Raw genomic sequence first — 70,969 nt, 5'->3', positions numbered from 1 at the left:
TAGCCCAGGCTGGCCTCGAACTCACAGAGATCCGCCTGGCTCTGCCTCGCGAGTGCTGGGATTAAAGGCATGCGCCACCACCGCCCAGCAAGATGCCTTTAAATGAGATAGAATGCTGTTGTGAATTCAAGACTGATCACATCCTAGATTAAACCAATTCAGCTCAAAGGCTCTTTTCCAGACTAACTAGAGTTTCTTGGCTCATCATAAACAACCTTGGAAAATTGTTGGATTCCTAAATAGAATGCAAATTCAAAATTCCTAACTAGGGGTTGAAAGGCAGGTGCAGCTAGTGAGTCCCAGGGCTGATAAACGTATAAGCCCATTAATTAAAACTATATGGAATCACTTTGTTGAGGGGCCCTTGAAACAACGGTGAGCTGACACTCCAGTGCCAGCAGGAATGGACCTTGTCTGCCCGAGAATTCTGATGGCGTTCCTTTCACCCCTTATGGTCTACTAACATAATAGTGTGTGCTCCGCACTTACATGTTTTATATTTCAAAGTACTCCAAATAAAATGAAACTATTAAGCCACATCCCCAAATCTCTATCCATCATGACACTGACTTTTGGAATAGGAAGACTGATTTCTCAAGTTCACCTTCAAAACTGGACTCTGATTCCTTACTCTTTGCAAAAAGGAGCATTCCCGACTCATTAAACCAAAGTAAAAAAGTAACTATCGTCTGAGGTCCCCTGGGAACTCATTTGAACACTGCACAGTGCACACTCAACAGATATCTTCTGCCAGCGCTTTTCAATTTTCTTTACTATGTGTGATATTTTCCATGAACGAGACCAGAGATGTTTGGTTGCAAATGACTGTCAGATGTTTAAACAATTTTGCTGCTGAAACATGATAATTTCCAGAAGCTCCTTTTCTGTACATGGTATCTTCTGGTAAGACCCACCACAAAGAAAATGAGTTGTACAAGAAGGATGGCAGAAGATCTGGGAATTAACCAGAAAAACTAGACCATAACATGCCTCAAACAAAACAAAAAAAAAGTCATTAATAGGAAACAGGCCGGTTTCCAAGGGTCATGGAAAGAATATGCGCTGGATTCCCAACAACTGGCCACGTTTCAGAGTCAGTAACCTCCAAGTTGTCAGGGAGGATTGTGGTTAATGCTGTGAGAGACGTGTGCTGAAAGATTTCTAGTTGCCCTTAAATTCCTGAATTTCGAGTCAGGACATCATACCACACATGTGCAAAACAGAAAGTCTGGTAAAGTTTAAGTGGGCCCTGCTGTAAGTAAACCCAATATATAAAATCTCAACTCATAAAATCAGTACATTAGAAGACAATCATTAATATTAAAAAGGAATTGACTTTAAAATAATTTAGCGCAATTTTCCCTATTCACATATTAGGTTAAATTATATGAAAATACCAATATTTGGTTGTTTTAACAAAAACAAAACTCACACATTCTGGTAATTCTGTATGATTCAGCCTATATATTTCATTATGTAAGTACCAAAGATTTTTCATGTGTATGCATATTTTGTCCACATATATGTATATGCACCACATGCCTGGTGCCCATGGAGGCCAGAGGGGTGTGACCGATCCCTGGAATTAGAGTTATAGGCACTTGTGAACCACCATGTGGGTTCTGGGGATCGAACTCTGGTCTTCTGGAAGAGCAGCCAATGCTCTTAACTGCGAGGCCATCTCTCCAGTCTCCAGAAACGAAGATTTAAAAGAACAAAACAAATGGCAGGGCAGTGGTGGAGCACATCTTTAATCCCAGCACTAAAGAGGCAGAGACAGGTGGATCTCTGTTAGTTCAAGGCCAGCCTGGTCTACAAAATGAGTTTCAGGACAGGCAGAGCTAAACATAGAAACCCTGTCTTGGGGAGGGGGAGGGGAGGGTAGAACCTTCCATGGGGCTAAAGAAACAGTCCAGTCAATAGGATGCTTTTTGTACAAGCCTGAGGGCCTGAGTTGTAGCCTCAGGGCCATAGAAAAGAAAAGGGCCAGGAGCAGTAGTGCACACTGAGATCTGTCTCAGAGAGCACCCTCCACCCAACTGACACATCCAAATCAAAAAGCCGCTGTGGGAAGCTACGTCTCTAATTCCAAGTGACACTGCTACATTAATCATAATGCCTGTGGAATGTATCCTTGGAACCATCTTCAAAGCTACACAAGAAAAACAGAACATTTCTTAATAGTCATTTTTATTTTATTTCTAAGTTCCAAAATGGCATTGGCCAGCTTCTTGTCGTGCTTATTCCCCAAAGTCCATTCCACATGCTTTTCCATGATTGGTTGAAATACATACATGTAAATTGAAACTTAGGAAAGGGAACCGTGGCTACACTGGGGGCTATCTGCATATGCCTGGTACAGTCTTCCCTTGCCATTTCTGTCTGCTCCTCAGCCATCCCCTCCCTCAGCACCCTCACCTGCTCTGGTATCTTTAAACAGAGGTGATTAGGAATGAGGCAGTGAACTGCCCATCAGGGTGGACAACCCCATTCCCACTGAGAAGGAACAACTTCAGGGTATACCTCTGCATGCTGCACACATCTTAACCTATCCAAAATCACAAAGTAAGTGATCTGCACCTATTTTCAGAATGTGGCAGGCACTTAAGATGAAATCTCTATCCGGGGGAGAAAAATGCATGTGGTACACAAATAACAAACTGTAAATGTCTAATGAGTATTTTAGAAAGCAAGGAAGATGCTTCTGTGGAAAAGACCAAGGGTAGAGAATAAGGAAAAAGATTTTCAGCTTACTTATTTTAAATAAATATTGACTTATTTTAAATAAATACTGCTCATGCCCATGTCCAAAGCAAGTGCAATTTCACTTTAAAGATGGAGAATAAAGACACTAAGGGATAGGGAGTAAAAGTGAGGCTCCCCTTGCTGACAGTGATTAAGCCATTGGGGTCATCCCATCTCTCTTTGTAGATCTTAAGGAGCTGGGGTTTGTGTCCCTGGTTGGGCTCACCAAACTGCCAGCCAGCCAACCACCAGAGCTTCCGGCTGGAGCACCCTTGCAGCACTGGAATTGGTTTTCAAACTGAAGACCAGACCAAGGGACCGAAGTGCAGGGCGTCCACCCCGGGAACCAAGCCATCTCCACAACCGCTCTCGGTGGTGCACCAATCCACGCTACCACATGAAACCTGAACCTCGGTGGTCAGGTTCCCTCACCTTGTGTGTACAGCAACATTAGTGGTTGACTCTGGGTAGATATCCCTGAGAAGCCAAGGCTGTGCAACAAGGCTTCCCATGGGCACTTTCCAAGGAACCCAGGAAAGGGAGAGTCAGTTAGTTGGCTGCTGTGTGGGATGTAGGAAGAGTCCACTGAGCAGCTGTTGGGATGTGGTAAAGCAGAGCTCCTGAGTCAAACCTGCCAACCTTCTCCATCTGGGACACGAGGACTGCAGGGTTTGCTCATCCCGATAGATTAAAAACCAAGTCATATGAAAGTCAGGGATTGTGTAAACTCAAACAAGTAAGAGTCTGAAAGGAAAAAGAAAATGAGACTTCAGGGGGAGGGAATACTGTCAGGAGAAGAAAACAGAGAGGAACAATCAGCACTCCTCTGGCCTCCCTCTGGTAGACAGTGGCATGGAAACTAGAGTTTTGGCAGGAAGAGAAAGAGGAAAGACGACAAATGGGTGAGAAGAGATATGCTTGCAGTGCTTGAAAGAAGAAAACTGAGGCTGGGGTGCGGGATGAAGAGTGAAAACTGTCCATGGGTAGAGGATGCAGTGCGTAGGCGATGGTCTTTTGGGATGAAGAGTGAAAACTGTCCACGAGTAGAGAATGCAGTGGTAGGCGATGGTCTTTTGGGATGATGAGTGAAAACTGTCCACGGGTAGAGAATGCAGTGGTAGGTGATGGTCTTTTGGGATGATGAGTGAAAACTGTCCACGGGTAGAGAATGCAGTGGTAGGCGATGGTGTTTTGGGATGAAGAAAATGAAAACTGTCCACGGGTAGAGAATGCAGTGCGTAGGCGATGGTGTTTTCTGGCCACTGTCAGGATGCTGAGAAAAGAGGCGGCTGCACTTGTGGGGAAAGTCATGGCAGGCTTAAACTGAGCCTGCTTCTTAAAGGACAAGGTTAACGTACTGTCAGTCTTATGGCCCCCTCAACTTGCAGGCTCAAAAGCCTGCCTCCAGCCCCAGGGAGGCATAAATGTGGGCACAAGTACTCCCTCAACACTCAAGGTGCCTTCCTCAGGAAGCTTCAGAGTAAGGAAAAGGTAATCAGTTCTCCTATTAGGATTACTTTGTATTTGTTTCAGGGCCGGTTGGTTTTTCATTAAATGGACATAAAACATGAAATTGTACTTACTTCTAAGTTTGTTACTATTCTGTAAGAAATACCTGTGAGTTCTTTGCTTCTTCTGAAGCATGTGTGGTATGTTTGCTCCTTTCAAATCACTGTACCCTCACCCACTTCCCTTCTGATATGTTGTGCCTGGGTAGATCCTGTTCTCACAGTGGCTATGTCCCATTTGCCCAAAGTAACTTCCTACAGCTCATATCTATCTTAGTGAAGGCCATCACTGCTGGGATGAAACACTATGACCAAAGTCACTCGGGAAGGAAAGGGTTCATTTGCCTTATGCTTCCACATCACTGTTTATAGGAACTCAAACAGGGTGGGAACCTGGAGGCAGGAGCTGATGCAGGAGTCATGGAGGAGTGCTGCTTACTGGCTTGCTCTCCATGCTGTTCAGCCTGCTTTCTTAGAGAACCCAGGACCACTAGCCTGGTGGTGGCATCACCCACATCAATCATTAATTAAGAAAGTACCCTACAGGCTTGCCTGCAGCCTGATCTTCTGGAGGTTTTCTCCATTGAGGTTCCCTCCTCTCTGATGACTACAGCTTGTGTCAAGTTAACATAAAACTAGGCAGCACACATCATTATATTGAATGTACTTCATTCCCAAGCTGGTTTCTTACTACCTCAAGGGGTGCTAGAATTCTGGCCCTCCTTATACACAAAGTCCCTCTCTAAGAGCTTTATTACACTAGATCTTAGCCAACAGCCAACAAGTGATTCCTAGAGAACTTCGCTAAAAAGCAAAGATCCTCCTTTTTCATTATGGCATGTTGATGCTACCTACCTTATGCTTTGATGGTCTTCTGGATGCTCTTATGAAAAGTTTGATTCTGATTAATTCTCTAAGCATCTCTGTCCGGTCAGCTCTCCGTTTGTCCCTTGGGGGGTTCTCGTTTGTGTCTTGGATGTCAACAGCTGGAATCTGTCATCATTACAAGTCTCTGACTTTCTAACAAATCAGTGCAGCAGTTGTTTGGTTTCTGCTGTCTCCTCACTCCTGTCGCTTCTCACATGGCTGATCCTCTTTGCTGAGGTCAAACACGATCTATCTGCTGGTATGTAGATGCATACTAACTATTTCAGGTTCTCAAGCCTTAGAAGGGGACAAGCAAAATTATTAATAGTTACCTCAGATCCACTGGGCCCTAAGGTGTCAGTATCACTCCAAACAACATGGGCAGTATGATTCGTGTTGATTTTGATGTCATTTTTTAAACCCATCTAAATGATTCTCTGCAATGATAAGACTTAGGAAGAAAACAATCTAGGATGACTGACTCACTCTACTCAACTCCTACTTATCCATCATTTCTTGAAAATACCACAATATTCTGACCACTTGAAGAAGACAAGCTCCCTCTTCTTCCCCCATGGTACTCTTGTGTAGACAAATTTCTAAATGATCTTGCCAACTCCTCAGTCGATCCTGTTTCCTCAAACTGGAAGGCTCTGAGTCCTCATCTGAATGGATCTCAGCTGAACTGCTGCTAAAAGTCTAAAAGTTTAAAAAGCCTCTAGTTCCTGGTCCTCACACCTATATACCTTTCTGCTTCCTGCCATCACTTCCTGGGATTAAAGGTGTGTGTCACCATGCCTGGCTGTTTCCAGTGTGGCCTTGAACTCACAGAGATCTGGATGGATCTCTGCCTCCGGGATGCTAGGATTAAAGGCATGTGCTACCATTGCCTAACTTCTATGTTTAATATAGTGGCTATTCTGTTCTCTGACCCCCAGAGAAGTTTATTGGGGTGCACAATATATCCACCACACCCTTGAGCAGGGAGAAGTGAGGTATTTGTAGATAGAAGTATATATATAGAGAGAGTTAGAAAACATAGGGTAGCCTCGGGAGGGCAGGAGGGACTGGATGGATCCTAACCCACCATCTGTCTCTACTAAAGGTTTTTTAAAGGAATGGCAAGGGGTGGAGCAAAAGACCTCCCCCCAGCACAGCCAAGTGTAGACCATTCCAGACACCTGGTGACCATGCACATGGTCAAGCCATCCCCTAATGCAGCCCTGCTGTGTGAAGCAGGTTCAGATCTCACTAGAAAATCTTTGTGGGCTCCCACAACCACTCTCCTTAAGACCCCTGAATCTTTATACTATGGGTGGCAAACAGGCAATGGGAGGAAAGGAAAGATGAGTGAGAGAATCCATATGTGAAGGCTGTTTCTCAAAAGCACTGACCAGAAGGAGTCGGCAGAGTAGATTGTTCTAGAAATAGTATGATACAGAGGAAGAAGCGAGGCTCCCGGGCAAATCTGAACCAGACAGCAGGTAGAATCGCTGTGAGGGGAAGACAGAGCACTCTTGTGGACTTAAGCACAGCTCCCTGCTCAGGTCCAAACTCTGGCACTTACAATCTGGGCAACTCCAGGCAAGCTACTCAACTTGGCTTCCCTGTCCACAAAGGGGAGAAAATAATGGTACCAAATCCACACTTAGTGTGAAAATCAAGCAAATTGATAACATTTTGTGCTCAGGACCTGGCTTTTGGGAAGTGTAAATAGGCACTGATGATGGTGTCATCTGGTGAGTGGCATTCATTCCGTGTGTTGAGAGGAGCAGGGCATCCTCTTATATTCTTATGTACTTCTTTCTTGCTATAGGCTAAACTTCCGTTCAGGATACTAATTATGCAAGCAGGCTTTTGTGTAAAAACCAATAAAACCATCAGAATCTAACTTTATTTCTGCTGCAAAGTAGGGATGGGTGTGAATCATCTGGAGACAATGGAAGGTTCAGCAGCTATGGGTAACAAAATCTGTGGTGTCTTCTGCATGCCATCTCACTCCCTCCTACCTCTCAGTACCCACAATAAAATATATTGATACCACCAAAGAGAGGCCAAGGACTGCCCTAAGATCCACCACAAAATAAAGCATGGCTTGTGGGCACAACTCAAGCGACACTCATTTTCAAAGATGTACGTGTAATAAAAACACAAATACACAGGGAGTATGAGAAGATACGGCATGTGATGGAGGGTGATAAGACGGTCACAGAGTGGTCAGGATAACAACCACAGAACGCTCCCTTTCTCCTCATTCAGCACCAGAGCTCATTTCTTCTGCCCTTGCTCTTCCACCTTAAAGGTGTCCATGGTCATTTTGGCCATTTGTGCCTCTTCTCCCACAGCCCATAGTCTATGGTTTATCCTCTTCCGTGGTCCCCTCCCCTTTTGTTTCCTTTCAGCGGGTCTCCCTTCCCATTTGTATAACTACGGATCCTCTTGTCTTCTTTCTGATCCTTATTGCTCACCAGTGCTCATCACCCTTCTGAAAAATGGACTCTCTGGGCTATCTCTCAGCCACATACTCTTTGTGGGACCTGAGTGAGGCTCATGGCAAGGTTCCAGTGACTTGGGCACTTGACCAAGTTGAAGCCTAGTAGCTTCTACTACTTATGAGCAATGCCACGAAATTTTTCTTAGACTGCATGATCTTCTACAGAGAAATAGGTTAAGGTATTAAAATTGAGAGAGCCGTGCCTTATTGGATTGCATAGAATTATAGCCCAAATACAAGTAGCTTTGGGGCTAGAGAAATGACTCAGTGGTTTAGAGCACTAGCTATGGGGGCTGGAGAGATGGTTCAGTGGTTAAGAGCATGACTACTCTTCCAGAGGACCTGGGTTCAATTTTCAGCACCTACATGACAGCTGTTTGTGACTCCAGTTCCAGGGGACCTGACACCCATGCACATAAGATAAGTAAATAATTAAAAAAACAAACAAACAAACAAAAAAAAACAAGCTACTCTTCCAGAAGACTGGGATTAAATTTCCAGCACCTAAATATTGGTCACAGCTGTCTGTAACTACAGTCCCAGGGAATCCAATGCCTGTTCCTGACTTTGGTGGGAACCAGGCATGCACACAGTATACATACATATACTCAGGCAAAACACTCATACACATATTATAAATAAATATATTTTTTTATTTTTAAGTGGCTTAGGAGTTATGAAACCTGGGTTCTAGTCCCAGCTCTGGCTTGTATCTTTAGCCTAGACACTTCTGCATGTCATCTCATTAGCTATAAAGTAAATAATAATATCTATCTTGTAGGATTAATATGTAAAGTATCTAACTCAATAAATACTAGTTCTTCCTTTTCCCCTCATTTGCAAAATGAAGAACAGACCAGATATTTATGTCCCTTGCAATTTTTTAAAAGATTTATTTATTTATTATGTACAGTGTTCTGTCTGCGTGTATGCCTGTATGCCAGAAAAGGGCACCAGATCTCATTACAGATGGTTGTGAGCCACCACGTGGGTGCTGGGAACTGAACTCAGGATCTATGGAAGGGCAGCCAGTGCTCTTAACTGAGGAGCCATCTCTCCAGCCCACGCTCCTTCCAATTTTAATTAGTCTAGTTCTCTGTCTTATTACTATGATTATTCTGTTCTACATCTTATTACCTACTATACATAAATGGTGAATAATGAGGTACCTCCTAATTTGAATACACATCAGGGGCCATCACAATGTGAAATTGTATTACTTTATATTTCTAGAAGCATTCTCCACCTTTCCTTTCTCTCCTAACCTTTTGAAGAAGTAGGAAAGGTTCATGTTCTTTACCAAAGGCTGCATATAAGTAAAAGGGGCCCTCATCTTGGATATAATCCTTTGGAGCGGGGAGGCCCAGTGACCTCCCAAGGCAGAGTACCCAGAGGCTCACACTGTGAGGCTTTTCCCTCATGAGAGTTTTCTTGTCAGTGCCCCTCTTAATCCTCTCAGGATCCCTAGGATACTGCAAATGCTAGTACCCAGAATGTTCTGGGTCAATACTAATGACTACATGAGTCAACTCTTCCTATAGATCTTCTGGTCTGAGCCCAAAGCTCCAACTTGAGAGATATGTTGCATTAATGACTCCAAAAGCTGAATGAACTTGTTGATTTGGTCTCCCAGTAATTCGTCTCAGTGAACTCCCTCAATCTCAGAAACTTCTTGGTGAAATCTGGCCCCTTGTAGTCTGACTGCAGGACAATGGAATAGAACCACTTTCTGATTTTGACCTATTAGTCCTCTATACTGGCCTTAAACAGAGTGAAGTTTTAAGTATAAAGCATGTCACTCAGGGTCATGACACCCAGAACTTGGAAGCTTGGAGTTGATATTTGAGTTGATGCTTGCAGAACTTACTGAGGAACATGGGTTCCCCGTGTTGGGGAGTGTTATGGGCTGACTTGTGTCTCCCCACAATTCATGAACTGATATCTTAACCTCCAGTATCTCAGAGTGTGACTGCATTTGGAAACAGGATGTCATTTGGGCCTGCCCTAATCCTATATGACTGAAGAGATTAGGCATGAGCAGACACTGGAAGAAAGTGGTCATCTACGAGGTGAGGAGAGAGGTCTTAGAAGAAATCAATCCTGCCGACACACTGATCTCTGTCTTCTGTCTCTGGTACCAGGGCAAATTAATTTCTATTGTTTGGGCCACTTATTCTAGGTGGTCCAGAAAATTAAAACAGGGAAAGTTACCCAAAAAAAAAAAAAAAAAAAAAAAAGCCCCATAACTCTGCCCTTCCTAACACCTCCAATCAGAGATATCTGCTTGGCTGTATAAATTTGCTGGGCTGGACTCTTCATTAGAGAAGTAGTGAGGAAGAAGGACAATCAGAATCAAAAATGGTATGGGTGGCACGTGCCTATAACTCAGGAGGCATGGAGGAGACAGAAGGATGCAAAGTTCAAAGCCAGCCTGGTCTACATAGAAGGACTCTGTCTCAAACAGCAGCGGCAAAACTAAACAAAATGACTTAAGGGTTGGCGCCTGGGCTCTCTGCTTGCTGTTGTCCAATCCAAATGTCCACTGGCTAAGTGTAGTGTCCTTAAGACATCACCGTGCATAACAGTGTACTTTCTAAAGCATGCTGGGTGCAAAATGTAAAAGTCTCTGACATCAGTGAAAGACTATGGAAAATCAAGAAATCAACCAAATGCACATGACATTGTAATTTATGGAAAACCTGATATTTTCAACAAGCAAAGAAAACACAGACTCACAGAGAAGTTGTTAGGGGAAAAGCCATGTGCAAATGATCCTGGGATAGAAAGGGCATTTCCAAGGGGGATACAAAGTCAGTAAGTTGTTTGGCAGAAGTATGATAAATTTAACTACATTAAATATATAAGTTTCTGCTGTGGGATATCTTTCTGTATGCTGTGAATATGTGTGGCTCCCATTGGATAATAAGTAAAGCTGTTTTGGCCTATGGCAAGAAAGCTTATAGCCAGGTGGGAAATCCAAGCAGAGACAAAGAGAAGAGGGTAGAGTTGAGAGAGACACCAGCAGCTGCCCAAGGAGCAACAAGATGCCAGTAAACTGGTAATACTACGGCCAAGTGGCAACATATAGATGAATAGGAAAGGGCTAATTTAACATAAAGGAGCTAACTAGCAAGAAGCTGAAACCATAGGCCATATACTTTGTAATTAATATAAGCCTCTGAGTGATTGTTTTATAAGTGGCTGTGGGACCTCGGGGCTGGCTGGGACCAAGAAACTTCTGGCTACAAGTTTCTCTTTGAGCAAAAATAAGTAAATAAAGGCTAAAACTCTTTGAGAAACAGAGGAAAGATATTTGCAGTACAGAAAAGCAAACAGCTAAGATCCTCAATTTATAGTTTTATATAGGAAAAAAAATAAAATATGAAAAGGAAAGAATATACAAACAGTTAAAAACAAAAAATGTGTATTAACAATAATACTCTGCCGGGTGGTGGTGGCACATGCCTTTAATCCCAGCACTCGGGAGGCAGAGGCAGGTGGATCTCTGTGAGTTTGAGGCCAGCCTGGTCTACAAAATGAGTTCCAGGACAGCCAGGGCTACACAGAGAAGCACTGTCTCAAAAAATATATAAATAAATAAATACTGCATATGGCACTGAGAAATGAGTGTCAAAGTGATGGAAGATGTGTTTCTTCTGTGAGAATATCAGGCAGGGCAGAAGCCAGGAGCTACCAAGTCTGTGAAGGTACACAGTTTCTTTGGAACTATACAGCTCAGAAGCCCCAAATCTGTGAGACCCATCCAGGAACAGTCATTCTTGTAAGCTATCAGATAATATTGTAAAAGTAATAATTATGGACTCTTTTGGAGAAAAAAAACTGGCTTCCAATACAGCAATCCTACTGCTAGGAATTTGCCCTGAGTATAAACTAGCAAAATGTACCAGGATATGTCTGAGTTTCAAGGATGCTCGCCCTACATTTTTCATAATAAAAGAGGGAAATGGAACCAACTAAATTGTTCACCACAAACCGTTTAAACAAAATTTAGGTACATCTACACACTGAACTGGAATGCACCCTTAAAGAGAATGATATGGCCCTGAATGCTGACATGAAAGGATGTCTCAGAGATGTCTATGTATAAAGAGTAAAATAAAGATCTGTAACACAACAAATTTTTTGTTTCTTTTTTGAGATTTATTGCCCACAGAGATCAGAAGATGGGGTCAGATCCCCTAGAACTAGAGTTACATATGATTGTCAGCTGCCATGTGGGTGCTGGAAATTGAATCCAGGACCTCTAGATGATCAGCCAGTAAGTACTCTTAACCATTGAGCCATCTCTCCAGACCCAAAGAAGCTTTTTGTATACAGAAAAGTTTACTGGGTTTGACTACAGACATGTATCTATAATCATTCATTCATCTACCCATTCAATCTGTATATGTGTGTGTGCCTGTGTTTGTAGTGTGTGCACTTGGCGTTGCAGATGGTTGTAAGCCATGATGTGGGTGCTGGGAACAGAGCCCCGATCTTCTGAAAGAGGAACAAGTGCTCTTAACCATTAAACCATCTCTCCAGCTCCCCAAATAAGAATCTCTATTTTTTTCCAACTTAGAGCCATTACTTCAAAGATATTTATAATGACAAGCAGAGAAGGGAGGCATACTTTATTCTTATTTTTGCCTTAGAGCTGGTTTCTTTTTGACTAAGAATTCTTGATGGGAGGTCCTGGAGCAAGGAAAGTTTACCTCTTTCAGTTTGAAACCTAATCTAGTTATGGCCTTGATTTTGAACTCTCTGGCCTTTTTCTACTGAAAGCAGATCATATCTTCCCTGGGCCCACTGCTCTCTCACATTTAAATTCACAATGTCATACACATAATTCTGAAATCTTAAAATAATTCATCTGTAGCACAGATCAAGCATTCAATAATGAGCACTACTGAGTATGTACTAGGTGCCAGACCCTGTTCTGGCCAGTAATCAACTGGAACGTGGGCCTTTCAAAGAAGTCAGGGCGGGGGAGGTACAAACAAGAAGGAACATAATGAATATATAAATGCATAGTATCACTGAATTTATAAACACTGGAATAATGAGAAACAGGGTAAGGGTAGAAGTCTAAATATTTTATTTTTTATTTTTTTTTATTTATTTATTTATTTATTTATTTATTTATTTATTTATTTAGAGACAGGGCTTCCCTGTGTAGTTTTGGTACCTGTCTCTGTGGTTAAGAGCACTGACTGCTCTGCCAGAGGACCCAGGTTCAATTCCCAGCACCCACATGGCAGTTCACAACTGTCTGTAACTCTAGTTCCAGGGAATCCAATGCTCTCATACAGACATACATATAGATATTTTATTTTGAAGTAATTTTAAATACATGGAAAAACTTATAAAATATTATAAAGAACTATGTATCTTCTAGCATATACATATGTGTGTATGTATGCACGTATGTATATCTGTATATGTTATCAGTATGAGCTCACAAATGATTTTATTTGGTACTCTATCAGTCCTGTCGTGTGTGTTGAAGGATTGAGCTAATGGTCTTATACATGCTAAGCACAGACTGAGCTATATTGCCAGCCTTACTATTTCTATTGAGCATCAAATTCATAGTACATCTTAATTTTTTACTTTTTTATTTTTTTGACAAAAAATCACACAATGCAGCTCAAGATGGCCTTGATTCTTCTACATCAGCTACTCAAGTACTAAAATTACAGGCATGCACCACCATGCCTGGCTTATGTATCTTTGCTAATTTTTTGAAGATAGAATTTCAAGTAATCCAGGCTGGCCCTAAACTCATTACACAGCCACAGATGACCTTGAACTTGACCTTCCTTCTTCTACCTCCCATGTGCATAGATGTGCCATCACTCCTAGCTTTATGTGGGGCTGGAGGTCACTCCCAGGACTTCAGTCATGCTCAGCAGACACTCTATCAACTCCAGCCCTGTCTTTGCTTTTAGTAGATTTCCCATGGTTACCCTGGGTATTAGCATTTTCTCAAGGAGCTCTGAGTCTTTTAAGTAGGGATGGAATCTGAAAAATAGAGACCTGGGTCCTCCCAGGTGTATTCCCTGGTAACTCCAATTCTGATCTAATCCTACAGGTAAGGTTCTCCCCAGGCATGGAAATATTTAAATATTTGGTACTAATATGTAGTCTGTAGAAGCAACTCCATCTAGCCAAAGAGATCAAAGTGGCTCTGGAAACTTTGGTGGTGGTCTGTGGAGATGGTTTTGGTGACAATGACAATTTTAGTCATGGAGGAAGTCAGTTTCAGGCTCTGACGGCATCTGTGTTGGTAGTGCATATGGCAGTAGGGGTTGTTATCATGAGGTTGGTAATGATGGAAGCCATTTTGGAGGTGGTGGGAACTACAATGATTTTGGCAATTACAGCTACCAATCTTCACATTTTGGACCCACGAAGGGAGAAAACTTTAGCGGCAGAAGCTCTGGCCCTACGGTGGGAGGGTCTAATACTTGCCAGACCACAAAACCAAGGTGACTGTGGTGACTCCAGCAGCAGCAGCCACCATGGCAGTAGCAGAAGTTTTTAATTACTGCCAAGAGACAAAGCCGGAGCAGGAAAGGAGAGCCAGAGAAGTGATGGGGAAGCCACAGGTGACAAAAGATGTGAGCTCAGCCAAGCACGGTGTGGGGCAGGGCCCGGCGGCGGCGGCAACAAAGAAGACATGTTCTAGACAATACCCATGCTTGCGGGAAAACCCCCCAAATAACCCAAGAACTGTATTCCTGACTAATTTGTAATGGGTTATTTTAGTTTCTGTTCTATGGAAAGTAGAAAGTATTTAACAAAAGGTTTTGATGTAATTTTTTTTTGACCCAAACTACTGATTGCTACATGTAATGGTGCGATCATTGTGCTGAATAAGTGTGTCTTTAAATATATATGTCTATAAATGTGGCGGCACCAGGCAAGATGGCACCACAACCCAGTGCTTAGAAGGCAGAAGAAGGAGATGAGGAATTCAAAGTTAGCCTGAGCTACATAGCAAGTTCAAGGCCAACTTGGGCTACAATGAGACTTTGTAAATTTTACAAATTTTTTTTAGGTTTTTTTTTTTTTTTTTTTTGAGGCAGGGTTTCTTTAGTGCCTGTCCTGGATCTCACTCTGTAGCCCAGGCTGGCCTTGAACTCACAGAGATCCGCCTGGCTCTACCTCCCGAGTACCGTGATTAAAGGCATGCGCCACCACTACCCGGCCACAAATTTTAATTCATAAAAAATTTTTTAATGTGGAAGTAAAAGAAGAAAGGAATAAAGGGTGGTCACAAAAGACTACAAACATCTGGTTCCTCCACTGCTGCCACCACAGTGAATGAACCCTCCAAATGTCTTCACATTGCTGTTTGTGCTGGCTTTGTTTTCTGTTGCTGTGATAAACACCATGACCAGAGCTTATACTTTTATATTATAGTTTGTCATTGAAGAAACCAGGGCAAGGAATGATGCAGAAACCATAGAGGAACTCACTGGTGCATGTTCATCTACATTTCGTACACAGACTAGTCCCTCCTGCCTAGGGATGGTGTTGCCCACAGTGGGCTGGGTCTTCCCACAGCAATCATTGATCAAGAGAGTCTCTTGGGCTGGAGAGATGGCTCAGAGGTTAAGAGCACTGGTTGCTCTTCCAGAGGTTCTGAGTTCAATTCCTAGCACCCACATGGTGACTCACAACCATCTGCAATGAGATCTGATGCCCTCTTCCGGCATGCAGGCAAACATGCAAACAGAACACTACATACATAATAAATACATCTTAAAAATAAATAAATAAATCTTAAAAATCTTAAAAAAAATAAATTGAAAAAAAAAAAGACAGTCTCTCACAGATATGGCTCAGGCCAATTTGATCAAGGCAATTCTTCAGAAGAGGTTCCCTCTTCCCAGGTAACTCCTTCATTTTCTTAAGGGTCAGAGTCCTGGGAGCAAGCACCTGACCGTCAGAGCCAAAGGCACATGGTCACACTCCCATGAAGCTCAGGAAGAAGGAGAACTGGCCCTGTAACGTCACTAAGTTCTACCTCTACTGAATTAACCAAAGGAAATGTGGACTCTCTACAATCAAAACAGTCAACGGAGTAGATGAGTCATCAAGGGAGAGTCAGTGAAGGGACTCGGGGAAGAGAGCACTGCAAAGAAGAAAAGAGAGCAAACAGTGCTCTGGAGAATCTGGAACACATTTTAAGTAGCAAGAGAGATGAAGAACGGCCAGCAAAGACCCAGGAAAAAGCTATGCTTGAGATGCTATGGAGAGTTTACAAGGCCAATGGTGACCTTTTAGAGAGCCATCTGAAAGGAGGTTTGGGAGCAGGAGCCAGATTGTAAGCGGAAAAGGAATTAACCATGACTGAAGCAGGGTCACAGGAACTTCTGAGCCAAGGGCTGCACATCAAACCCTTGTTGTCTTACTGGAGCCTACAAATACATTAACCTGGGGGAAAGCACACAGGGCTCTGTGCAGCACTCTCTCCATCTTAACAACAGCCTCAGGATAAAAGTCCTATTCCAACGTAGAAATAGAGGAAAGTATACCCAGTACCCAGTACTAGAGAAAATGCTCACTCCTTTCCAGGAAAGCGTGTTGTTTGTAGATACCAGGAGATTTGAAGACATATGTATTCTCTGACCCAGAAATTCCTCTATTTTTGTATTGTTTTGTTGTTATTTTGTTTTGTTTTATGGAGATAGGTTTTCTCTGTGTAGTTCTGACTATTGTGGAACTCCCTCTGTAAACCAGGCTGGCCTCAAATTCACAAAGATCTGCCTGCCTCTGCCTTCCAAGTGCTGGGACTTAAGGCATGAGCTACCACATCCCAGCCCAGAAATACCTCTTTAAAGGAACTTAGTCAAACCATCATAAGCACACATACGGACTGACTATGGGGGTTTGAAAGAAAACTGCCCCTAAAGGGAATGGCATGAGGGGAGGTGTGGCCTTGTTGGAGTAGGTGTGGTCTTGTTGGAGGAAGTATGGGTCTTCTTTTCTCAAGCTTCACTCAGTGTGACAGTCTATCCACTTCCTGCTGCCTCTGGTCAAGATGTAGTCAGCATCACGTCTGCCTGCATGCTGCCACGGTCCCAGTCATGATGATAATGCACTGAACCTCTGAAACTGTAAGCCACCATCTTAATTAAATGTTTTCTTTGCAGTGGTCATGGTGTCTCTTCACAGCAATAAAACCCTAAGACACTGACAGAATTGTACATTGTGATAGGAAAACTCAAAACAAGCTAACCCCAACAAAAGGTTGTGGCATGAAGTGGCATGCAAACAATACCAAATAATGTTGAAGACTGAGCTGCAGTCAATGAAGGGGAAATGGATTTATTAAATGGGCAAAACAAATAAAATACTACCCACACCACTACTCCATCCGGTGTGCACGTGTAATTTTTTGGATTTTCTCCTGTATTTTCCAAGGCTTTTACAAAAGACAAATACTGCTTTTGTAAGGTTTTGGTTGATTTGGTTGGTGGTTTTATAGTTGTTTGGTTGCTTTCGGGATGTGTGTGTGTGTGTGTGTGTGTGTGTGTGTGTGTGTGTGTGTGTGAGAGAGAGAGAGAGAGAGAGAGAGACAGAGAGAGAGAGACAGAGAGACAGAGACAGAGACAGAGAGACAGAGAGAGAGAGAGACAGAGAGAGAGAGAGAGAAAGAAAGAGAGAGAGAGAGAGACAGAAGAGAGAGATGCTCACTAAGTAGCCCCGGCTGTTCTGAAACTGCCGATGTAGACCAGACTGGCCTTAAACTCACAAAGATCCTCCTGCCTCTGTCTCCTAAATGCTAGGATAAAAGGCATTCCCCACCACCCCTGGCCTTGTAAGATTTTTAAAAGAAGGTCCTACATAATCAATTATTGCTAGAGTCAAACAGGAGTATCTGGAAAGAAGTAGCCAGAATTATCCTGATTTTCTGGCCATCCCTTCTACCACCTAGGCTGCCTTTTCTTATTATATAAAGCTGGAGGGGAATAAACTCCCCCCTCAATAACGCAGAAATGCTTTTTTTCCTGTTTGCTTTCTCAATATTCAGGTAAAACAGGTCCTTTAAACCCAATATAACAGGAACCCTGAAGTAGAAACCTTTCTTGTACTTAAGGAGAAAGCATGAGAACAATTTAAAAGTGCTGAAACAGCAATAGTAAAGATTTTATGAACCTTCAAAGTACTTCTAGATGCGTGGGCATGACAAGCCAGTAAAAACAAACAAAAATCCAACCTCTGCCCCTTTTAGAGTCTAGTCTTTCCCAGCTTGGAACTGTTAACACTCCCAAACCCTCTTTCTTAGAAGTGTAAAATCCCCCAAAGAAGAGGAGGGGGGGCACACTGGCACACACTTGTAACGCCAACACTTGAGAGGTAGAGTCAGGATGATTAGAAGTTCAAGACCAGCCTGGGCTACATGCCAATATGGTGGAGTTTGAGACCAGCCTGGGCTGTCAGAAAGGAAGACATGAGAAAGAAAAGGAGGAAATGTGAGCTGAAGTTAAGGGGCCGTCCCTACCTGTGTTAAAGATTCCACAATGCTGATGGATTAGAATTTCAGTGATTGTGGTGGGGTGGAAACCAGGTCCTGAACAAATCATTGTGAGATATCTTTAACACCCTTAATAGTCTAAGTTCAAATAGTTCAATGTATTTGAACAGCTATCCTTGTACCTATGAGTCAAATCCTTTCAGACAGTACAAACGGGCCATTGGCTTCTATGAACTCAAGGTGAAGAATGTCATCAGATAGTACCAGAGGCCTATCCCAGGCTTTGCTATAATCTGCATGCTTGACATTCCCCCAGCATATTTGAAAGGGGACTTGATTTATAACTTTCTTTCGTTTTGTTACTATTAAGTTCATGAAATACCAGTTGGAACGTGGCATTTGGGCAACCTGGATCTGTGTCCCCCAGGCCGTGGTCATTCATATTTGGCTACAGAATAAGTTTATTTCCTTGTGTTTGTGAGGCAGGAGGGAGGGAGGAGACTTTAAGAGGTACTGTCTGACCCAGGTACTCAGATAGTAGGATGTCGAATTTCCAAAGGAAACGTGGAGCACTTAAAGAGACGGGAAAAAAAAAATGCTACCTTTGGTGCCTTCTGTTACCGGTTTAAAGCAGAACTTACAGAAATTAGCAGCCAAGATCTACTTCTGCCCAGTGGGTCCTATCCAAGGCTCTCCTGGAGGCCGCCGCGAGGTGGCACAAGAGGGTGCGCCTGAGCTCTTTGCTACAAGTCTGCCGGCTCCAGAACCCCGGGGCGAGCAAACCGAAGGAGCCCGCCTGCGAGGGCGCGAGCGAGAAGGAGTGCGGCCCACCACGTGGGCAGGGCTGAGACGTACGTGCCATCAACACTGGCTGAGGGAACTCGCAGTCTCGAAACGCCCCTCACCAGGAGAGCTCAAAGGTGAGACACTTGCCTCCCCACCAAAAACCCCACTACTGCGCACGCGCGGCGGGGTGAGCTACGGTGGCCCTGCTGGGGACGAATTGCTAACGCGCTACTGTCCCTCCAGCTCCAACCAAGTAGAATGAACCGCCGGGACCAACTTAGGACTGTGGTCACGAAAAGATATTTTGGGAGGAGAGCAAATATGTAGACTGGGGAGACAGAACAGTAAGGATGTGGGCCATCAGGAACAGGGAGAAACTGCAATCTCAGAGACAGCCTGAACTTCCAGAGCCAGAGGCGGTCCTTTCGGCTCGAGCTCCGCCCAGGGGCGCGGCCACGCGCTGCCCGGGGAGGAGTGGGGCGGGTCCTGCGGGACCGCTGGAGCCGCACCCAGGCAGTGCAACAGCAGCTCCAGTTTGCACCAGGCGTGTGAAGGTGAGCCAGGTAAGTGCTGGCACCTGCGAGCTGCAGGAGCTTTAGCTGTGCTGGGGCACCTGAACGCCTACACGCGCACCGCCTGTATCTCAGCCTCTTGGAATGGAATAGGGTCTCTCTCCAACCTCTCTTTCTTATTGATCAGTTTGGGCTCTACATTTCTACACCCTCCTCCCACCCTGCATCCTCTCCCTGACGGAGTGGCTTTGGAGCTTCTAGGTGAGACTCCTACCTCGCTATCTATAACTCAGGGAGATTCTCAAGGTCAGCTCATCCTCGATTCCTTATTTTCCTCTCCTCCTTTACTCCAGCTGTGTAAAGATCTGGGGCTCCCTCTTTCGGCCTTCCGGAGCCCACCTGACCTTACCCACTGCAGCTGTAGTACTGAGACCGGAGACCCGAGCTCTGCAGTGGAAACTAGCCATGCGGATCTAGCGCAGGTTTCATAAGTGTCGTGCAAGCGCCGCACCTGATGTGGATGTGTTGTTGCTAAGATCCTTCCGGAGGGTCTCAGAGGGAATTGTATTTGTTTTCCTCTCGCCGCGTAGAAATATTTGCATTGAAACCTGAATGTAGGTCATTTTCCTACGTCTATCCTAACCGAAAGAGACTTCTCGGGAAGGGTTGTAGAGGGGGGAAAATCGTCATTCATCTCTTCCTTGCGTGTCTGCAACTTTCCCTTCTAATCTTGTGCCCCTACGGGGAGACCCAGAACCACAGGGTGGGGCAACTGCAGGGTGGTGGCAGGGAGTAGAAACTCTGTGAGTCACTCTAGGTAGTGGCTTCTGCTAATTCTTTGCTTGGGAGGCACCAATAAACAAGTAGCCTAGAGTACACTTGAGTGTGGAAAAGGAAGTAGGGGAAAAGCAGAGACAGATGGTGGGATGGGTAGGAAAGGAACGCTGCGGGTTGGGACTTGAATCCCTTCAGCAGGGAAAGGAGGAGTCCCAGAGAGAAATCAGCTCGCTACAGACTATGCTACTGGCTTAGGTGTGGCTTTGCGGAGTCTGCTGCAGATTTTAGGGTAGGAGCTGGAGCGAGGGCTTCCCTGGGGGAATATCTGTAGGGCACCTGCACCCTGCAGTTTCCGGGAAGCACCCAAGGTTATTGGTCAGGGTTACAGGCGTGTTTTATTTCTGTGTGTCAGTACCGAGAGTATATTGTCTGAGTCAGGGGATCCAGAATGTTTATTCTCACAGGAGCTAAATTTATCCAAGGAGTTAAATAAAACTTACATCTGAAATCCAAACATGTGCCTTCACCCTGGGAAGTACATTCTGCTAAGCTTCTCTTCCTGACACAACGTTACAGAAATAGAAAACTTTGTCAAGTGATTCTTTTTTTTTTTCTTTAACCAGTGTTACTATATATAAAATGACAGTGATACTGTGGCCAGCCATAGAAACTGCACTCCTAGGGCTTCCTTAGACTGAGGGACAAAATCATGTGGGATACCGAGGCCTGCAGCTGGAATCCTAGCATCAGAGAGACTGAGGCAGGAGAATGGTAATTCAAGGCCAGCCTGGGCCATTGAGACCTTGTTAAAGGATAAGGGCAGTCTTCCCTTGGCTTAGATTCCCTCCTGTTGACATAGAGTTCTGGAGGAAACAGTCTGAAAGTGAACTCCCTCATAGGAGGACAGCACAGAGGAAAAAAACTCAAGAAAAATGTGTTTATCCAAAGACATACTGAAAACGCCTGGAGTGAGCGGATGTCAGATGAACCTGTCAAACGTAGTTTAACACCTACTGATTTAGCTGATTTTAAACCTGTCGTCCCCTGCGTTTATATTTAAATATTCTGAATCTGTATTCAGAGCACTATTGCTGGCCGCAGTTGACTAAGTACCACTTAAATTATAAAGCAACATCTCTTTAGAATATGCTGTTGTTATTTCTGCAACTGAAGTGTCTGTGTGTTTTCAAACTCATTTACACACATGCGCATAAGTACATGTGCATATACATACATATGAAGACCTGAGGTCAACCTTTGGTGTCTTCCTTAATCACTCTCCACCTAATTTTTGAGACAGGGTCTCTCACCAAATCTCACTAATTCAGCTAGGCTGGCTGGCCAGAAAGTGCCAGGGATTCTCCTGCCTCTGCTCCCTGAGCAGTGATTGCCCCCTCCAGGCTTTTTACATGGGTGCAAGGATCTGAATGCAGTTGCTCACACTTGAGCTGACTGAGCCATCTCTTCAGCCCTTACAACTGACTGCATTGATCTTGCTTGTGAGTGTACTGTCCTCTGGAATAAGAAGGACTTAGCTGTTATCGTCAGATACCACTGTGGGAGATTAGTTCTCCCACAGGATCCACTTGTCTGTCTGTGGAGAGAAGTGCAGCAACGAGAGCAAGAAAAGCACATTGTTTTCCAGATGCATTTAGAATTTCACAGGTCCCCTTGTTACCCCTTCTTCTTTCTAGACTTTGTCTGCTCATCAACTGGAATGTAGCTTTCAATACTCTGATGCCATTGCCCACCTTTTTGTTTTGAAGCAGAGTCTTCTTCACAGGCCCAGGCCTCGGATTCTCAATCTACCTGCCTTGGTGCCCCACATGCTGAGATGATAAGCATGCCCCATGACACCTGGGTTTTTCTCTTTTTAAGTAAATGATACTTTATACTTCTCCAGCTTAAGAATGCAAATGGAGGCTGAGGCTATGGCTCAGCAGTTAAGAGCACTTGCTGCTCTTCCAGGGGACCTGAATTCTGTCCCAGTACCCACGGCAGAGGCTTACAACCACCTGTAACTCTAGCTCCAGGAGATCTGACACCCGTCTTCTGGCCTTTGCAGACACACATGCATGTGGCATGCACTCATGCGTTTCTAGCCTTTTCAGACATAGACACAAACACAAACACACACACACACACATTAAATAATAAAAATAAAGAATGGTGGTATTTGGGGGGGGGGGAGTTTCAAGACAGGGTTTCTCTGTGTTGATTTGGTGACTGTCCTGGATCTCCCTCTGTAGACCAGGCTGGCTTTGAACTCACAGAGATCCTCCTGGCTCTGCCTCCCGAGTGCTGGGATTAAAGGTGTGTGCCACCACTGCCTGGCCAGTTTTTTTTTTTTTTAAAGATAGAAAAAAATGCACACGGGGGCTGGAGAGATGGCTCAGTGGTTAAGAGCACTGGCTGTTCTTCTAGAGGACCTGGGTTCAATTCCCAGCACCCACAGGGCAGCTCACACTTGTCTGTAACTCCAGTTCCAGGGGATCCGGCACCCTCTCACAGAATATATACAGGCAAAACACCAGTGCACATTAAATAAATAAATTTAAAAAAAGAAAAGAAAAGGAAAGGAAAAAATGCAAATGATTATGCCAAAGCTCCCTTTAAGTTCCAAGAGACAAGTTCCAAGAGACATGGGAGTGTGAAGCCAGATAAAATCCAGCAGCCTAGGTGATTCCTTCATTTAAGGACTGGTATCTTCCTAGGGTGTTAGCATCTGCTAAGAATTATGATCACTCTAAGATGTCTTTATTTCTTGTAATGGAAAAATCCAAGTAGTGTCAGTGTGACTCATTCAAGACTTTTTCCTCTTCTGGAAGTTACAGCTTTGTTACCCTGTGACTTTACGCTCCTGAGTAATGTCCGTTAATGGATAGGTCTGTGGGCCTCATGATGTAGTGATGAAGTGCCAGCTTTTGTACTGCCCTGCCAAGCTATGTGCCTGGAGACTGGAAGAAGTATTCTTCACTTGACTCCTTTTTTCATACTTCTGTACACTAAAATGAAAATGTTCTTTTCTGGATCTTTCCCAAGATTCCCCCCCCCCTTCTTTCCAATTAGAAACACCACAGTCTGTAATCAAGCATGGGCTTGGAGCTAATTATTAGCTCTAGCTTCTCGTTAATATATTTTACACTCAGGAGAAGGCCGAGTGTTGTCAAACTTGCTCTTCAGCTTGGTTCAGAGACAGCATGGCCAAGGCTGAAAGTGTAGGATCTGGAGGCACACTGCCTGGGTGTGTGTGAATCCAGGGGGTCACTGTATGATTTGAAGGACATTATTTAATCTCTCCGATGCTTAATTCCCTCACCTGCGAAGTAGAGGTAGTGTAATCCATTGTAGACATGCAGTGAGACTTGATTCATCCTAAGTAAGTATTCTAAGTAATAGACGTCTCCTCCTACTCTTCCTCCAGTCTTTATAACTACCCTTCTGTCACACTGGCCCCCTTTCTCTACCATGTAAGTGTTGACGGGGCTGTAAGCCTCTACACTTGCTGTTTCCATACCTGTGTTCTCTCTCACATGTCATTGTGATGACCTCCGTGGCTTCCACCCCAGTCTTCCCCCATCCTCTGTGTGCGTACTCTGCTCTCACACCCTGACTGTGCTTTCTGGAGGTTCGGAACTTCCTTCTCCGTCTTGATATCCCCCGCAGCCCTGCACCTGGAGTGCTGTATGGCATTTCTAACAAAATGGAGAAGAGAAGGAATCACTCTGAGGGAGAGTGGTAGGCATGGAACTGGAGGCCAGCATTCCTCTGGATAAAATGCTTTGTCCTAAACTGAATTTATCAAATCAACTTCACCTGATAATTTTTTTTTTTTTGGCGTCTCTTTTTTTTTTTTTTTTTTTTGCTTGTATTCCATAGTATCTCTCCTTTCTCATCTAAGGTTGTTGCCTTCAAACCATTAGAAGCATAATGTGAGATGTGTCTGGAATTCTGTGTCCTGGGAGGCTCAGCTCAGGCTATCTAGCATGATCCAAGGATTCCAAGTCAGGTGTCAGGATACCCTGGTCCATGGAACTTTAAGCATGGAGCATCTTTGCCATCATACATGCAGAGAAACCTGGCGTCGTGCATGCAGGGAGACCTGGAATGTTGTCTAACAAATCTAATGTTCTAGAATTTGCGGGGAACAGAATTGCCATTTCTTCCCAAAGAGGATTCATTGTCATCCAAGCATTTGTGTTTAGTGTCTCATCATTTTCTGATTTGGCCCTAACGGGCACAACAGTGCAAGCTTGTCCCACATCACCAAGAGCCATTCATTTGGCTTCCAGCCTCCCTGACCCTTCCTTCCCCCACCTCCTACCAGCCCAGTAACATATTTAACCATTGTTTTCGGTCCAGACAATTCACCGCAGTGTTGGAATTAAAACATCATCTGAAGCTTAAAGCTCTGGGCTGTTTGGCTGTAGAGCTGAATGTGTTTGGATGAAAGGGGCAAGTCTTCCATCTTCCCAACGTGACTAACTTTCCAGATCTGCTGCCACTACATTGATAAGGAATTGAAGACTAGGAGGTCCTGGAAAAGACCCACTATGTCCTGCCTGCTGCAGCTGGCCTCACTTGAATCAGCAAGCGAGCGCTCAGTATACTAGGCTACTTTTGCCCGGCTACCTTTCTGTTTATAGCCCTTGAAGAAGTAACTACTGAACCTTCATGGCCACTGGGGGGTAGTATGTAGGTTCAGCACCTGGCTTCTTATTCCTTGGCTTAAACACCTTTAAGTTAGTGGTACTGGGGTATGGTACCCTACACCTGTAGTCCCAGCACTCAGGAGGCAGAGGCAGGAGGATTTGAGCAGCGCTTATTTGAAGGTTTGACAAACAAGTTTGATGTGTTTGTTGTGGAAGTGGACTAAAACAGCCATTATGAAATGTAGGATGAACACAGGGAAATCTCTTCTGTCTCTTCATCCTGGAGATGGAATTCCTCAGTGTTGCTTCCTCTCACTTCTACATTTCTCCCCCAAGCTTCTCATGGGCTTGGGAGAATCTGCGAGAGGTGCTCGCCCCTAGAATTCTGCTGACAGGCTCTCCCGGGAACATCACTATTCTAGTACTCCAGTTTTGATCAACCTGTTCTCTGATTCCTGCATCTGCCCCTGCTGGCCTTAACTCCCATCGGGATCATTGAAGGCCTGTTCATTAGTGGAAACATCCAGAGGTAGAAGCGAAGCTGGATAGGAGAAGCTTTAGGGAGTGAAGTGAGTCCTCGGTCCCACCTGGAAGTTTGCTGAACCACCTGGTGTGTGGAGCTTTAAGAGACATACATTTTGTATGATGGAGCCAACTGTTTAAATGATCTTCCCTGGGCCACTCTCATTAAACTGTTGGGTTTTGCCATATAAAATAATTGGACTGGTAGCACAACCAAGGAAGGGTTGCTCTGAGACTTTGCAGGAATGATGGCTGCAAGTTGAGCTAAGAATACACTGCCATGGTTGACTTCCTGGTTGTGTTACTACAAAACAGCAGCTAAAAAAATTGCAAGAGGACAGTATCACCAACTGGAGTAAAAGTTGCCATTGTCCAATCTAGGTTTTATTTACTTACAGTCAAAGAGAGGGCAGATACCTATGTCTCCAAAGAATCTGTCATTTAGGAAAACCTAAGGTACTGTGTAACTTGGTGACTCAAGAGTGATAAATTATTTGGGGCAAGTGCCTACATCCACAAATCCTGTCCTTTGCTCTGCTTATGCAATGTTGATTGTGCCCTGGGGAATTTCATTGAGCAGCCAAGAGGACTTGGGTACACAGTGGAAGAGAACGTTGCACCAGACGTGTTTAATTGAGTGTAGGCTTGCCCAGAACCCTTCCTGGAACCGAAGGAACTGTGCCCCAGTGAGATAAGGCCAGAAGTGGCAGAAGCAGGAATTAGAGACAGGGTTGATCAAAATTGGAGGCCTAGAGTAGTGAGTGATGTTCCTAGGAGACTCTCTCAGCAGAATTCCTAAAAGAGAGTACCTGAGCCAAAGAGCCCATGAACCCCCATCTGGCTGCCTCACATCCTGAAATGGAGTGTATTCTGGAAATGAGACAACAATACCACATTGTAAGGCTATATTTCATGGCTCTTAAATTGAGGGTCTGGATGGTGACTGTGGCATACTTACTACAGTCCCCTAGTGTCTGCTAACTAGCTGTACTGCACAGCTGGGAGTGCTGTTCTCCCCCATCCCTATAGACATCAAGGGCTCATTACCAGAGCACCCTCACTCTCCTGGAAACCCCCCGTGGCCTGGGGTGCTTTAAAAAAAAAAAGAAGAAGATACTTTATTGAAATTTTTTTAAAGATTTATGTATTTATTATGTATACAATGTTCTGCCTGCAGGCCAGAAGAGGGCACCAGATCTCATTATAGATGGTTGTAAACCACCATGTGGTTGCTGGGAATTGAACTCAGGACCTCTGGAAGAGCAGTCAGTGCTTTTAACCTCTGAGCCATCTCTCCAGCCCCTGAAATTTTAAAGTTATTGATAGACATGTTGCTGTGTTTTGAACATAGCACAATAATTAGATTTATAACATATTCTCAATAGGGGCATTGATAGAAACCTCCTATAACATCGTATGTAATGGTGAAGAACTGAATGCCTACTCTCTATATGGGAAAAGGACAAAAACATCCACTTTTGCCTCTTCTGTTTAACATTGTATTGGTTCTAGCAAGGGCCATTCATCAAGAAGAAAATAACAGCAGCAATAAAAAGCCATCCTCATCGGGAAGGAAGCAGTAGCTCTCTCTTTCTTGATAGCAGATCCAAGCTCTGGTGTAAAATATCCTAAAGACCCAGGAGGCTGGGACTTTGTACATGCTCAGTACCAAGCATATGTAGGGTTGGATCCCCAGTGCTGTGAAAACGTAAGGTGAAACCAGAGGAGCCTCTGTTTAGCGCCAGCCTCCCCCAGGTTGCTGTGCCTTTCCCTTTGTTCCTGGAACAGAAACGGGGTGCGGCTGTACCGCCCAGGACATAAGCTCTGCCCAGGATTGCTCCCTGTTACTGCTTCTCACTTTAAAGGCGCAAGCTCTGTGACTTAGTAGCGAATAGCGTAGACACTGGTATCAGTCTACCAGACCCCAGACTTGCATTCACCAGTGATGGGGGCTTAGGCAAATTATGAATTTCCTCTTTGCTTCAGTTTCCTCCTGTGTACAGTGAGAGTGGCAGTGACTGCCACTGCCACCTGGGGTTATTGTGAGGATGAAGAGGGTTACTTTGTGTAAAGTCTCTACCTGGCATGCACTTGGGCCCGTAGTTAGATATTCAACATGTTATTGGTGAAATATTTCCCATTTTGCTATTTCTGCCAGAAAGAATGAAAAATTCCATGAGAAGTTTATTCGAGATCCTACTAAGTCCATAAACATGTCTTTCACCTAGTTTATGGCATTGCTCACTTAGAATTTGAGGTACAGCAATTGGTGGTGTGAGCCGTAACAGTCTCCCGAAGGCCATCTTGTAGCACAGTGAAGCTTGTAAAACCTTACATGCCAGCTCCTTTGACATCTGGGGATTGTGACTGTGCAGAGAGATCCAGGAAGGCAGAGGCTGTCACAGGTCAGGCTCACTAGGTAAAGTCTCAGGGGAGGAAAAAAAAAAAGAAAGAAAGAAAGAAAAAGAACCCTCTTGCCTACTTAGTGTTGAGCCAAATGTTAAACATGAAAAGATGCACCAGTCCTGTGGTATGTGTGAACTCCGGTGTAACGATGAAAAGTTTAGCCTCAGCTCACCCTGCAGCCCCTTCATGTTCTAGAGATGCTGGGGGGGGGGGGGGGGGAAGAAGGTCCCAGGAGCGTCCAGGAGGAAGCTTTATATGGATCACCAAGACTGGGGTGTGCTCTGGAGTGTGGCTCAGATACAATCATCACATCCTACAACTTCCCTTTTCCCTAAAACAGTGTTTTAGAATTTTATTTATTTTCATGTGTATGGGTATTTTGCCTGCATTATGTCTGTACACCATGTAGGTGCTTGGTGCCTGTGGAAGCCAGAAGAAGGCATTGAATCCCCTGGAAGTGGAAGTACAGACCATTGTAAACGTGGCATGTAAACTGCCATGTGGGTGCTGGGAATTGAACCCAGGTACTTTAGAATAGCAGCCAAGTGGTCTTAATCACCGAGCTGTCTCTCCATCCCCCTAAACAACAGTTTTTAAAATGTGATCTCTGGCCAGTGATCAGCACACTTGGGAACTTTTGAAAGTTGTATTCACAGGCCCCACTGGAGCCCTATTGAGTCAGAAACTCTGGGAGGGGGCCATGTCTTAACATACCCTCCAGGTTAAGACTGAGACCCTCAGCAGCACTCTGCCGAGTTTCTGTATTTGTGAAAGTGACTATTAAAAAACACAAACAGGAGGCTTATATCTCGTATTCTCTGTGTTCAGGTACGTGTTATGGTAGCCATTTAGTCTGTGGGAAACACAGGTACAAGCATTCATTGCAGAGCTTCTGTGTCCAGACCATGAAGACCAGGTCCAGGACAAAGTTCTCAAATGCAAAAACCTTATCTTGGTGGGTCCATATAAGAACTGCAGGTACGTGATCAGCGAGATATGTACAGTCCACATGACTGCTCACACCAGGGGGGCTTGTATATCAGTTATCGGCTCCACTGGCCTGAGCCTGTAAGCTATCTGCTGGCTCTGGATTCGTAACAACCCAGGGTGTGGCTGGGGCTGCCTGGGTGTGGAGTCTGAACCGCCTTTCCCTTCTGGGTGCACCCTGACTCAGAGGCTACCCTCTGAGGACTGAGAAAGAACATCCATCCCTTTCCCCTAGAATCTCAGAAAATAAGAATTTAGCTGATGATAAAACGATTTCGAACCTTGACTGACTGAATTAAGCTGATCCTATCCTGAAGGCCTAACCATGTTTACTCTTTGGATCGAAGTTTTTAGGAACTATGGTGCAGACCTCTGTATTCTAGATTCTTCTCTATGTAACTCGTAATCTAGTTTCTTTCCTGGTTTCAGTAGATGCTTTGGAGGGAAGAAAAGCAGAAGGAAATAGTTCAGGTGAACACTTTATTAGCAGGTTCTGTATAAGATGATGAATGATGGCTCTTTGTATGGGGGCGGGGGCTTTCCTGGGAGTCACCTGAAGTCGCTGCTCTCGCCATTTGCTCAGCAAGCACCTGCATCCACCATGAGCAGTCCTTGCCATGATGAATGCCAAACCACCTGGTCCCTCCCACAGACCTCAGGGGCTCTGTTCTCGTTGTCTTCTCTGAGTGCAGGCTGGGCATACAGAGTAGGACTCCTCACTGGCTGGGGGAGCGTGTGGAGGTGTCAGCAGGGCTCTCCCACCATCCTGGAAGGCAGCGGTCCGGCTTTGTTCCTGCATCTGTGCACCAGTCTCCAAAGCTCCTGCAGAAGAGCCCCTGCGAGGGCTCCCCACCATAGATCACATGGTCTCTGCAAACCACGCCCTCTAGTACCAGACACCCCCTCCCCCACCTTCGGGTTAATTCTTCTCTGCGTTTTTCGGTGGGCCATTTCACTAGCATCTCTCTGCTCTTTCTTTCTTTTTAATATGGTTTTTAGGTTGTTGGGGTTTTTTGTTTTGTTTGTTTGTTTGGTTTTTGGTTTTTTTCAAGACAGGGTTTTACTGTGTAGCTTTGGAACCTATCCTGGAACTCGTATAGACTAAGCTGGTCTTGAACTCAGAGATCTGCCTGCCTCTGCCTCCCAAGTGCTGGGATTAAAGGTGTGCACCACTACTGCCCGGCATACAAACACACACACACACACACACACACACACACACACACACACACGTGTGTGTGTGTGTGTGTGTGTGTGATTTAAACATCTCCAACAGGTTTATTTTTAAAGGAATGGCGGAAGGGAGAAAAAAACGGGGTACAGAAGTATGGACTCGAAGATAAATACAAATGTAAGCTGTTTTACTAATTATTTTATAACCACAAACTGGTAACACCATGTACAAAACACAACAGATTCAAATGAGGTGTTCCCTTAGCAAGGCTGAAGAGTCAGTCTCTGGTATTTGGAATGTAGGATGCAATCCTTGTTTTGGGGTGGATCACTGGGTGTTTGGCACACTCCATGCTTTTAACCGGATGTGAACAGAAGAATGGCCACCTGGCCCAGGCAGAAGTCGATGAAGTGTTTGGTTTCATGTGTCACATAATTACCGAAGTTCCGCCCCACAATGCAGTGCCAGGTGGGGTTGTACTTCTTATCAAACTCCATATGGGCCGCAATATCCTTCTCTATGTTATACTTCTCCAGCGCCTGAGTAGCGCACTCCACTGAGTCCTGTTGTATCTCCTCCGACATGTCAGCATTTTTGATCACCGCCTTCTGGTCACACATGGTTGCTGTGGAGCAGAGGCCAGCCGGCTGCTGTGAGCTCCTGGGGACCTAAGGTGCTGGCGCCACTCAGACAGCAGAGGAGAGCCGGTTGCTACCGAAGCCAGGGCGCATCTCCCGGCATATGTTTTTAATTGAAATAGAATTACATCATTTCCTGCCCTGTCTTCCCCCTAACCCCTCCTAGCTACTCTCCCTCAAACTCCTCCTGTGTCCTCCCTCAAGTTGATAGCGTCTTTGCCTTTATTTTATTTATTTATTTATTTATTTATTTATTTATTTATTTTTGGTTTTTTTCGAGACAGGGTTTCTCTGTGTAGCTTTGGAGCCTGTCCTGGATCTCACTTTGTAGACCAGGCTGGACTCAAACTCACAAAGATTCACCTGGCTCTGCCTCCCAAGTGCTGGGATTAAAGGTGTGTGCTACCACCACCCAGCTGTCTTTGCCTTTATTTTATATATATAGATGAATGTATACGTATACACAAATATATATAAATAGAATCTGCCGAGTCCATTTTTATTGTGTGTATATGGTTTCAGAGCTGACCACTTTGCATTCAACAGCCAGTAAGAGGGCTCACCCCAGGGAGAGGCTAATTCTTCATCTCCCAGCAGTCATTAGTGGCCTGCAGTTCTTTGCCTAGAGGTGGGACCCTGTGAAATTTTCTCCCTTCCATGAAAACATATCCAATGATATTGCCATTGCAGCCATTTCTAGGAGAGACTGTTTCATAGCAGACTCTTATAACCTTTCCACCCGCTTTCTCCATGATGTTCCCAGAGCCGTAGATGCAGGAGCTGCACTATAAAGATCAGTTGGGGCTGGACTCTCCACAATCTCTGCATCGTGTCAGGCTGCGGTTTTCTGTGGTGGTCTCCATTTTCTGTAAAGAGAAGCTTCTTGCATGAGGGGCGGTGGCTACACTTATCTGTGGGTGTGAGAATAAGATTTAGTATATAGTAAAGGATTATGTTGGTCTAGCAATGTGGCAGTAGTGGATTATTTGCCAAGGTGATCTCTCTAGCCCTGGGTAGTTGGCTAGCTTTCCAGTACCAGGCATGATTTCCTCCTGTTGAATGGACCTGAAGTCCAATTAGATAGCTGTTGATTGCCACCAAGCTGGGAGTAACACTGACTGCACCTTTATGCATATCTTGCCATGCTGATTATTGTGGTTCATAGGTAGGGTAGGACTGTTTAATTGCTTCCTGCCCTTGGCCACTTAAATAGTATTTTCTGGAACCATGAAAGCTAGAGTGCAGGAAAGAGGCTTTGAGGTCAGACACAGCCTTGAGTCATCCAAGTCCTGTGTCTTAAGTGTCACCAGCACCTCTTGACCCTGGCTCTTGCTTGGTTCATAGCCAGGTTCATACTTGTTATCATCACCTTCACCAAGTGAGGAGAGTGACTCTCACCAGGTGTGAACACCCAGCAGATTGCGTTTCTGCTGTAAAAGAGGGGCCTGGCAGTCATAGTGTACAGAACAGTTGTGTTGGGAACAGTCCTGACCGGCAGTAGACAGCCACCCCAAAGGCACTTCTCTGTCTGGCCCCCTGGCTGCTCTTAGACATTAGGAAAACAGCAGTGAGCGGCTAAGCCCATTCTGTTTCGCCTCATTTTCACGAATTCTAAAACCTGACCTGGCCCTAGCTCTGCCCTTGTACGCTTGAGCCGCTGGACTTGCAAACCGAGCGAGAATGGATATGCTTCACTTCATTGTCCTTACAAAGGCAGCTCTGACAGCCTTCGAGGCAACTTCATTTGCAGTGTCTGTTTGGACCCAGTGGCTTGACTGCAAGGATGGCAAGTAGACTCGATCGCTTTTTATCTTCAGGGAGGTGTTCCGAATTCACGCTGCCTTTTTGCTATGTAATTACTGCCATAGCTTCTAGCTTGTGTTGACTTTATAAACTTGAGAAGGAAGGAGAAAAAACTTGGAGACCATCCAGGCCCCTTGTTCTCTGAAGCTGGGAAAGTGGGGCTGCTGACCCAGAGTCACCTCATGCTGAGTCATGGAGGCAGTCTGGCCCCAATGAAGGGCAAGTGGGCAGGGCAGGGTAAAGATCATAAGAGGGGAAAGCTGGTGAGAATTGCTGTGTGCTGTGAGGGGGGAGGAGATTGGTCTGGGGGGCTCAGAACTCAAATGTTATCTTTATAAGCTAGGAGAACCTTATTTTGAAATTTATTTATTTTTATGTGCATGGGTGTTTTGCCTGCATGTATGTCTGTGAGCCACATGAATGCAGTGCCCTTGGATGCTAGATAGACATGACCATTGGATCCCCAGGGACTGGAGTTAGAGATGGTTGTCGGCCACCACGTCAGTGTGGGAATCAAACCAGGAATAGCATCCAATGCTTTTAACTGCTGGGTTCTCTCTGGTCCTGAGAAGCTTACATTTTTAAAGACCCAAACAACTTGCTCACCCCCCAGATTTCATGTTGAATAAGATATTGTGCCTCTACTGTTCATTCAGCTCTCAATTTGCAAGCAGGACTGAAAACGGCCATTGGAGCGAGATGAATCTGAGTAATACTTCCTGCTTTAGACTCTGAGTGCCCCACATAAGCTCTGGGTGTCCCTCTGATGGTAGGGGTCCTGGAATCATGTCCCTTTGTTTTTAAGGACGACTGGAAACATTCTGCAGCAGGGTACTACCCTGAGCTGGCTGCTGGGGAAATGAAAGTAAAACACTCATCAGAGACAAACTATATTTATTTGGGTGGGTGTGAAGCTGTATGGGGTGGATGTGTTTGCATATGCATGCATGTGGAAGCCATAAGACAACGTGGGTTGTTGTTCCTTAGGAGGAAGTCATCTTGATTTTTGAGACAGGGTCTCTCACTGATACCTGGGGCTCTCACCAATCAGGCTATGGCTGTCCAACAGTCTGTCCAACAGTTGCTGCCACCCTGGTCACTCCCTGTCTTCAGAGCAGTAGGATCACAAGACCATGCCATCTTGCCTGACTTTTTACCTGGGTGCTAGGAATTGAACTCAGGTCCCCATGGTTGCTCAGTAAGCATCTTACAAATTAAACCCTCTCCCCAGCCCTTAAAGGTATAGCACAGATTGGCTTCGAACTTATGATCTTCCTGCCTCATCTTTTTAAGCATTTTCCTACTGTTGTATGCTTTCACAACCAGCAAGAGATGGGCACTTTTTTTTTCCTCTTTCAAGACAGGTTTCTCTGTGTAACAGTCCTGGCTGTCTGGGAACTTGCTTTGTAGACTAGGCTAGCCTTGAACTCACAGGGATCCACGTGTCTTTGCCTCCCGAGTGCTGGGATTATAGGCGTGCTCCACCACAACTCAGTGAGATGGGCATTTTTAAACAGAAACAGTCACACAGGAGCTCCTGGCTTGGGCAGCCTTGCATGTGGCAGTGAGCCACCTTAGCATATTCTGAGGTGTTGAAGTTACCCTTTCTGCTGGCATGCTCTACACCCTTCCATCTAGTAGTGTTCAAAGCTCACAGAGGTTAGTGGGCAGCCCTGTGGGCTCTGAGATGCTCAGGGCTTCTTCCATCTGCTAAGTTTTGTTCTTTCTGATGCCCAGGCTAAGTTTGTCCTCTGAGACAAGAGTTTTAATGCTGAACACTACAAGATGAGCCGGGATTTGCTTTTTTTTTTTTTTAAATAAATTTATTATGTACACAGAAGAGGGCACTACATTATTACAGATGGTTGTGAGCTACCATGTGGGTGCTGGGAATTGAACTCGGGACCTCTGGAAGAGCAGTCGGTGCTCTTAACCTCTGAGCCATCTCTCCAGCCCCGGGATTTGCTTTTTCTCAAAGCAATTTATAATGACAGCTCCTGTGTGGTCAGAAAAATTCCAAACATTGTATCTTGAAACCACATAGCTACTACCCCATCTATGGTTAACATTTGTTCCGCTTGTATTGCCAACTTTTCATGGATTTCAAAATAAGTTTCAGACATCGGGACTCCTGTGGGGCTTGTGTTGAAGTGATGATTTGATGGGCAGCCTGGGTTCTCAGGATCCTGCCCGGCTATGTGTCTTGTCTACACCATCCGCTCAGGAGCCATGCTTTGATGTCAGAACACCAAGCAGGGTTTCTCCATTCTGGCTTCTCAAACTGTGCCAGCATGTGGCCAGGATCAAGGTGTAAGGGCCAGGATCACAAGGTCCTGACCTCACAGTAGCCCTCCCCGGAAGCCATCGTGGTAGATGCCAGATGCCACTTTGTTAAAGGGTGTCTTGTTAAATACTTTCAAATGCAAATTTTAGTGGCGTACTACAATGACTACTGCGATGATACAGGTAAAATTTGTAAATGGATGTTGAATCCAAGAGAATATATAGCTAGTTATAGTGGCACACACCTGTAATCTCAATGTGTGGGAGGCCGAGGCAGGATGACGGCTGTGAGCTTGAGACCACTCTGGGTTGGTTATAGCTTGAGTACCAGACCAACTTGGGCTACACGGTCTCAAAAACTGAAATTAAGGGGCCCGTGAGATGGCTCAGGGGGTCAAGGTGCCAGCTGCCAAAGCCGGTGACTGAAGTTTGTGCCCAAGGGCCCACATGGAGGTAGGAGAGAACAGACTGCTGCATGTGCACACGGGTGTGTGTCTACACACACAAATACGTAAATAAGAATGGAACAAACTCTGTTTTTAGAACCGAAAGGAAAAGATAGAGGAGGAGAAAAGGTGAGGGAAGGGAGTAGGGAGGAAGGAAGGACCTGAATGATTTTATACTTTTCTGAGATTACACTGCATACTGGAGTAATTTTCAATTCTGTCATCTAGTACACAGTGGTATTTCTGATGACCTCTTAAAAACATCTTTTTTTTTATGTTGGGCAGGGCATGTGTGTATCATATGTATGTGTGATATATATACATATGTGTGTGTGGTGTGTGCATTTGTGATGTATGTGTGATATATATGCATATGTATGTGTGGTGTGTGCATTTGTGATGTATGTGTGATATATATGCATATGTATGTATGGTGTGTGCATTTGTGATGTATTGTGATATATACATATGTATGTGTGGTGTGTGCATTTGTGATGTATGTGTGATATATATGCATATGTATGTATGGTGTGTGCATTTGTGATATATGTGTGGTATATATGCATATGTATGGTGTGTGCATTTGTGATGTATTGTGATATATACATATGTATGTGTGGTGTGTGCATTTGTGATGTATGTGTGATATATATGCATATGTATGTATGGTGTGTGCATTTGTGATGTATGTGTGATATATATGCATATGTATGTATGGTGTGTGCATTTGTGATGTATGTGTGATATATATGCATATGTATGTATGGTGTGTGCATTTGTGATGTATGTGTGATATATACATATGTATGTGTGGTGTGTGCATTTGTGATGTATGTGCGATATATATACACGCATGTGCACTTGTTTGTGCAGGTGCTCTCGCTTGCACGTGCTCGTATAGAGGCCAGTGGTTGGCGTTGGGTATTTTTCCTCTCTTGCTCTCTACTTTCTTTTTACGGCATGTTCTGTCACTAAACCTGAAGCTCACCTTTTTTATTAAACTGGCTAGCCAGTGAGCTCCAAGGATCTCCTTGTCTTCATCCCCCACACACATCCCAGCACGGGGTTACAGGATGCCAAGGATCCAGACTCAGGTCCCCCCCCATGTTTGTGCAGCAAGCAGTTTACCTGCTGGGCTGTCTTCCCAGCCCTGAGATGTCGTTTTGATCCGTAGGCATCTGCTGGTAAGGAGGCACCGTGCTCTCTGAGGCCTTGCACCACACGATGCCTGCTGTGTTGGGTTAGTTTCACACTGTGCCGTACTTTCTTCCACAGAGCCAAGATGGCTGTCCTCTCTAAGGAATATGGATACGTGCTCCTCACTGGCGCTGCCAGCTTTGTGATGGTGCTCCACCTGGCCATCAACGTGGGCAAAGCCCGCAAGAAGTACAAGGTGGAGGTGAGTGGGGTCACAGGTGGGTGCTTGTGTGGGCTTTCTGAGACCACAGGCTTATCCAAAGGTGAGTTTTCAGTCATGGAGGGAGAGCAGAGGTATTGGTGGCAGGTAGTAGCAGTTTCTGGACAGTGCCCATTAGAATTCTGTTCCTGGGAGACAGGAAACACTAGGACTACTAGAATGTAGTTTACACCTTGTGGACTTTTGCTCCTTTGTAGAAAGACCGAGCCTACTGTGGTTAAAAGTCCATTTTGACCTCGAGCTATGTGCTAGGGACAGTGCTCTTCTCTAAAAAGGATGAAGTAGCAGCACTGTTTCCTGGTTTGCTAGGTCACAAGGGGATGTCTTAAGTTGATTTTCCTGTTTCCTAAGTAGAGAAGAGATGATAGGCTTAACCTGGGTTTAGCTGGGAGCTGTAGAAAGGAAGTCTGTTAAATGCTTCCTTTAGTTCTGGCTGAATTAGAAGGGGAACTTCTAAAGCTATCCCTGGTGAGCAATTAGATATCCGTTTGCATTTAGCATCTTGTAATTACACTCCCTTGGTGGAGCGTCTCTTCAAGTATTCATATCCGGCTACTTCTCTTTCTTCTAATGGACGCTTGCAATAGCAGTCTCACACACTTCAATTACCTGTTCCCTGTTAAGGGGAGTCTTAAAGGGGCGTGGTGCGCAATGACTCCTGGGAGCCAGCCATTTCTCTGGGGTGTCTCCGTAGTGCATCTGCAGCCCACCACTGCTTTATGACATCAGTGGGACACACTGACGACGACGCGTCTTTTGCAGCCCCAACCTAGTCACAGGTTCTCACTACCTTTGGTGGCTAGAAACACCAAAACTGCTTCTGGGGACTGAAGACCTTGTCACTACAAAGACTGAAGCAGAAGTCCGTCAGGAGTGCAGTCGGAGGTTCCTGGGAATGTCTCTGTTTCCGTGCTAAGTGTTAAGTCTTAACACTGACGCTCTCCTTGGCCTTTGCTTTAACAGTACCCGATCATGTACAGCACAGATCCTGAGAACGGGCATATCTTCAACTGCATTCAGCGAGCCCACCAGAACACGTGAGTGTCATGCTGCCAGGCAGCACAGATGTCCATCACGTCAGCCCCGAGTCTCTGAGTTTGCTAAGTGATAACATGGCAATCATGGGTACCTCATTCAACGTATGATTAAGACATTAGTGTGGTGTGTAACTGAAAGTTTTCCTGATCTTGCCCGGCTACCACAGCCGCTCAGACCCAAGTAAACACATAGAGGCTTATATTAATTATAACTGCGTGGCCATGGCATAACCTTTTTGCTAGCTAGCTCTTATATCTTAAATTAGCCCATAACTATTAATCTATGTATTGCCACATGTTCTGTGGCTTTACCTGTGTCCCATTACATGTTGCTCCCTGGGCAGCTGGCTGGCATCTCTCCCCTACCTTCTTCCTGTCTCTCTCTTTGAATTTCCCGCCTGTCTCTAAGCTGGCTTGCCATAGGCCAAATGGCTTTATTTATCAACCCATCAGACCAACACAAATTTGCAGCGTGCAGAAAGACATTCCCCCATCAGTGGTGGGGGCACAAGCTCAGAAAATTAAAGCACTTTTTGCCAAACCTGATAATCTAAATTTGATCACCAGGACCCACGTGGTGGAAGAAGAGAACCAAGTCTAACTTATACATGTGAGCCATGGCATTGGGAGACCCTGTCTTAAAAAGCAATCAATCAATCAAACAAACAAAACCCAAAACCCAACCAAACACACACACACACACACACACACACACACACACACACACACACACACACACACACAAAATTAAAAAAAAAAAACTTTTAAAATTACTATGTGAACAGATTGAATACTGAGAAAAACTAAGCATTTTTACAATGGAAAAACTTCAGAGCTGGTCAGTGGTGGCACACGCCTTTAATACCAACACTTGGGAGGCAGAGGCAGGCGGATCTCTGAGTTCAAGGTGAGCCTGGACTACAGAGTGAGTTCCAGGACAGCCAGGGCTACACAGAGAAAATAAATAAATAAAACTAAGCAAAGAGTGATGAAGGCCTGCTGTTGCTCAGCTCCTTTCTCTACACAGTTCAAGTCCCAAACTTGGTGGATGGTGCTGTCCACAGTGTGCAGTTCTTTCTACCTCAATTAACACAAGATAATCTTCCATGGGCATGCTCATCTCCCAGCAGCATTAACAGCAGCCATCACAATGTCTTTAAGGTGACACTCTGCAGTTTTTGCAGGTCCCATCTAGCTGATTACATTCATTACTTTTCATTGTGAGCATATATAGACCTGACAAAGAACTGAGTGGAAGAAGACTTTATCTTGGCTCATAATTTAAAATAACAACAAAAAAACAAAAAAACCCATAGTCTATGACGGAAGAGATAGCAGCAGGACTCTCATTGGTGATGGCAGAGACTTACAACTAATCACAAAGGCACACGGGAAATGGTCCTCTGCTGGGCTATAACCCTCAAAGCCCACCCTCAGCGGCCTACACCTGCCCATCAGGCCCCTATCCAAAAATATCCCTCAACCTCCAAAAACAGTGCCACCAAGTGGAGACCAGGCATTCAAACACATGAGCTTGTAGGACGGTTCAGATTGTGCTTCCATGAGGAGACCTACTCCAATCCAGGGCCTTCCTCGTGAGTTGGTAGAATGTGGAGTTCTTCTACTCATTCCTATCCACAGCAAAAGCAGGTGGGCCCTGGCACCCAGTCTTCTCCCCTACCCCCCAGTCAGTGTGTTCCTGCTCTCTGAGTTCCCAAACTACTAGCAGGAACGTGGAGTCCCTTAGTTCTGTATAGACATCATGAGGGCACTCTTTTAAAAGTTACTTTCTGTCCATTCCAGGTTGGAAGTGTATCCGCCCTTTCTATTTTTCCTAACCGTGGGAGGTGTTTACCACCCGGTAAGTTTCTCCTGGGGCTGTTCATCCGTTTAGATGTGGTTCCCTGAGCTACTGTCTGAATGCGGGGCAGAGGAAATGAACACTGAATGAGGAATGTTGATGTCAGGGCACCATGTATTTATTTAATGATTTATTACAAAGTGTTTTAAAGTAGGCAGCATGTCACCTCATTTTTGTAGACCGAGGGGAAAGCCTTTTAGACACTGTTTAACTTCCATGGGGTCAGATAAGCCACAGAAGAATGGAACTTTGAACCCAGATCTGTCCCATTCTAAAAGGTCCACAGGGAGTGTTTGTACTTTCCTCGTTCACCCTTGTATGCAAAAACATCTGCCCACACCCACGGTTACAGCAGTGAATCAGACAGGCAGATACCTGCATTCATAGACCCTCCCTTTTACTGGGGTCATAAAGAGCATCGGAAGTAAATTATTGGGTGTCAGAAGGTGCTGAGGTGCCCAGTAGCAAACAAAGGGAGGCGGAAAAGGAGTGTGGGGCTCGGAGATTTTGAATGGTGTGGTCAGGCTCAGGGCTGTTGCTGAGAAGGGGACAGTTAAGCAAAACTCACAAAAGGTGAGGAAGCAGGAGCTTCGGCTGTCCTGTCCGGAGCACCCGGCCCTGAGAAGGCCATGGAGTAGGGACAGCGACCACAGACGCTCACTCATACCTGAGGTTACGGCAGTGAACGGGACCGGCGAGCATCTGTACACCTGCAGACAGCACCAAACCAGTTTTCCAAAATGGCTAGTGCTCAGCACTGTAGTAAAGCCTGGCCTGGGGGAGACCAGGCTTACTCAGAGAGTAACCGGGGCTTTTGTCTCTAGTACCTCATCCTCCCGCCAATACTGCTTACCCAGAATCAAACAAACGAACAAAATCCTGCCATAGCAGCCAGCACCACCGACAGCAGCACTACTAAATTGGAAAAGGACTTGAGGAGGATCATCTACTCAGCCTACCCCAACCTTTTTCCTCTTTCTGGCCAGATGGGTCACTCAGGATGAAACAGTTTCTTTTCGATTTTTCATCCTACATAGGTTTTACTCTCTCCTGTCAAGGATGTCGGGAGTAGGGGGGACTTTCTCCTCTCAGAATATATGTATTTGGGGTTCACTATACATTCTCCTCACCTTCCCTCATCGAGCCCCACCCCTGTTGTGTGTCCGGCCCCTTCCAGCAGGTGTTGTCACTGAAGACAGCGCAGCCCAGCCGCTGTTGAGTCAGACGGCAGGGTTTCCTCTTCCGACTCACCCTGGAACCTTTAGGTCTGCCTGCCCTTGACCTGAGCTCCAGCCCCAGTTCCCTCAGTTGCCCAGAGCAGAAAACAGTCCACCCATTGGGAAAGCTAGTTCTCACCTCCAAGTTGAGCATGCAGTTTAGACAACCACCGGTCTTGACTTTTCCTGACCAAAGCAAATAATTCCATTCTTTCCTCAGTGGGAAATACATTACCAAAGGTGTGAGAGGACTGTTGGCCAACACAAGTGTAGCCAGCTCTAGGCATTCATCATTAATCAAGGTCTGTTTCCTCAATGTAAACACAGAATTGTTCTTTTATCTTAGCGCATAGCTTCTGGCCTGGGCCTAGCCTGGATTGTTGGGCGAATTCTTTACGCATATGGCTACTATACAGGAGGTAAGTACATGTTGACATCTGCCAAGGAAACACCTTTTACATTTATCTTTTGAAACATGTTTTATGTATCCAGGTGCGTGTACCCACAGAGGGCAGAGATCATGTTAGATCCCCTGGAGCTGGAGTTATAGGTGGTTGTGAGCCTCCTGACATGGGTGCTGATGGCTGAATGCTGGTCCTCGGCAAGAGCAGCAAGCGTTCCTAACCACTGCCGTCTTTCCTGCCCCCAAACAAATGTGAAGTTACTGTATTTTAACTCTCAGCAGGGCTTTAAAAGGGGGTGGAGGGGTAAGGCTGGAGGACTGACTGCTCGTCTGCAGGACCCAAGTTCGATTCCCAGCACCCACGTGACGGCTCACAACAGTCTGGAACACCAGTTCCGGGGGATCCATGCCAGTGGTGCACAGACACACCTGCAGACAAAATACCCACGCATATCAAATATGATAAAATGTTAAATGAGGAAGTGGCTTAATAATTAAGATGAAAGGTCCATTCTCTTTCTTCTTACTGCCCTTAGAACAGTAACAAACCTTTGAGCATTTTCTATATGCCAGTTGCTTGTCTATGAGCTTTATGTATGCTATGCAAAACTTGTAGCCATTCTGTCACACACCTTTAATCCCAGCACTCAGGAGGCAGAGCCAGGCGGATCTCTGTGAGTTCGAAGCCAGCCTGGTCTACAGAGCGAGATCCAGGACAGGCACCAAAACTACACAGAGAAACCCTGTCTCAAAAACCCCCCCCCAAAAAAAAGAAAGAAAGAAAGAAATGTTGGGCTGGGCTGCTAACCATAACCCCCAGGAATCAAACCTAGATGGTATAATGGTAAAACCTGACCACCACTGGGTAAGTGGATAGCAAAGAGAAAGAAAAAGCTTCATTCTGGAAGAAAGACTCAGAATGGTCCTAAGACAACGCTGCTTTACTCACAGAGTTCTCCAAGGTCTCGGCAATGCTATTGTAGAATTATTTTGCACATTTTGCACGTAGCTTCTAGCATACTGACGGCCCTAGGCTGAAGCTGGACAGCCTCCCAAGAGCAGGTGGTTGAACATGTGGCCTCAGATGCTAGAACAGAATGGCTTGTGCACGTTCTGGTAACTTCTGCTCTCTTGTTTTCCAGACCCTAGCAAGCGGTATCGAGGAGGCGTGTCGTCTCTAGCCCTCTTTGCCTTGATGGGCACAACTGTGTGCTCTGCTTTCCAGCATCTCGGATGGGTTAGACCTGGCTTGGGCAGTGGGTCCAAGTCCTGCCACTGAGGAATGGTAGACCTTTCAACTCTCGTTCACTTGGAACGACTTGCCTTTATTTCCAGTTCCGCTGTTGTTGTTTTTTTAAATATAATAAAAACTTCTCTGGCATCAGCCTCATACCTAAAGCTCCGGACTCTACTATGTGTTTGTTTTTGAGTCTCTTTCCTAAATAATTAGGCCATTTCTACTAAATTAGAGTAAAGCTGTGAGTATACCTCCTCACGTTATCTGTGAAGCTGAGAAAAAGTCTGGTTGTGGTGATGTGTTCATGATGCTGAAAAATTAAGTCTTCACTCTAGTTTAAATGTGGTACTACTTGATGCTAATAATTAACAGTATGGACTTTTTAAAAATATCTATTGAAGGTTGCTTATATTGCTTAAAATATAAGGTTAAGTAACTGGGGTCTAGTCAGATGGCTCAGCAGGCAACGACACTTGCCATGAAGCCTGATGGCCTGAGTTCAATCCCAGGGACCCACATCTTAGAACTAACTCCTACAAGTTGTCCTCTGACCTCCACATGTACACTGTTGCACATGTATGTACACACACATACAAGTAAACATAATTGTCTAAAGGTTTTTTTTAAGTTAAGCAATAGACACGGATGATGGAACTAGGTATGAATATAAAGCTAGAACTACTAACAGCCCATTTCACGGATGAGGAAGCAGGCTTAGAAATGTCTATGCCAGGGCTGAAAAGATGGCTCAGCGGTTAAGAGCACTGACTGCTCTTCCAGAGGACCTGGGTTCAATTCCCAGCACCCACATGGCAGCTCACAACTGTCTGTAACTCCACTTCCAGGGTACCTGACACCCATGGCAAAGCATCAATGCACATAAAATAATAAATTTTTAAAAAAGATTGAAAAGAAAAAAATGTCTGCCAATGTCTGATTAAATACAAATAGGAAAGGCTTTAGTATTTAAAGAATGATGTAAATTGGCAAAATAAGATCATTGCTCCAAAAACTGAAGTTTGTAAAGGGAAGTTTCTTGTCCTGATCACCTGTTCCCAAATACCCAGCAGCCATTTCCCAAATTACCACACAGATGCTTATATTAATTGTAAATTATAAATGCTCAGCCAATAGCTCAGGCTTATTACTAACTAGCTGTTCCCTTTTAAGTTAACCCATATTCCTTATTTACACTCTGCCACATGGCAGTACCTTTATTAGCATGACATGTTCATCTCCTGCTCCCTCTGTATCTGGCTGGCTATTCCAGACTCTGCCCTTCTCCTTCCCATCATCCTTAGTTTGGTTGCCCCGCCTATTCTTCCTGCCTGAATACTGGCCAATCAGCATTTTATTAAACCAATTCAAGTGACAAATCTTTGCAGTGTACAAGAAAATTATTCCACAGCAAAAGTTGACTATGAAATGTGAACAAGAATTGTGTCCAGCCGGGCGGTGGTGGCGCACACCTTTAATCACAGCACTCGGGAGGCAGAGCCAGACGGATCTTTGTGAGTTGGAGCCCAGCCTGGTCTACAGAGCAAGATCCAGGACAGGCACCAAAACTACACAGAAAAAAAACCCTGTCTCGGGTTGGAGAGATGGCTCAGAGGTTAAGAGTACTGACTGCTCTTCCAGAGGTCCTGAGTTCAATTCCCAGCAACCACATGATGGCTCACAACCATCTGTAATGAGATCTGGTGCCCTCTTCTGGTCATACATGCTGTATACATAATAAATAAATCTTTAAAAAAAAAAAAAAAAAACCCTGTCTCAAAAAAGAAAAAAAGAATAGTGTCCAACATGGCAGCCACTAGGAGTTCATGACTTTCAGATGGATAAAACAAACCCACAAGATCTTCATTTGTGCCAGCCACACTTCACCTCTCTGTAGCTTCTGAGGATTAGACCTGAGGATTTGGACAGAGGCATAACTCTAAAATCCACGCATTTTCCATTTTACTGAATTGCTCAACCTTCAGAGATGAAATATTGAAGAGTGACTTAGCTTTGCCTAGATGGCGGTGACACCCTTGGAGATTATATCAGAATATACCCAGCTCAGGTCAGGAGAATCTGTCACCAGTGTACTGAAAAACAAAGGAAATGGGCTTCCCCACCCCATAACACTTTAAATTGGCCTTCGCTTTTGCATTGTGCTTCTTTATGAAATGATAGTGATGAGGTAGGAAGTTTTGGGTTTGGACTAGAAAAGGTGAAATCAGAAAGTCGGGTTTTATTCATGTTATATAAGAAATACACCCATGTAGCAGGCTTTCTTGGACTGCCAACCACCAAATCATGACAGGGAGACTTATTGTGAATGCTCAGCCTTAGTATCGGCCTTAGTTTAGGCTTGTCCCACTGGCTCTTATAACTTATCTTAACCTGTTTTTCTCCATCTACGTTTTGCCTCAGGGCTTTTTACTTTTATTCTATATGTCCTACTTTCCTGCTTCCTCATGTCTGTCTGTCTGGCATCTTCCTCTCTTTCTCCCTCATTCTCTTCTGGCGAGCCTAGATTCCTCCTCCTACTTACTCTCTCAGCCTGCCAGCCCCACCTATCCCTCTACTGCCTAGCTGTTGACCATTCAGCTTTTTATTAGACCTTAGGCAGGCAAGGTGAAACAAATGTAACACATCTTTACATAGCTAAACAAATGCAACATGAACAAATGTAACACATCTTTACAAAGTTAAACAAATGCAACATGAACAAATGTAACACATCTTTACATAGTTAAATGCAACATGAACAAATGTAACACATCTTTACATAGTTAAATGCAACATGAACAAATGTAACACATCTTTACAAAGTTGAACAAATGCAACATGAACAAATGTAACACATCTTTATATAGTTAAACAAATGCAACATGAACAAATGTAACACATCTTTACATAGTTAAACAAATGCAACACACTTTCACATAAAGTATTATTCCACAGCACACCCAGTGAGCCTGGAGATCTTGCCCATGTTCTCCTCTCACTGCAGACTGCAGGCTCAGCAAACTCAACAAGGATGACCCAGTGTTGGTCTTTGGAATACTGGCTTCCCTCTGTGGAGCACTGGAACTAAGCAGGTGGGAACAGCAGCTTGGGTTACCTTCTGCTGTTACAATCCTTATGCATGCCTCTAGGTCAGCGGTTCTCAACCTTCCTAATGCTGAGACCCTTTAATACAGTTCCTCATCTTGTGCTCCCAACCATAAAATGATTTTTGTTGCTGTTTCATAACTGTAATTTTGCTGTTATCAATTATAAATATCTGTGTTTTCTGATGGTCTTAGGCAACCCCTGCGAAAGGGTTGCTCAAACCCACCCACCCCAAAGGGATCGTGACCCACAGGTTGAGAACCACTGTTCTAGCCCTTGGCCCAGGGTGAATACCCTTGGTCTTAAAGAGGGTGGCTCTCTGGAACTCTTTTGGCAACCAGAGACTGCTTCTCATCGCTGCATCCTAACAGACGTTGTCCTCCTGTCTCAGTTCTGCCCTCTGCCTCTTGCTGTCTCTGCCGCTGCCACCTTCCTGCTCTGGCCTTCCTCACACTACAGCTGCTGCCACTTCCCTGTCAAGCAGCCAGCCACCTTACCCCTTCAGTGGCCTGAGCTGCCACTCTGTGCTGCTTTCTCCATACTACCAGCTGTACTCCCATTACCAAAAGTAGGCCAGACCAGTGGGGAGACAGCTTTTATTGGGTATAATGATGTGACTCAGGAGAGGCAGCAGAGTGTCTCCCCACCTAACTCTGTGCTGGGTAGTATGTCCCAAAGATTCCACAGCCTCCTAAAACATCACCAGCTGGGAACCAAGTTTCAAGCACATGAGCCTGTAGGGACATTTACATCCACCCCCTAATAGTAAGGAATGAGAAACATTTGTACACTGTTACTGAGGATCCAATGATCATGCGTGCCCAGTAGAAGGCACTCAAGATCAGAGGCGGGGCTCAGGCTCCCACAAGGTATAGTAGGAAGCTTGGGCGCTACCTGCTGGTGTAACCTAGCAAAAGGCAGCGGCCAAGTTATCCATGTTCTGCCAGAGTGTGCCCAACTTCCCCTTTACATCCCTAAGATGCTCTTCCACCTTAATCAAAACGGCCAGTCTTAGGCCAGAGAGACGACTCAGCTAGTAGAAGCATTCACCACCAACCTGACCACCTGAGATCGATTCCTTTAATCCATATGGTGGAAGGAGAAAACACCTGGGTGGCCTCCTGACCGCCACACTCATGCCCACACACATCCACTTATACAAATATATAAAAAAGCAGTTTATTTCATCCACCCAACACTTCAAGCCCAGTTAAGGAGAGTCAACAGGTACACAGTTTCAAGTAACAATGAAGTAACAAGGATGTGAGAGGTGTATGCTGGTTACCTTACCTTGGAACAAATGTTAGTTTGTGGGTTTTCCTTTTTTTTTTTTTTTTTTTTGGTTATTTTTTGTTTTTCAAGACTTAAGCAAGACTCTATTTCCAGCAGAGTTTTCTGACATAACGTACATACTCTGTCCAATAACCTATGTGTAGCTACTGGGGGCTTGATGTGTGGCTAGAGCAACAACTCACAAGCTTTTTACTTCATTTTTATCGAGCTTAAGTGGCGACGTGGCTAGCAGCTACTGTACTTAGTACTGAGTGCTGTTCTCAACTCCAGCTGCCTACTCAGTTCACCTGGGAACCTGTTCAGATTCCAGATGCCCAGATCAATTAGCATCTCAGTATTTTAAATGCTCAATAGGCAGCTCTAATGAAGAGCTGAACTTGGGAACCAGTTCTCTCAAAAGCACCGCCTGACGAACTACAATGTCTCTGACTCAACTGAGGCTCTTACTAAAATGCAGCTCTGATTGACAGGCCTGAGGTAGATTGAGAGCCTGCAACTCGTAAGCAGCAGGTGCTGCTGCTGCTCCCTGGGACACACTGAGCAGTGCCTGCTCAAGCACTCAACACGTCAAGCCCAGTTAAGGAGAGTCTACAGGTACACAGTTTCAAGTATCAATGAAGTAACAGGGATGTGAGAGGTGTATGCTGGTTACCTTACCTTGGAGCAAATGTTAGTTTGTGGGTTTTTGGGTTTTTTTTGGTTATTTTTATTTTGTTTTTCAAGACAAGGTTTCTGTGTAGTCCTGGCGGTCCCGGAACTCATTCTGTAGACCAGACTGGCCTCGAACTCAGAACCACCTGCCTCTGCCTCCCAAGTGCTGGGATTAAAGGCATGAGCCATCACTGCCTGGCTAGTTTGTGGTTTGAAGGAAGGCGTAAGGTGAATTTCTGAGACACATGGTCTAAAGTTAAGAGGGAACAGCCTGGCAGAGAAAAAGGGGAAAGTAGCAGAAAATGACGCCGCAGTGTGGATGGTGGTGATAAGACAACGCACAGGCTTTATCCTAACTGCCCCTGAAGCTACAGCAGGCCTCAGCAAGAGCACACTGTAATCTGACCAAGAAAAGCTCACTCACTGTTGTCCAACTGCTTTGTCAACTGCCCCCCAACCTTGAAAAGACAAATAGGCCTTTGTATAAGAGAAAAACAAGGATTCAAAACTACTTCAAGGCAAATAACACCAGGAAAGGCTGACTTAACCATTCCTGTGCTGACGTCCTAAGTCACCTGAGCAAGGACAAGAGAGGGAGGCCCAGGAGTGACAATCATTATCTCTAAATGCCACCTTCACTATGACTTAGCTAGTCCCCAAAAAGCAGCTGTAGCTCTTCAGGGTAGGCCACAGCAGGGAAGGATGGCATCATGAAAGGTTATCATGCCTCAACTTCCCTCTGTCTGTCCTGTGCTTTTTCCTGTCCCATCCAGTCTTTAAGATGTGATGAGATTCAAATTAAGACTGCAAAAAGGCCGGGCGGTGGTGGCGCACACCTTTAATTGCAGCACTTGGGAGGCAGAGCCAGGTGGATCTCTCAGTTCGAGGCCAGCCTGGTCTACAGAGTGAGATCCAGAACAGGCACCAAAACTACACAGAGAAACCCTGTCTTGAAAAACAGACTGCAAAAACATCAACAGTGTGATTGGTTTCAATTCACTGTCACAGTAGCATACAAGTAATTCATGTATTCTAAGGATTCTTGTGATAATGTGCCCAATATATTGTGCACCTTAATAAATTTATCTGGGGTCAGAACAGAACAGCCGCTAGACATAGAGGCCAGAAAATGGTGGCACACACACCTTTAATCCTAGCATTCTGGAGGCAGAGATCCACCAGGATCTCTGTGAGTTCAAAGCCACACTGGAAACAGCCAGGCATGGTGACACACGCCTTTAATCCCAGGAAGTGATGGCAGGAAGCAGAAAGGTATATAAGGTGTGAAAATTAAGCTTTTAGACTTTTGAGCAGCAGTTCAGCTGAGATCCATTTGGGTGAGGACTCAGAGGCTTCCAGTTTGAGGAAACAAGATCAGCTGAGGAATTGACGAGGTGAGGTTGGCTGTGGCTGGTTCTGTTTCTCTGATCTTTCAGTGTTCACCCCAATACCTGGCTTCAGGTTTGATTTTATTAATAAGACCACTTTAGATTCGTGTTACAGGTTCTCTTCCATTGTAGGACAGCAGGCTGCAGTGCAAGGACCAGGGATGAGGGTTTTCTGTGGGATAACGGGATGAGTAGTGTTTGCTGTGGAATAACGGGATGAGTAGTGTTTGCTGTGGAATAATGGGATAAAGGTTTGCTGTGGGATAACGGGATGATAGTGTTTGCTGTGGAATAATGGGATAAAGGTTTGCTGTGGGATAACGGGATGAGTAGTGTTTGCTGTGGAATAACGGGATGAGTAGTGTTTGCTGTGGAATAATGGGATAAAGGTTTGCTGTGGAATAACGGGATGAGTAGTGTTTGCTGTGGAATAATGGGATAAAGGTTTGCTGTGGGATAACGGGATGATAGTGTTTGCTGTGGAATAATGGGATAAAGGTTTGCTGTGGGATAATGGGATGAGTAGTGTTTGCTGTGGAATAATGGGATAAAGGTTTGCTGTGGGATAACGGGATGATAGTGTTTGCTGAGGCATCAGCTACCTTCTCTCTAGTCAGGTTTCTCAATGAAATGACAAAAACTCAGCTTTTGTAATAGATTTATTATGCATGTGTATGATACAGGGGAGGGGCACACCACCTTTATTTGGGGCCTTGGGATAGAACTAAAGTCATCAGGCTTACCTTACCCACTGAGCTAACCAAAAACAAAGCTTTTTAAATGCCAATGAATCACTTTTTCAACAAGTATTAAGACTTTTCTGTCTCCAAATAAAAGCTTTCATCAGGAACCCAAGAAGGAGGGCATCTTTAGAGCAAACTAGAAAGTTGCCATTGTTGGTGGGACAGACGTGTACAGGCAGAGCTGTGGCCTGCCTGTTCTGAGCGGTGTGTTACTGGGGTTTACAGACCTCCTAGGGACTTATGGGAAGAACAAGTTCCCTGGTTAGTGTCTGAAAGGCACTTGTGCACATTTGCAATTGGGAAGGATGACTGCAAGATAGAGGGCAATACTGACCCATTCTCTCATCCTGAATGGCCCAAAGCCTGCATGGAAGAAGCTATTCAGTTACACGGCTGTAAAGACAGCCAGCTCATTCCACAGCCTGGCCACGGGAACAGGATTCACTGGTTTTCAAAAGGTGACTCCACATCACCCATCTCCACATACACCGTCTTGAGCTGTGAATAGTATTCAATTGTCACGCGGCCGTTCTCTCTGCCAAATCCTGAAAAGAAGAGACGGGGTCAGGGTGAGCTGGTCACTACAGTGGTCTGGAGTCACACACTGCCTCAAAGGCAGGCTCTGCTGGTCAAGGTGGGGAAGCATGTCCTCAGACCAGTTCTTCTGTGGAGCTGAGGCCACAAGCGTTAGGACAGGGAAGTACACAGTCTCATTTCTTACCAGCATGGAGTCCTAACCTCAGGTGCCCGCTACTCTGGGTAAACATCTGAAAAACGTTCAGTCTCTTTAAGGAAACACGTTAAAGGCAGGCGGTATAGCTCAGTGGGCAGAGTGCTTGCCTACCAGGCACAAGGCCCTGGGTTCCAGCACCACATAGCCTGGGCATAGTATCACCCACCTGTAATCTCAGCACTTCACACAGACGAGGAGGCGGAAGGGTCTGTTCAACCCTACTCCACTACACAACGTGTTCAAGGCTAAGCCTGGATACATGAGACTGTGTTCTTCCTCCCCCACCCCCAGCCCTGCAAAAAAACAACAAAGCAGCTCATTGAAAGCAGCCTCCAAAGTAATCCACCAGACAGCCCTGGAAAACAGTGCTCATTTCACACTTGACTCCTAACAAGATTTATCAACCTTTAAAATGTGCAAAGAGCAGACTTTCACTTCCTTGATGACTCAGGATCCCCACGTACTGCCCAAAGCCTAATTAATAATGTGTGAGAAAGACAGCACCCCCCTGTTTGGACTGTGTGTTGTATCCTGGCCCAAGCCTATGGCAGGCTAAGCATGAGGCCAGGCACTCTGCAGATCTAGCCATTTCTCTCTCATCACACACTGTCCACTGTTGTGCTACTCAAAAAAAAGAAAACTGGCCTCAGGGCCCCCCTAAGGCCCAAGCCCTGTATTGAAAGTTAGCTACTAATAAAATAGCACCTTGATGTCTACTTGCATCATGCACGTGTATAGCTGCTCCGTGTACCACACTGAGATGTGGAGGGCTAGTGGGATATCATTGGAGAGTGCAAGGATAATGCTGAGTGTCAGATAAGACTGTCGGCCGTCAGTGGTGGCGCACGCCTTTAAACCCAGCACTCAGGAGGCAGAGCCATCCTGATCTCTGTGAGTTCGAGGCCAGCCTGGTCTACAGAGTGAGATCCAGGACAGGCACCAAAACTATACAGGGGAAATCCTGCCTCGAAAAAACAACAACAAAAAAAGACTGTCAACACCCACCATCACATCAGTGCTCCTAATATTAAGGTGGCCAAAGGCTATGGTTTGGACTCTCAAAATTGTGTTCAAACCAATTTTTAGTTTAAATGAAAAAAACATCTGGGAAATAAATGAATACAGGTACCAGAATACAAAGAAAGAACCTCAAAGTGCTTGCCTCAAACCTGACACACCAGACCACACATCTGCAGGGACAGAAATGAATGAGCAGTAGTAGTCACTTAGGGAAACATTCTGGTGCCATGCAGAGCAGAGATGACTACAACTGTGGTGAATGCCAAATTAAGAGAGTTTATAAATTTGGGCCCCAAAGAGAAAAACCCATTAATGTAAGCTTTCTGGAATATGACTTCAGAAGCACCTAAGCCCCTACTGACGGGCATACCTGATATGGATCCCCTGCAGGAGTGTTTAATGCTCAGAGCAATCAATCCAACACTAAAGAAAAGGCAATGCTACCCACAAGACACACCTGGAGATTTAGATCAGCCATTCACAAGCCATGCTATACAACAGAACTTCCTGGAGATGCCCGGCCCGCATTCCAGTGAGGCTAGGGAGGACTGAGGCTGTGCTAGTAACAGGCTGAGAAACAGTGGTGTAGCAGTACTGGCTAGGATGATATCCCTGGAAAATCTGGTTGGTTTGTACATTTCCACCTCCTCACCTGACTTCTTATATCCACCAAAGGGCAGCTCCACCGGACTGACGTTGTAGTTGTTAATGTAGCATGTTCCCACCTGAAGCTGAGCCGCCATCCTGTGAGCGCGCTGGATATTCCTGTGAGGGAGAAGATGGTACTGGTTATTCACAGTTCAAGCTAATTTCACATGAAATGTCAGAGTGTAAACTCGAAGGACCTGAAATCCCGCCAAACTGTTTCTTCAAACTGTTTAAAACCCTTTCATCACCCAGGCAAAAAAGACCCAGATTGAAAAATCTACCAAATAAGCAGCAGCAAGGTGCCACTACTCAACGGTGTTGGAACAACCACACCTCACACAAGGCTTTACATAAAGGTGGAGCCCTTACACCTACACAAGCATGCACTTACACGGAAAACAGATTTGAAAACTGTACAACTATCAGAAGTACGGGAATACCATCTCCGTGATCCCGGACTAGACAAAGCCTCCTTAAGTATGACCTCACAGCCAGGAGGATGCTGAAACCGAAACATGCTAACAAGGGCTGATACAGGTATGGAGAAATCAGAGCCTTTTATGGCGTGTGCCACAGCACATGTGTAGAGGCCCGAGGACAACTTCTGAGTCAGTTCAAGGCCTGCCTGGGCTACAGAACTGTCATGGCCGTCTTTGGCAATGTAGAGCACCTAACTCAAAAAGTAAGCTGGGTGGTGGTGCACGCCTTTAATCCCAGCACTCAGGAGGCAGAGGCAGATGGATCTCTGTGAGTTCAGGGCCAGCAAGGGCTACAGAGTGAGTTCCAGGAAAGGCGCAAAGCTACACAGAGAAACCCTATCTCAAAAAATCAAAAATAAATAGTTAAAAAAAAAAGACTGGTGATGCTGGAGATACACAGCTCAGCATAGGATGCTTGTTTAGTATTGTAAGGCCCTAGGTTTAATCCTTAGTACCCTAACACACACACACACACACACACCGCATTTAACCCAGTCTCCAAATCAGAAAAGCAGAGTCCCAATGTTTTTTCAGAGCCCAAAGGGAAGCAATCACATGAGGGCCAGCTTCAAAGCACTTCCATGGAAAGAAAACTCGGGGCTGCCTTCCAGGTGTCTGCCCCCAAAGGCACAGCATCTGCCCGTGGTATCACCAAATGCTCTGCGCTCTCAGTGAAGCCTTGGAAAACCACCTTCCCAAGGCCAGGGACTAATCAAAGTTCGCATACCACCTGGAGATTCGCCGTCTTTTCTCCTTCTTGTTTTGTTTTCTTGTACTGCGGTCTCACTATGTAGCCCAGGCTGGTCTTAAACTTAAACTTAAACTTATCAGCCTTCTGATTGCTAGGGTTATAGACATATACCACCACATCCAGATTGCTGGGGTTATAGGCACGTACCACCACATCCGAACTGTTTTCAAAGAAGTTTTGCATCAAAATCATTTTTTAATCTCTATTATAGTGGTTAACATTTATGTATGAAGATATTAATGCTGGTATCACAATATTTAAATTGGAGCAATATCATAAATATGCAACACACTAACCAAGTCTATGTGAGTTACAATGCACACAAGTTAGGAACTACTGCATTGCACTAAAAATACTGTATCCGAAGAACAATGTCCAGTATGTATAGTTAAAGTTTTCTAAATTTCTTGATGTGAATGTTTTCGATATCTAGCCCAAAGCTTTACATAGATCAGAATCTTAAATATTCAATGAAAGAATAAAGCCAGAACTTTCATTAATAAAGTTTAGAGTTCAATTTAAACTCCATAGCAGTGTAGGGTCCTCTGGCCATTAATGAAACACTGTAAAATGCAGCTTTGGCATCTCTGAATTAAGACGCAAACAGACTTAGAGGGGTGTACCTCGATTCGGTCTTCAGCATCATGAAACCAAAACAGAGATGCTGATGGCACTAATGTCAGCAAAGGAAGGAAGAATAAGAATGATCAGATGCCCAGGAAGACACCAAGAGGCTGGGGGTGTCCTAGTCCACATACCTGGTAAAGACGCCAGCGGCCAGTCCGTAACTGGTATTATTGGCCCGCTCCAGAACCTCGTCTTCCTCTTCAAATGATAAAATGGACATAACTGGTCCAAAGATCTCCTCTGTCACACAGGTCATTTCATCTGTGCAATTAGCTACCAACATTCAGAAGGGAACAAATGACAGTGAGGGGAGCATCGTCTCATTTACCCAAAACACATTATCTGCAGTAAACAGTGAAACACGGAGCTTTAGGGGAAAAAAACTTCAGAAGGGTATAGCCCCCGTGAATATTAATCAGGCCTTCCTTTTGTATGGCAATTTGGTAATACATATTAGAGTGTCATCCTCTATGTAATTCTAAAATCACTTTTTAGAGTTCCTAAGGAAGGATCCAGTGAGGGAAACAGGTTTACTTACAAACATCTTCACCACAATATTACTTATAATGATGAAAGCTGGAAGCAACAAACTAAACATCCAAAGAGGAAACAATCACACAAACTAAACACACCAATGATGAGCTTTTATACAGCTTCTAAAAGCAATGCTTTTGAAGAAAACATTAAGTTGATGCTCATCAAATACTCGCTGAAAATGACCCAAAATTACATCCATCACGTCTGTTAAAACGTTACATATAGTGTGTGTGCTGTGACAAAGTGTGTGTGTGTGTATGTACACATGTGTATATATATATATATATATATATATTTGCTTTGTAAAAGTGTACTTAAATGTTCCTGGAAATAACTAATTCCCTAACATTAGTTCACACTTGAAATCTGAACTCTGCACTTAGAACTCAGAAGCACCAGTACTGAGCCCAGTGAGCGGCAAAGGAGGGAACACTCGCCTGCACCGTTTTAGCAGAGCTGCACGGGTGAACGACCTACTTTGGAGTACTGTTAGACACTCCGGCTCATTATAGCCAGAGTCTAAAAAACAGCTTAGTCTAAAAAATAAAAAAAATCATGGATTTACAAAGATGATAGTTCTAGAATCTCTTCAGAAGTGATGGGGGGGTGGGGTGGAGGGAGGGGAAGCTGCAGCTGGGGTATACTATGAGAGAAGAATAAATTGAAGAAAAAAAAAAAAGGAAACAAAAATCTCTTCAGTGGCGGGTTAGACGCTGCCCTGTACACAGCACACAGTATCGGTGCATTACAGACACCTGTACTTCAAGGACAATAGTTAGATTGTATTCACGGATAGTCTGTCCTGTTCTAAGTCTTGGAAAACTAATAATCCTCATGTAAGTTTTATTTAATTACTCAAAACAATAACCCAATCATCTCTGAAAATATTTTATCAGTTTCCAAAGGCTGGGGACACAAATGGCTCTGTGAGTCATGAGTTTTACACTAGAGAGCTAAAGGGAATGGGTATAAAAGGCAGCAGCGTGCCTGTCTGAAACACAGACTACTCCTTAAATCTTGAGCAAGTTAAAGACTGACTCTAAAGTTAGTCCTAAACTTCCTTGTGCGTAAAAGTGAACTGTGGGTTTATTACAACACACATCTCTAGGCCCCAGGCTCTAGGAGTGACAGTCAGAGGTCTACAGCAGAGACCAGAAATCTGTCTTAACAGGTTTTCCAAGTCTCACATTAGAACACAAGCTAGTTTCCAGCATCCCAGAGTAAAGGGTTAGCTCCCTCCTCTTTGCCTAGCTTCACAATCTGCATAAAGTCTAATTGTAAAGTGCATGTTCTGGGTAGAAAGTCACACAAAACGAAAGGTACCTTAACCTCAGCATACTGAGACCTCACCATGCACACTTCAATCCCTCTTTTGCTTATACACATACCTGCTCTTCAACAGATTTGGAATAATACTTTACTGTCTAACCCATATAGTTCACTTAACAACATATAAACATTCCCTATTTGTTACTCATTCAGTTACAATTAACCTAGTCCATGGTATGGATGTTAGGCTCATAGCTTTTCAACATCAGTGGCTATTTCCTTAGGCTGTTGAAAGGTAACACCACTACCAACAGGGCCATGGGTTTCAGCTTAACTGCTAATAAGGAATTATGTAATATTTATAGGTTTTGCTTAAAGCCTGTAAAACAACCAATATTTGTACAAAAGGTTCTAACAAAAAACTGTAAATGAGACCGATGAAAGCAGTGTTTAGATGGGCACAGTGGTGCTTGCCTTTAATCCCAGCACTCAGGAGGCAGACACAGACAGATCTCTGTGAGTTCAAAGCCAGCCTGGTCTACAATAGAAAGTTCCAGGCCAGACAGAGTTACACAGTAAGACCCTGTCTCAAAAAGAAAAAAGAAAAAAAAGAAAACAGAAAGAAAAGAAAAAGAGCAGTGTTTATAATAATGGGTACCTCTGAGGCAGGAAGGAGGCAAGTGGGTTTAAGAAGGATACCCATGTACACTTGACTGTCCAAAGTAGAGTTTTAAAAGTGAAACAAAGCCGGGCGGTGGTGGCGCACGCCTTTAATCCCAGCACTCGGGAGGCAGAGCCAGGCGGATCTCTGTGAGTTCGAGGCCAGCCTGGGCTACCAAGTGAGTTCCAGGAAAAGGCGCAAAGCTACACAGAGAAACCCTGTCTCGAAAAAACCAAAAAAAAAAAAAAAGTGAAACAAATGTACTAAAACTTACTAGAATTACATCTGACACATTGGTTTTGTTATACTGATATGTTACTATGTTACAGTTCAAAGGAAAAGCATGCTTTACATTACTGAGGAGGGTTTTTTGTTTGTTTCTTTAAATCAAACATGTATTTGGAGGGGCGGTGTTTTGTTTTAAAGCTCATTCCAAGAACAAGTGTCTCCAGTACATATATAGTACATAAACCAATACATATGGTTGCCCTAGAGGAGGGGTACCTAGAGGATTTCAAGAACAATGAAGTAGTTCTACTTCTTAAACCTGGGCAGTGGAACCATTCAATCTGCCAACTCTCACTCTATGACGTTACATAGTTCATAAATACTCATTTCTAACTATCTACCATTTAATTCAAATCATTTAAAAGCAAACAAGAAGACATACTTAAAATGCAAGGCGTCATGTAAAATCCATGTTTTAATTTAGGATCCGTCGGTACATACACCTTTCCACCATAGAGCACAGTAGCACCCTAAGTGAAAAAGAAAAGGCAGGCATCTTCTGTATTGAACACACAACCCCGTAGGTGTTCCCGCAAGGCAGAAGGTAGCCCGAGCAAATGCACACAGCATTTACCCTCCCAAAGCAGAACATCATGGATAATAACCACCAAGGTAGATGTAGAAAAGGGAATGGGGCAAGGAGCCAGGACATAACCCTCCCCGCCTTCCACCCCAGCTTCCATTCACTTCTCACCTGCTTCCTTGCTGACTTTATAAACCCAAGGACTCGTTCCAGATGTGGCTCATTGATGAGTGGGCCCATCCTTGTATCTTCCAGAAGGGGGTCTCCAATTTTTATCTTTTCAGTCTGCTCTACAACTTCTTTTGTAAATTTATCAAGAATTGTTTTTTGCACAAACACTCTAGTGCCATTACAGCAAACCTAAAGGAAAGATAAGACGTAAGTTTGTGTGTGGGATGGAAAAAAAATGAGGAAAAAACATACAAAACTTTCAATGAGTCATGACCCATTTTTTTACTGTTTTATTTTATGTATACTGATGCTTTGCCTGCATGGCTGTGTGCCATGCGTGTGCCTGGTGCCTGTGAAGGCCAGAAGGCAATGGAGTTCCTGGACCTGAAGTCACAGATGATTGTGAGGCACCATGTGGGTGCTAGGAATCAAACCCAGGTCCTCTGCAAGAGCAGCCAATGCTCTTAACTGCTGAGTCACCTCTCCAGCCCTACAACGCATGTTTTTAAAGAATATTTTCACTTCTAAAAACTGCCCACAGTAATTAGGAAGGATCACACATGATTGGGGACACACATCCCACAGGTATGATCTGCCCTTTAACGGAAAGGTTAATTCTTACTGATTAAATTGTCTTGAGACCATTAAAGGGCCGCAGGCCCAGAGTCCACTCTCACTCTGCTGCAGTTCCAGCTGCTCACTCAGAAGGGAGAGTGGGAGGCGAGAGTGGACCGAAAATAAATGGGGCTAAGAGCTGTAGTCTTGAGCCCAATTTTGAAAATGGAACATCTGAGTTAGTGTCATCTCTGAAACTGTACATAATCACTACTTACTCATTCTCACACAAATGAACATGAGTACTATTCAAATACCACACACACAGTAGAACAGAGAGCTAGGTCCCAGAAATTGAAGATCCCTATGAAGTTAAATGGCATGATTTCCAGGATATATTACGAGAAAAATAGTGCTTCAAACCTGATACCTTTTGTGAAAGAAAGTAGATGAAATAGAAATATACCAATATCTGGTCATTTTGTTCAAAGAGCAGAATGGGAAATGGGTCAGAGTGGGAAGGAGGGATGGGAACAGGTAGGAGGAATGAGGAGTTACAGTTCTGAGTATGGCTCTTCAAAAAAAAATTCTGACATTCAGAACTATGTTCATGTTTTGCCTGATCAAAACAGATTTTAAAAATCTTTATAGGCCAGCACTCGGGAGGCAGAGGCAGGCGGATCTCTGTGAGTTCGAGGCCAGCCTGGTCTACAGCGCAAGATCCAGGAAAGGCGGAAAGCTACACAGAGAAATCCTGTCCCGAAAAACCAAAAAAAAAAAATCTTTATAGGACAGAGGAAAAGACACCTCAAATGAAATACAAACAGAAACCAAAGAACCCACTATTCTAACTGAACATCCATAGTGAAAGCAGGGGATGACAGACTAGACCTAAGTAACTTCTGAACATAGCTTTCAGTCTGCACAAGAAAAAAAAGGCTGGGTAGTTAGTGGTGGCACATGCCTTAATCCCAGCACTTGAAACACAGAGGCAGAGGGATCTCTGACTTAAGAGGTCAGTCTGTCGGGAGGCAGAGCTAGGCCTGGTCTACAGAGCGAGTGAGTTCCAGGACAGCCAGGGCTATACAGAGAAACCCTGCTTCGGAGGGTGGGGGTGGGGCAAGAAAAACAAAACAGTGTGCAGCTATGTGTCTCCCATACACACGGACATGCTTTCCCTAGCCCTGGCCGGAGAACTATGAGCAACACAGACACCACAGTAGCAGTCAAGAGCCTGGCACCGAGATCTTAGCGGGGTTTTTTCCCTTGGCAGTACTGGGGATTAAACTCGGGATCTCAAAAATGCCAGGTGAGTGTTCTACCACTGAGCAACACCTCCAGCCCAAGAGCTTTGTTTCCAGATCTCACCACTCACTGAAACCAGGGCTGCCTAGACAAACAGCCAATTCCAGAGTTCAGGTGGAAAAAGAATGAGATGGGTCTAGAATACTTCAGTGTGCCAGAAATCAAAGAAGTCACTCAGGTTAAAGAGTTCAAACCAGGCATGATAGCACATGCCTGTGATCCTAGCACTTGGGAAGCTGGGATCTCAAGGACAGCCCGGCTACACAGAGACCTTGTCTCAAAAAAAAAAAAAAAAACTCATAATGTATCCACTGATTAGCATGATACATATATCAAATTATCACATGGTACCACAAATATGTATAGTTTAGAGACAGGCTGGAGACATGGCTCACTCATTGCCTTGTTTTTTTGGAGATTGGGTATCGTTGTGTGGCCCTGGCTGTCCTGAACTTCCTCTGTAGACCAGGCTGGCCTTGAACTCAGATCTGCCTGACTCTGCCTCCCAAGTACTGGGATTAAAGGTGTGCGCCACCACCACCTGGCTACATTTTTTGCTTTTGGAGAAGACCCAGGTTCAGTTCCCAGCACCCACACAATGGCTCACAACCATCCCTAACTCCAGTTCCAAGGGACCAAACTTCTCACTTGTTACCTTGCCATCAATGGCTTCAATGGATTCTTTTGTTTCTGTGGTGTTATAGAGCTCACCTCAGACCCTATGGTAGGCAAGTGCTCTACCACCGTACTACAGCCTTAGTCTCTTCAGCTTGAAGGGACTTGTCCCAGAAGAAAGAAAATTATTATCTTTTACTAAGACATTAGTCAAACAAGTGGTCAAGTTTTAGTAAGGGCTACAGATGGAAACAGTAAAAATCAACAAATTAACACCAATAGAGTACTAATCACACTATGCTTCCATAAAAGAATGTGGTTGTTGCCTACACTGAAGTGTTTGATAGTTAGGAACCTTGTGTCTACAACTTTCAAATAGTTGAGGAAAACTTACTACTTTTGTATTATGTATATAAACACATTGAGAGAATGGTAAACAGATCCGTTTCTGCAGCAGTTCTCAACCTGTGGGTCATAACCCCTTTGCAAACCTCTATCTCCAAAAATATTTACATTATGATTCATAACAGTAGCAAAAATTACAGCTATGATGTAACAATGAAAATAATCTTATGGTTGGGGGTGACCCACACCAGGAGGAACTGTATTAAAGGGTCACAGTGTTAGGAAGGTCGAGGACCGCTGCATTAGAAGGATGTAGTACTCATTGTACTATTTTTTTGTTCACAACTATCATGTAATTCTCAGCGTGCTACTAGCTGGAGAGGAGGGGCTTCCTCCCCGGCCCTTCCAGGAAGAGTTCGTACCTGGCCTTGTGAGAGGAAGTTGGCCACCAATGCCCCCTTCACAGCGTTCTCCAGGGAACAGTCTGCGAAGATGATAAGAGGAGATTTGCCTCCAAGTTCCAAAGTGACAGGTTTGATTCCTTTAGCTGACATCTCCATGATCTACAGGACCAAATAAGGCACCCAGAAGTTTAGCATAAGTTAGCCTGCCTGCTAGGTCAAGTCAACCTGAACCTACCACCAGGTCATTTTGGTCTGACAGAGCCCGGAACCTGTTCTCATGTGTACTGGGCCCTTCATCCACTTAGACTATTTTTTGGCAAAAGCTTCTGAGAATTTTCAGAACTTCACTTGAAACTCTGAAACAGGAGTTCATTGAAAACATATTGACAATTCACAGGACTCTTGCAGCCAGGAATTCTTTTTGCATTTATATGTTTAAGGCTGTTCAGAACTTGGAACATAAATCCAGGTCAAAGTAACGAATCTGGGGACTGGAGAGATGGCTCAGAGGTTAAGAGCAGTGGCTTCTCTTCCAGAGGTCCTGAGTTCAATTCCCAGTAACCACATGGTGGCTCACAACCATCTGTAGTTAGATCTGGTGCCCTCTTCTGGCCTGCATACATGCAGGCAGAACACTTGTATACATAATAAATAAATCTTTAAAAAAAAAAAAAAGTAACGAATCTGAAGTAACTTGAGAGAATATTCCTTCCTCTGTACAATATAGTTAACTCACCAAACGAGAGTACAGCGCAGCCCGGGCCCCAATCCGTCACACACATCGTCTCCTGAGGCAGGCGAGGAGAATTTCTGCCCCACCTGGCCTACCACAGACCACTCACACATGCCCTCTCCCCCTTTCCCTTGCACAGGAAAAGTAGCATCTCCTGGCCCATTCCCAACATAAACTAGGAAATTCAAAGTCTGCAAAATACACAGTGGGCAGGATCAGCTTTGCCGGACTTGGGCATTTGTGTCGAATGAAACTGGTTTCATCTGTACCTTCGTGCCAGTGGGCACGCTTCCAGTGAAGGAGACTTTGGCCACATCAGGATGCTGACACAGAAACTGGCCTGTGGCAGCTCCCCCTTGCACCACGTTGAAGAGCCCAGGAGGCACACCAGCTTTGGTGTAGATCTCAGCCAGGAGCAAAGCAGACACAGGCGTGAAGGGAGAGGGCTTAAAGATCATGGCATTACCTGCAGAAAAGCAAATGCTCCTTTTAGACAAGACTAGACAATTCCAACCGGTTCCTGCTCTTCCACATTCACCAAAGATGTTATTAATAGCCGGGCGGTGGTGGCGCACGCCTTTAATCCCAGCACTCGGGAGGCAGAGGCAGGCGGATCTCTGTGAGTTCGAGGCCAGCCTGGGCTACCAAGTGAGTCCCAGGAAAGGCGCAAAGCTACAGAGAAACCCTGTCTCGAAAAACCAAAAAAAAAAAAAAAAAAAAAAAAAGATGTTATTAATAATAGAAATGGCTGGGACTGAAGCAATGGCTCAGTGGTTAAGAGCACTTGCTGCCCTGGCAGAGGGTCTGGAATAGGTTTCCAGCACACAAAGGATGGCTTATAACCAGCGCTAATTCCAGAGCGGGGACCTAGCACCCTCTTCTGGTCTTTGCATATATATATATATATATATATATATATATATATATATATATGCAGGCAAAACACTCATACATTAAAAAATAAAGCTAAAATTAACTATTTTTAAAAAGGACATTTTGTTTTCCCACATTGGGTTATCATGTATCAAGGTCTTTGTACATGGATTATCCCATTTAAAGCTTGCAACTTCAGTGTGAAGTGGGGATAATCAGTCTAATGTTATAACAATTACAACTGAAAACCAGAAACTTTCATTTCAACACCAGAGTGCTGAATCAAAAGGATAGCCTAGACTACGCAGCCAGTTCCTACATCAGAAACAAATTGGATAGCTGCAAAATAGAACACCAAGGTATGACCTGTGTGTGCAACCTAAACGTTAAATCCCTTCAGAGGCAAGGCAAGGCAGGAACAGGCCCACATCCTGAGATCTGACTGCCCCAAGGCAGGTCTTTCTGTCTGTGGAGGGGTTGAGGATGGCTCACTGTGGAAGAGTGAATTATTCTTACCACAGGCCAAAGCAGGAGCAGACTTCCAACAGGCAATCTGGAAGGGGTAGTTCCATGCTCCTATCCCCACACACACCCCAAGTGGCTCTCTTCTGGTATAGCCAAAGGATCCTCCTGGGAGTTGGATGTGCTCTCCTGGGGATAAAACAGAGTAAGAAAATGATGCAAGTCTATACGCCCCACAATTTTACTACACGAGCTCATCCTAGTCAATTTAATTCTCTAAGAATCTCCTGCAGGGGCTGGAGAATGGATCAGCAGTGAAAAGCCTGGCTGCTCTTTCAAAAGACCCAGTTCTCAGTACCCACATGGTGGCTCACAGCCATCTGTTAATTCCAGTTCCAGGGGATCTTACGGCCTCCTCTGGCCTCTGCAGATACCAGACATGTAAGTAGCACACAATGTACATGCAGGCAAATCACCCATACACATATAATTATAAAAAATAAGCCAAGGATGGTAGCGCACGCCTTTAATCCCAGCACTGGAGAAGCAGAGACAGGTGGGTCTCTGTGAGTTCAAGGCCAGCCTGGTCTATGTAGCAAACTCTACCCAAGCAAGTCAAGGCTATATAACAAGACCCCATTTCAAAATTAAATAACATTAAAAATAAACAAAACGAGCCGGGCGGTGGTGGCGCACGCCTTTAATCCCAGCACTCGGGAGGCAGAGCCAGGCGGATCTCTGTGAGTTCGAGGCCAGCCTGGTCTCCAAAGCGAGTTCCAGGAAAGGCGCAAAGCTACAGAGAAACCCTGTCTCGAAAAACCAAAAATAAATAAATAAATAAATAAATAAATAAATAAATAAATAAATAAATAAAACAAAATCTCCTAAGTGGGAGTCTGTGGGAGTTCAGCTCCCACTTTCTTCCACCTTTCAAAGGGCTCTTAGGTGGAGGAGGGAGGGATAAGAAAATATCAGATAGAAAGACCTAGATGACGAGGAGAAAGACAGAGACACAGGATAGCTTTGGGAGGGCCTGGGTCAATACCCAACTGCCTCCAGGTTTATTCAGAAGGGCTTTTTATAATATGCCAAGGGGAGAGGCAAAAGACCTCTCCCTTTGGCAAGATCAAAGCACACCATACAGCCAAGTGTAGACCCTTCCCAACACCTGGTAAACATGCCTGTGACCAAATCATCTCCTTATGCAGCCCTGCTGGGTAAAGCAAGCTCAGATTCTCTGACCCTGAGTAATTTGGGACCCCACACTACTAGGTAACTTAGATAAAATATGGAAATAAGAGGACAACTCATCAGCAGGGCAAGTCTGAGAACCCCACAACCCTGGACTGCTCACTTACCACATGTGGCTCAGGTGGGCTCTACCAACCATTCAATATAGACTTCTGGAAAATTTTGTTTGGGATGTTTCATTTACCTCAGGCTGGCCTCAAACTCACTATGTAGCTGAGGATGCCTGAAACTTCTGATCCTCCTGCATCTGCCTCCTAGGTGCTGGGATTACAGGTGAGCATCCCCACACTCAAGAGTATGCAGTATTTGGAACTGGACCCAGGGCTCCATGCACACTAGGCAAGCACTCTACCAACTTATCTACATTCCTGGCCCAGCCACGAACTGGATAACAACAGTAAGCATGATGTGGACTCTTACAAACTAGTGTTTCAAACCATTTGGTCTAAAGCTCAAGTTCAGTGCTGGGTGCTTTTCATGTACTATCTCACTGAATCTTTAAAACAACCCAAGAAATTAGGTGTTGTCCTCTCTACCTTAGCTAAGGAATGAGCAAGTAACTTAAGCCACCCCCAGCAGGTAACAAGGAACTTAAGACTTTGCCCTTCTCCACCAGGCTCCAGCTCTTTTGCCCTCTAATCAGACAGGCACCCGAGGCCAGGCCAGGGCTCACCTGCCATGGATGCAGCCAGGCCTGCATAGTATTCCAGGCACTGCCAGGAAGAGTCAACATCCAGGCGGGCCTCAAATACGGACTTCCCATTGTTGATTGTCTCCATGGTGGCAATTGCATCTTTCTGTTCCTTTGGGTAAAACAGAAAAATGGATTTAATATATATGATGTCTCAACACAGCCAGTGCTTAAAAAGAATGTGTCACTCAAGTTCTAAGCCTAGAAAAGGCTGGCACTTACAAGGAAACTTGACAGAATAATGGTGCGGCACTGGGAGATTAAAAACCCGCTGTCACAGAGCAACTTTCCTCTTCAAGTTCATCAGGTGACAAAGACTAAGATCACAATCTCATTTCAGTATAAGAAAATGAAAGTTTTAAGAACTTGTGTGTGTGTGTGTGTGTGTGTGTGTGTGTGTGTGTGTGTGTGTAAATAAGAATATATATCTGAGCATGTACTCTGACATTTTTGCATGGCCCAGGCTATCTGAACAAAGAACATGGGCAGGCTAACTGAAGAGCAAAGGCCATGGAAGAAGACTGCAGGCCCTAGAGACCTTTGGAGCTATGTCTTACTCCTAGAATCAACTGTTTACACTCCAGGGTAATAACTGTCGTGACCCTTTCCTCTCAGTCCCAGAGACTTGCTTGATGAGCAATTAACCTCAATACCTCCCCAGAAGAGGATGAATACAGCATAAGAAACACTCAGGTCAAGCAGTGGTGGCACAGGCCTTTAATCCCAGCACTCGGGAGGCAGAGCCAGGCGGGATCTCTGTGAGTTCAAGGCCAGCCTGTTCTACAGAGCGAGAGATCCAGGACAGGCACCAAAGCTACACAGAGAAACCCTGTCTTGAAAAAAGAAACATTCAGATACACTAATTCCCCTCTGGTACAAACTGCACCTACAGGCCACTACATTTTGCTGTAATAAGCCTTTTTCTCTGATCTTCAAAGCCTTGTGTGTTCTATCAGAATACATGTGTGCACTGATACGTTGATATGTGTGAATACAGGTATTTGGCATTCTCTCTCTCTCTCTCCCTTTCTCTCCCTTTCTCTCTCTCTCTCTCTCTCTCTCTCTCTCTCTCTCTCTCAAGTGGGTTAGCTCTCATACCCTTCAAGGTTTCTCACAGCATATTTACGACAAAGAAAAAGGAACCATATATTCCCAAAGATATAATTCATGTTTTGATGTATATCACTCTGAATTTTCTAAGTTTCTGATAACGCTTTTCTCTAAAAACAAAAAGGATACCTGTGACTCTGAAATGTTCCTAGGCAATTAAGGTAGAAAACAAACCTGAAAGGTAGGCTTAAATATCATCAGGAGGAAAAAGAAAAAAAAGAAACAAGCACCACCCCTGGCTGGTGAGATGGCGGAGTCCGTCAAGCGGCTGCTGTGCAAGCGTGAGGACCCGAGTTCCAATCCCCAGCTCCCACATAGAAAGCCAGCCACACCAGCACCGCAGCCACGTCGCCAGCACCGCAGCCACGTCGCCAGCACCGCAGCCACGTCGCCAGCACCGCAGCCACGTCGCCAGCACCGCAGCCACGTCGCCAGCACCGCAGCCACGTCGCCAGCACCGCAGCCACGTCGCCAGCACCAGCCATTCCAGCACCCCAGCCATATCCCCAGCACTAGGGAGGCAGAGCAGACAGATCCCCGGAGCTCAGTCAAGCCAAAGTGACGAACTCTAGGTTCATTGACAGACACTGTCTCAAAAATAAGGTGGACAGAGATCAAGGAAGACACCTGATCTCAACCTGTTCACACAACTGTACATACATATGCATATACCCACACAATCATATACACACACTACACAAATACATCTTTAAGTAAAAATAATTTAAATTAAAAAGTAAGCTACCAAGAGCACATTATAATTCAAAACAATTCAGGGGAAAAAAAAGCATGCCCAGAGAGCTGTCCAAGAGCCAAGGTCCCATGGAGGACTCAGTGGATACTTGTTTTACATACCAAGGCGAGCGTATGGGAATGTGTCTCCATTTCACAGAAATATCACAACCTAAAGCTGCATCAATGTTAACTGCAACTACCATCAGAACAGTGTGAGGGGGGTTTTCTAAAAGGAATATATTGATACAAACCTTTATCAGCCGGGCAGCCTCTAAAAGGACTTGGGCACGCTCCATGCCAGATTTTTTACTCCAGCTTTTAAAGGCAAGCATTGCATTTTTAACAGCCAAATCTACTTCCTTTTGTCCTGAACACTGTAAAGTAGCTATCACTCTGCCTATAAAGAAGCAAGAAGTCAGTTTTATCTCAAGAAGTTGCAACACATTTGAATTCTTTCTATCAACATTCTCTGGGGGATCCCTTTTGACTATGGTCTCATTTAGTTCTTTTTTGTGACCAGGAATCCCTTTAAAGTCCAATACTTTAAAGTGGTACACAACACACATGCAGGCAAAAACCCACACACATAATTTTAAAAATAAAAATAAGCGCTGGGCATTGGTGGCGCACGCCTTTAATCCCAGCACTCGGGAGGCAGAGGCTAGCCTGGTCTACAGAGTGAGTTCCAGGACAGGCTCCAAAGCTACACAGAGAAACCCTGTCTCGAAAAACCAAAAATAAAATAAAAATAAGCTAAGTATGGTGGTACATGCCTTTAATCCCAGCACTGGAGAAGCAGAGACAAGTGGGTCTCTATGAGTTCAAAGCCAGCGAACTCCACGCAAGCAAGCCAAGGCTACATAACAAGACCCCGTTTCAAAAATAACATTTAAAAACAAATAAAACAAAATCTCCTACGTGCTACAGGGTAACTTCGATAAAATATGGAAATGAGGGTGCAATTCAGCAGTAGGGGAAGTCTGAGGACCCTGGAACCCTGGACTGCTCACCACATGTGGCTCAGGTGGGCTCTACCAACCATTCAATATGAACTGCTGGAAACATTTGTTTGAGATATGTTTCATTTACCTTCGGCTGACCTCAAACTCACTACATAGCTCTCGTGATTCAAAACACACAGCTGAGGACGCTCCTGCAGGCCCAGGTCTCAAAAACTCAAGATGTCCACAGCTCCTGCACCCGACTCCTCTGCTCCAGCCTTGTAGTTAACTCCTGACCTCCAACCGACTCCACTTCCCGTGCCATCTCCCAGCTCCCCCTTTTCCAGAGCCTCCGCAGCACTCTGTGCTCCATGTTGCGGCCATACAAGTCCAGCAACCCTTTGCAGAGAGCTCGGAAGGAGGACACGGGGCAGCAGACTCGGTGCACAGGCCCAGGGAGAGCCCACCGGGAAGGGCCCACTCCCTCCCCGCGCCCGGTTACCAGTGGCCGGCTCGAACGCCTTCTCGGTGCCGCAGCTGTCCGCCGGCTCCACACGGACCCCACCGCGGTAGTTGAGCGGCTGCAACAGGACGAAGGTGCCGGTGCTCATGGCGGCGACCACAGAGCGGAAGAGGGAGGTCTGCCGGGGGCGCACTGCGCAGAGAAACATGTGTGGAGTGCGGAGCACTCAGGGAAGCCCCAGAAGATCACCCGCGGGGAGGGCGGGGCGAGGGGGCGGGACCGGCGGGGGGCGGGGTCGCGGAGGGGCGGGGCCGACGGAAGGGGGTGACCCTGGGCAAGTTTGGACCGCGAGAGGAGAGGACGGGACCTGGGGAGGTGTGGGCCGTGAGTGGGAGGGCGAGCAAGGTAGGCCCCGGAGAGGCCGCGGGGAGGAAGGGGCAGTGGGAGGGGCGGGGCCAGGTGTGGGCGTGGCCAGGTGTGGGCGTGGCCGTGGGGGCGAATTGCTAGGGAGGGCAAGCGGTGGGCCTAGGGTATCTTGGGCCCAGTCAGCATAGTTAAGGGAGATTGAGGCGGGGTGAGGGCTTCTGGGGTTGGGGACTGGGAGACCTCTGGCCTAGCTGAGAGCACCATACCACCTAAGCAGTCCATTCCAGATCCCCAAGAAGCTCCAGGGAGGAGAATGAGACTTCCTCTTGAGCTGCAGGTTTTTGCAAAATTTCTTTCACCTACACAGCACCGGCCCCTATTAGGAAATGTATTCTTCAGATTTAGTAAACTTTTGGTCATTTTTTCCAGCTCCTACCACCTCACTGTCCTGCCAGGCCTGCCTGCCTGCCATGATGGACTGTATCCTCAAACCGCAAACCAATAAAAATCCTTAGTAGTAACTGCTACAGGTGGCCTTGTTAGCAATACCCTAATTAACTTTTTCACTACTACTGAGATGTGTAGGTCTGGATCTTCAAATAGAAACAGCAAGGCCCAACCAGGAACATCTGGGGCGGAACTCAAAGGGCTGCCTTTGCTCTTGTCAATCAGAAACAGATTGGAAACATCTGGCCTTGGTGATCAAGCCTGAAGATCTCACAGGATCACAACAAGGATGGCCCTTGACTGGTACAGAGACCCGGCATCTCGTTTTATGGCCAGTCCTGTTTCCAGTATTCTGCCCGCAATCCCATGTTGATTTGTCACACTTTAGATCTTGTGATGTGTGCTTCAGAAATGTGACCATAGCATCTGTTGATCTAAACATGACAATAAAAGGGGCTAACCCAACCTTACGAAAGCCTCCGGCAAAATTTGCTCTTACTCTACCAGTTCCTGAATGTCAGTATGAAAACTCACTCTTATTTTGGCACCTACTTTTAAGTCAGAAAAAGTTTTGAAACATTCTGAGCGGGCCCCTGAGAGAAAATTTTAAGAATGTATAAATTTCCTAAGAATAATGGTTAATATTGATTGTCAACTTGATGAAACCTAGACTTGTCTAGGGGACAAACTCCTGGGCATTTCTATGAGAGGATGTCTAGATTGGGTTAGATGAGATTCAAAGACTCATCCTCAATGTAGGCAGCCCCATTCCATAGGCTGGGTCCCAGGCTGAATAAAAAGGAGACAGGAAACTGAGGATTAGTGTTCATTTCTCTCTCTGCTCAATGTGACCAAACACCTCACTGTCCTGCCAGTCCTTCCTGCCATGATGGACTGTATCCTCAAACTGCAAACCAATAAAAATCCATAAGTTGAGAAGTAACTACTACAGGTGGGCTTGTTAGCAATACCCTGTAAAGCATTAGGGAGTATTGTTTGTTTTCACTCTTTTCTCTTTTGGGGGCCCACCACCCAGCTCCAAAATAATCACACATGGAGGCTTATTCTTAGTTACAAATGTATGGCCTTAGCTTGGCTTGATGCTAGCTTTCCTTAACCCGTCTACCTTTGGCCTCAGGGGCTTCTATCTTTCTCTATTCCTACATACCTTTATTTCTTACTCCATTGCTGGTTGTGTAGCTGGTTGGATGACCCCTGATGCCCTCCTTCCTCTCTCGTTTCTTAATCTTTCCTCCCCCCATATTTTGCCTTCTATATATTCTCTCTGCCTGCCAGCCCCGCCTATCCTTTCTTCTGCCTTGCTATTGGCCAATTCTTTATTAGACCATCAGGTGTTTTAGACAGACACAGTAACACAGCTTCACAGAGTTAAACAAATGCAATGTAAACAAAAGTAACACACCTTAAAATAATATTCTGCAACAGAGGAAGCCACAGAGGTTCATGCTGAGAATTCACAAGGAAGACCATGACAGCTCTGAGAGCAACAGAAGAGAAGCATCCTTAGGTGGGTGCATGTTGTCAGGCAGGCATTTGGGTAGAAAGATTTGATGGGAAAGGGGAAAGAGGAGCTGCAGAGAGACAGCCAACCCAGAAGGGTACTTAAAGCCAAGCTGGGAGAGGGGCACTAAATCCCCTCACTTCTGTGTTTCCTCCCTAGATAACTGGAGATAAAGAAGAAATATGACTTGGTCACCTTCCCATCTCCAGACCTCCCAAGGAGAAAGTCCTTGAGAATCCATCTTCTCCCCAATTCCCAAGCATCCTGGTATCAGGCTATTTATTGTTAGGGTTCAGTTTCACATTAGTTACACTCTTACACACACACACTTTTCTTTTTCTTTTTTTTTTTTTTGGTTTTTCAAGACAGTGTTTCTCTGTGTAACAGTCCTGGCTGTTTTATAACTCACTTTGTAAACCAGGCTGGTCTCAAACTCACAGGGATCCACCTGCCTCTACCTCCCAAGTGCTAGGATTAAAGGGGTGTGCCACCACCACCCAGCCACACACACACACTTTTATTCCCTGAACACTAATGACTATCACTCTTATTTTTCCTTCAGTAAGTCAGAAAACTCTTCACAAAGAAATCCAGCGAGAAGAAAAAGATTATCCAAAATCCTCTTCCTGACCATTTTCATAGGCCTTTTTCTTAAAGCAGCTTGCATACTGAATTCCATGTTAGTGTGAGTGTCTTCACTTGCTTCATATATAGAATATAACTTTCTTACTCAGGGCCAAGTAGGTTTCCATCCAGCCCATCACTAGGATCAGGTCCTACATGAGTATTTGTTGAATGGGCAAATGAACAGTAACTGAAACCAGAGCTGTTACACACCTGAAACACCTGTTAAGACCTGAACCCACCACATCTAGTGACGATGTCCTCTGATGTTGGTTAGGCCTTTCTAACTTGAGAAGATCGTCTTTTTATTTTCAGGATATATGGTGCTGATCCAAAAGTTGGGAAACACTGTATAACTGTTATTATAAGAACAACACACATA

The 70,969-nt window shown here is 45.0% G+C and overlaps 3 protein-coding genes across 6 annotated transcripts; 1 reads left to right on the top strand and 2 right to left on the bottom strand.

The window, feature by feature from the left end:
- Window positions 1–18,905: 18,905 nt before the first annotated feature.
- Mgst3 (microsomal glutathione S-transferase 3) lies at window positions 18,906–42,422 on the top strand. 2 transcript variants are annotated; one of them, XM_052737504.1, is made up of 6 exons: window positions 18,906–19,023; window positions 36,365–36,488; window positions 37,470–37,543; window positions 39,347–39,404; window positions 40,968–41,040; window positions 42,167–42,422. In XM_052737504.1, the coding sequence occupies exons 2-6, from the start codon at window positions 36,372–36,374 to the stop codon at window positions 42,301–42,303; spliced, it is 459 nt and encodes a 152-aa protein (XP_052593464.1). In that variant the 5' UTR covers window positions 18,906–19,023; window positions 36,365–36,371; the 3' UTR covers window positions 42,304–42,422. The 2 variants fall into 2 exon arrangements, with proteins under 2 accessions (XP_052593464.1, XP_052593462.1); XM_052737502.1 differs by lacking the exon at window positions 18,906–19,023 and adding an exon at window positions 19,320–19,452.
- On the bottom strand, window positions 27,994–36,358 carry LOC128109937 (dynein light chain 1, cytoplasmic-like). Its single transcript, XM_052737505.1, has one exon. The coding sequence runs from the start codon at window positions 30,537–30,539 to the stop codon at window positions 30,276–30,278; it is 264 nt and encodes an 87-aa protein (XP_052593465.1). The 5' UTR covers window positions 30,540–36,358; the 3' UTR covers window positions 27,994–30,275.
- Window positions 42,423–49,336: 6,914 nt separating the features above from the next.
- On the bottom strand, window positions 49,337–68,277 carry Aldh9a1 (aldehyde dehydrogenase 9 family member A1). 3 transcript variants are annotated; one of them, XM_052737496.1, is made up of 12 exons: window positions 68,261–68,277; window positions 67,668–67,820; window positions 66,476–66,621; window positions 64,362–64,491; window positions 62,492–62,626; window positions 61,372–61,568; window positions 60,388–60,528; window positions 57,146–57,334; window positions 56,834–56,921; window positions 53,828–53,969; window positions 51,844–51,956; window positions 49,337–49,983 (listed from the first exon to the last, which is right to left on the bottom strand). In XM_052737496.1, exons 1-12 carry the CDS (start codon window positions 68,274–68,276, stop codon window positions 49,880–49,882), a joined length of 1,554 nt encoding a protein of 517 aa, XP_052593456.1. In that variant the 5' UTR covers window position 68,277; the 3' UTR covers window positions 49,337–49,879. The 3 variants fall into 3 exon arrangements, with proteins under 3 accessions (XP_052593456.1, XP_052593458.1, XP_052593457.1); XM_052737498.1 differs by lacking the exons at window positions 66,476–66,621; window positions 68,261–68,277 and having other exon boundaries at window positions 67,668–67,751; XM_052737497.1 differs by lacking the exons at window positions 66,476–66,621; window positions 67,668–67,820; window positions 68,261–68,277 and adding an exon at window positions 64,602–64,696.
- Window positions 68,278–70,969: the final 2,692 nt, after the last annotated feature.

This window comes from Peromyscus californicus, unplaced genomic scaffold, assembly GCF_007827085.1.
Source record: "Peromyscus californicus insignis strain IS unplaced genomic scaffold, ASM782708v3 Scaffold_14__1_contigs__length_90479793_seg_2, whole genome shotgun sequence".
Classification (NCBI taxonomy): Eukaryota; Metazoa; Chordata; class Mammalia; order Rodentia; family Cricetidae; genus Peromyscus; species Peromyscus californicus.
The sequence above is the reverse complement of the archived record's forward strand: the minus strand, read 5'-3'. Positions and strand labels throughout refer to the sequence as shown.

Excerpts from the sequence above, each read along its gene's own strand:
- LOC128109937 (XM_052737505.1), bottom strand. The coding sequence starts at position 30,539 with ATGTGTGACCAGAAGGCGGTGATCAAAAATGCTGACATGTCGGAGGAG.
- Mgst3 (XM_052737504.1), top strand. The coding sequence starts at position 36,372 with ATGGCTGTCCTCTCTAAGGAATATGGATACGTGCTCCTCACTGGCGCT. Across the intron at positions 37,544-39,346 it reads CAGCGAGCCCACCAGAACAC|GTTGGAAGTGTATCCGCCCT; the intron begins GTGAGTGTCATG and ends TGTCCATTCCAG. Across the intron at positions 39,405-40,967 it reads TGGGAGGTGTTTACCACCCG|CGCATAGCTTCTGGCCTGGG; the intron begins GTAAGTTTCTCC and ends CTTTTATCTTAG.
- Aldh9a1 (XM_052737496.1), bottom strand. Across the intron at positions 64,492-66,475 it reads AGGCTGCCCGGCTGATAAAG|GAACAGAAAGATGCAATTGC; the intron begins GTTTGTATCAAT and ends TTTTACCCAAAG. Across the intron at positions 61,569-62,491 it reads TGCTCCTGCTTTGGCCTGTG|GTAATGCCATGATCTTTAAG; the intron begins GTAAGAATAATT and ends GCTTTTCTGCAG.